At 33.5% G+C, this 72,089-nt stretch overlaps 2 protein-coding genes and 1 long non-coding RNA gene across 5 annotated transcripts; all 3 read right to left on the bottom strand.

The window, feature by feature from the left end:
* Positions 1-529: 529 nt before the first annotated feature.
* Positions 530-10,646, bottom strand: LOC131171868 (putative glucose-6-phosphate 1-epimerase). The gene is made up of 8 exons (XM_058131969.1): positions 10,316-10,646; positions 8,749-8,823; positions 6,342-6,398; positions 6,098-6,258; positions 5,762-5,902; positions 1,833-1,935; positions 1,651-1,750; positions 530-961 (listed from the first exon to the last, which is right to left on the bottom strand). The coding sequence occupies exons 1-8, from the start codon at positions 10,412-10,414 to the stop codon at positions 747-749; spliced, it is 951 nt and encodes a 316-aa protein (XP_057987952.1). The 5' UTR covers positions 10,415-10,646; the 3' UTR covers positions 530-746.
* Positions 10,647-13,508: 2,862 nt separating this feature from the next.
* Positions 13,509-15,333, bottom strand: LOC110654262 (uncharacterized). 2 transcript variants are annotated; one of them, XR_009142512.1, is made up of 4 exons: positions 15,241-15,330; positions 14,464-14,527; positions 13,904-13,961; positions 13,509-13,632 (listed from the first exon to the last, which is right to left on the bottom strand). It is a non-coding gene; the product is annotated as an uncharacterized LOC110654262 (long non-coding RNA). The 2 variants fall into 2 exon arrangements; XR_009142513.1 differs by lacking the exon at positions 14,464-14,527 and having other exon boundaries at positions 15,241-15,333.
* A 5,853-nt stretch (positions 15,334-21,186) lies between these two features.
* Positions 21,187-68,626, bottom strand: LOC131169138 (villin-4-like). 2 transcript variants are annotated; one of them, XR_009142511.1, is made up of 24 exons: positions 68,345-68,626; positions 66,199-66,320; positions 65,890-65,989; positions 63,901-63,969; positions 63,571-63,807; positions 63,297-63,474; positions 63,075-63,207; positions 62,720-62,882; positions 62,472-62,619; positions 61,742-61,842; positions 60,780-60,935; positions 59,116-59,184; positions 58,962-59,030; positions 58,704-58,841; positions 32,100-32,228; positions 29,472-29,619; positions 29,317-29,327; positions 28,917-29,057; positions 28,515-28,640; positions 28,368-28,433; positions 22,301-22,628; positions 21,948-22,201; positions 21,676-21,863; positions 21,187-21,586 (listed from the first exon to the last, which is right to left on the bottom strand). XR_009142511.1 is itself a non-coding variant. In XM_058131968.1 (23 exons), the coding sequence occupies exons 2-23, from the start codon at positions 66,252-66,254 to the stop codon at positions 21,750-21,752; spliced, it is 2,934 nt and encodes a 977-aa protein (XP_057987951.1). In that variant the 5' UTR covers positions 66,255-66,320; positions 68,345-68,626; the 3' UTR covers positions 21,593-21,749. The 2 variants fall into 2 exon arrangements, 1 of the variants encoding a protein (XP_057987951.1); XM_058131968.1 differs by lacking the exon at positions 21,187-21,586 and having other exon boundaries at positions 21,593-21,863.
* Positions 68,627-72,089: the final 3,463 nt, after the last annotated feature.

Below are 72,089 nucleotides of genomic sequence, written 5' to 3'. Positions count from 1 at the left end.
AAAAACACTTTTTAAAAAATATTAGTTTAAGTATTATAAATTGGTTTAAAATTAAATTGATAAATTATACTCATAAGAATATCAAAATAATAAAATTAAATCTGATTTTGACTTAAACTAAAGATATCATGATTCTGAAAATGACTCTATTACTGGTAAACTAAAATTCACTACAATACCATGCTTTATCCCTTCTGTTGCTTCTTGTCTTCAATAGTTTTCATGTAACGTTACCCTAAATTGGGTGATTTCTTACCATATACAGGGATTGAAGGGCAGAAAATTAGGGAAAATCTTGATTGGCGGGGACAGAGTTAAGGAGCCCAGAAATAAGTGAACCAACTGATTTCAATTAGTGACTAGTTAATGAATATTAGCGAAATGATAATCCACTCTACATTAAAGAGATCAAAAGAAACACATTCACAGATAACATTACATTGCTTTACTTGCTATAATAATTAAAATAAAATTCATTTGTCCACATTGCCCCTCCAACAATACCACCCCACAACACGAGAACTAATAATGCCATGAATATAAGGAACCATTTCTTTTCACAATATTGTTGTGTAAAAATTACAATATTCAACCTTACAACGTATTCTCAAGCAAAGCATACTTGAAAACATCAACAAAGAAGTGAAATTCCAATACTGAAATATGCAATCCAAATATGTAGAGCACTTTTAACTTCCAGCCAATGTAGCTGTACAGTACAGAATATAGACCAAAATAGTGCTCTCTCAGCTGCTCAGGAGAACCTTCCGAGGATCAAGTTGGCCACTACAGTAACTGGAAGGAACAGCAGAAAGTTCAAGTCTTCCTCTCCATTCTTCCCCAGGTTTTAATGTAATAGGCTTTTCAACTGCAGCGGCTTCCACACACAACATGTGCTTGTATTCATCATCTCCAAAATCAGCCATTGCCTTTGCCTTCCTATCCCATGGATTCCACACCACTGCACACAAGGGAAGGCAGAAGACAGGTAACAATCAACAATTGTAGTGCTTTTAAACAAGGACACTAAAGAAGAATTTTACAGCTCATTTATAGAAGAAAAAGTCACTTTGTTCCCAAGCTCAGTGCCATTTGTCTAAAAGGTGACATGAAGTCATTAGAACTACTTTTTTTTTTTTGGTCTGAGATTAGATCTACTTCAATAGGTAAAAAAAACTCCAGTTTCACTTTGTAAGCAGCAACAAAACTGGTTTTAATTTCATATGGATGGTAGGGTCAAACGTTTACCATATCATGAAAAGCTACATAGGCTCTAAATGCAATGGCCAATATTAGTAATATTAGCAAGGTTACCAGGCTTAAATTCTATAAATACTGTACAAGGACATAAAATCCTACCTATGCTGTACAATACAGAAATTGAGAGAGCCAAAAATTGAATTTAAAGGGTTTTTATGTATGACTTCTAACAGTCACAAAATGTGTCATTATATAATTTGAGTGAAGGACAGAACAAGGTGCTCTGGCTGTTTATGGTCCAACTATGAACGCCCCTAGAGCTGAGCCCTATCCTTGTATTCTTATTGCAGAAAGCATAAGAGTTTCGCCCTTAAGAAGTAGCATAAATAGTTCACAAAACAAAGTTGCTCTTATGCAAATAAAAAGAAAATACAGAAGTGCCAATCTCACCAGCATCTGGCAGTCCATCCTTGCGTAGAACAAATGTTCTCTTTTTTTCATGATCCAGAATTGCTATCTTTGTAGGAGTGCTGAGATATATCTTGTCAATCTATATGATGGTAAAAGCATAAATTAAAACACAATCAGATTACCATGAATAAAGGGGAAAATAAATTGCATCCTTGACTCACTTCTGATTCAAAAGTTATAGCATCCCCTTGCTCGGTAAAACGCTCCTTGCTCTGTAGGTTGTCAAGATAATCCAGCGTTTCCAAGCCTTCAACCCGAACTTCACTGCAAAATAAACAACTAAGCTAATTTAAAACCAATTCAAACCCATAAATGCCAAGGCAACTGTATGTCACCCCAAAATCATGTGCCACAATTAACCAATTACTATGACCAGTTTTTCCCTTTACAGTAGCAGTATGGTAAAAAAGGCAGACATAAAGATCCATTACAACAATGTGGGCTAGACATGTCTGTACAACTGGTTGATTCATACATTAGAAAACCAAATTTTAGTTCAAATTAGTTGTAATGGACTGGAAATATTACAAATTTTTAACCAGTATAGTTTTTAGAGTTTTATTTCAAATCATATACATGATCTTTGATGTCTCAGTGGTTAGCTGCCCATGTGAACATCCTCTAGGCCACCGAGGTCAGGGTTGACAAATTTGGACAAGGGGAAAAGATGAGAGGGAAAGAGTGTTTTATTGTGAATCTAGCATCAGGCACAAGTTGGACTATTGCACTTGAGAAAGCCACAATATTAGGAGATTTCTTCAGTATTCCATGAAAGCATAAATTTCTAATAAGGAAACCATTAAACAATGTAAAACTTCATTAAAGAAAGCTGCTAATACATGAAACTTCTAAAGTTAAGATAGTACCACTCTCAATTTGACAAGATATGAGGATGCCACAAACATACTTCTAATAAAGCATATCCCTAAAATCATAATGAAAAGTAAATTTTAACTTCCAAAATAATCTAAAGTGCTCCAAATAGCAAAATAAAGACTTGAAATAAAAATCCCTGATTACAAGAAATATTTTAGTACATAAACGTACTGCTACAGTATTTATAAACAGTACCACACTGCAACATTGCTACAAATCCTAATAAAAATTTAATGTTATTTCCTAGATCAGATCTCAAGTCCAAATAGATTCCACCTCGAGCTCAATTTTGATTTTCCAAGAGCTACCAGACATTGAAGCAATAATATCCATCATTTCCCATTTAGTTGTCTCATTTGAGACATTTCAGCACATCATAAAGCAATCTCAATTTGATCCTGATAAATCTTGCACAATTATAATTGTTCCTCTTTGTCGATCACATAAGGATATATAGAGGCCAGAGAACAGGTCCCCCATTGTAACAAGTAGCCCATTTTTATAATGACATAATTTGAGCATACATCTCAATTAAATTTGACTGTATTTGTGTCAATCTATTCATCAATGTTTTCTTAAAAAAAAATAATAATAATAATAATAAACCAGAGAGAGACTAAACTCTTCTCCAACAATGGACATTGTACTTCTTAGGAATAAAGTTAAAATTGGCGCACCTACCAAAGCTCTTCCACCACAATAGTGGAATTGGCTGGCTTCTTCTGTGTGATATAACTGTGGTACACCTTATACAGTTTCATTACGCAATTTTTATGTATATTTTGCTATTTTTATGTATATGTATATTTTGCTATTTTTATGTATATTTACTTTTTTGAGAATATTCATGGCCAATTTAAGTTCCGCCTAAGTAGTTTATACTTGGTCTGTCTCAAGTCCGAATAAAGGAGGAGGGTTGCAGTAGATGACAATCAACGTAAAAATTTCGTCACACCTCATGACATGTTAAGTATTCATGGCCAATTTAACTTTATTCCACAAGAATAAAAAAATAAAAATAAATACAAAAATAAAATAAAATTTCTCTCATCCCATGTTGGAAACTAGTAAGAAGGTGTTGTACCAGCTCACTCACCTAAGCATGCTACAAGTTGTTTAATTCACTCTAGTTGTCCTACACTTATATGATCACTTTGTTTTCAATTAATAGTGTAATTTGAATGAAGTGGACAAAACCAAACAGAAATCTTTAAATATTATGAGTCAAAACCAAACCGAATGGACTGGCAAACCGAATTTTTCAGTTCAGTTTTTTGGTTCTTTTTTTTTTTTTATGGCTCACCCCTACTTGTATCCCAATAGAAAATCAAACGCAATACCAAGAAAGCAACTATACTGCATTCTTCAGATAGCTTTTGTAGATAAGCCAGACAGTAAGATAGTAGTATAGTACACTGATGTAACTTAAGTTGTCCCTGAAGAGAGGTATGCATTACAATCAATGATAACCAACACTTAATTACAAGACCCCGCAACAGATTAGGCAAGTTTGACTTGGATATTAAATTACCACTTTTTAGTCTTGAGGGAAATATGAATTGCATTACAGAGTAGCATACAGCGAGTAGAAACATGCACAAGGATATCAGAAGTACTCTAAAAGCAACTTAGCAAGAAAGCAAAGCTTCATATGTCAGAACCAAATTCTTCTAGACAAACAAGAGTAATGTCACGGCAGTTTCAGATTCCATGAACTTTCTCAAGAACAAATTAAATTTAGGCAAAAGGCTATTTTGGCCCTTAAAATAACATCGAATAGTCAAACAAGCCCTAAAACTTAATGAATGGTCAAATAAACCCTTTACGTCTCAATTTCGGTTAAATATGTCTAAAACTAACAGCATTAAAAAATTAATAAAATAAGTGAATCATGAATAAAATATTATTTTTATATTTTAAAAAATTAAAAATTCTCTATCAACTTTTCTTCTGCTGTTCTTCTCATCCTTCTCTTTCTCCATTCATAATCGTCTCTACTTTCTTCGAGAAGAACTGTTCTGTTTCTCCATTGGGTAAATGCACATCTTGTTTCATGTGTGCATCTGATTTCAACAACTTAATCTCTTTTCACCACTTAATTAGGAATTATTTTTATGAACCATGTTTGCTTGCTAAGAAAATGGAAGGAAAATAAATGTTTATTTTGATTTTTGGTATGAAACAAACCATGTTGGTCATGCACTGGCACTCCAGTTCTTTGTTCTTCGTTGCCCTTGTTCGCTTTCGCTTTTCTCGTTCCTTGGGGACAACAGGAGAAGATTTAGAGAAGTGGATCTTGTTGAGCATGATTTGTGAGTAAGTCCAAGGAAACAAGGAGACTGAGTTTTGTTCTTAAATCCTCACTCTATGGAGAACAATTTTCTCTTTCCTTATAAGGTAGACGCGGCTGCACTGGTTAATAAGCTGAGTGCTTTTTGAAAGTGAGATCACCACTGACTTTAAGAAGAGGGAATGATCACCTCTACTTCCCGTCAGGGATATGGGCAACTAAACTACTTTTCAAAGGTCTAAAGAATGGCCTCTTCTTATTCAAAGGAGCAAGAATGGAATCTCCGACTCCTATTGAGTTGGCTTGTCTTTGGTAATGGTTAGGCTAGGGGCTTACATCTTTAAGATAGAAATGTGGGTTCTGAAGGCAAGAAAAAGAAGAGGAGAAGGGAAGAAGAACCAGATATGTTGATTTTATTAATTATAAATTATTTTTGTTTAAAATGAATAAAAAATTTTAAAACAATTTCGTATTATTTTTTTATAAGTATTTAACGGTGAAATAACAATTTAGACCTAAATGAATTAGAATAAAGTTATAAAAGGTTTATTTAATCTATTTTAAAAATTGAAGGGTATATTTGACCACCAATTAAGTTTTAGGTCTTATTTATTTGATTATTTGATATTAGTTTATGGGCCAACCGCCAAAATAGGCTTTTGCCTTAAATTTATAACCAACCAGATACTTTCAGAGCCATTACCAAAAAGAATATTCTGAAGACAATATGAAAGGTGTTTTAGGTAAGCTCTCAGTAGTAGGAAGAATCAACAGCTATGAGCCTATAAAATTTATTATTGACACATTGATGGTAAGGAAAATGTGAATCCCACATAAGAGAAAACGCATGTGTAAAACAATAAAATGGTAAGATTAAAACTGAGGAGCAAATTACATAACACAAATCAAGTTAATTTTTTTTACCTGATGTCTGAAACAGAGAAGTAAGTGTGGTATGCAAATGTGAATGAAAATGGCTTTCCATCAGCATTGGTATTCCTTATGCGTGATGTCAGCATCAGATCTCCACCAGGTCCCAAAGCCACCCTCAAACGGAACTCAAAACTAAAAAGGGGGGAGATGTAGAGAGACACACCCAGATAGAGAGAGAGAGAGAGAGAGAGAGAGAGAGAGAGAGAGAGAGAGATGATTGAGCAAAAGATTGTTATGCAAGTTCATCGCACAGAAAAATCGCTATGAATATTTTAACAAGCTATGATTATAAAGCATGAAAGAGATAAAAGATCTCAAGTACTTCACCTGTGAGGCCAGATCTTCATATCTTCTTCAGTGGGCTTAAAGATCAAATCAATAAAGGCCTTATTTGAAGAAACAGTTGGAAAAGGAGGCGGGTCAGTGTCAATGCTCCAAACTCTATTCCTCGCAAAGCCATGCTGCTCAAGACCACCATGACTCCCAAACTGCATATGTAGACCAAGCTCTCTTCACAAAGATGAACTTTATCAAAATAAGCATGAAGGAAGATTAAGGAATAAGTACATACTTGAGGAAAGCATATTGGAATGCCTCCACGAATTGCCTTTGGAGGTTTAAATATAGCCTGCACAATATATTCAACAAAGTCAGTTTGTGTGTATTTGGGAAGACAAAAATAGAATTAGATAAGAGGGACAGAAAAAGATAGTCCTAGTGCACGAGGCTTCATCTATGTAGGGCCAGAAACATGCAACCTTCCCAGTAGATTGCAAGAAGGCTGTTTCTAAACTTTGAACATTTAACTCCTCGGTCTCAATTGCAATTAAAGCAAAGTTCAAGGTTCACCCTCCCCAAATGAAGACATACAAATATAAAAGGTAAGAATTATGAAGGAAAGATGTCAATAAGTACAGTTAGGCATTAGCCCTGTCAGATCATCTATGGCATGTGAAGCATGAGACCAACATCAACAAAAGCATAAGATGCTCTAAAGATGCATAAAATTTTATACACACAAGGCACTAGAAAGAGACAGAAAGTGGTGTTTAGCATTGCTATTTGAGCTATTGTTCAAAAAAAAAAAGCACAGATCTTATATATGTTAAATCACATGCCACTAAAATTTATTTTAGATTAAATTTGACACATTTAAGTCATAACATTTCTAAAATAGTTAAACAACATTTTCAAACCGCTTTTTCTAGCATCTAAAGGAGAACATTTCTGAAAAACAGTTCTTGCTACTCCAAAAAGCAATTCCAAACAGGTACAGATATCAAAAAGAAAAGAAACAAGTCTCAACCTCCAAATGCTGTCTTAGAAATCTAAGGAGGAAAGAGAGAGAGAGATTATATTTTTATAGGTTTCATAAATGTTAACTTGCCAGAGTAAAAGTGTACAATTTATTTAAATATTCTCTTTAAGATTTTCAAATCCTCCTTTCACACTTACACATATACATGTGTGCATATTCATCCAACAACACTGGGTGTTAAAGGATAATTCCACATGTAATCAAGAAATTATTCAACCTAAAAGCTCAAACTTATAGGCAAGGGCTTCACAAATAGTTTTATATCTCTAACACACTCGCATACAAATACCCATTGGGCTTGATGTGTAAATAAGCATAGACTCACTTTACCTTGCGCTTGTGCTGAAATTTTTTAATTAATAGTGACCAAAATTCAGCTTCTGGACCTTTTGGTCTAAAAGACTCTAATACCATGTCAAGAAATAACTCAAACTAAAAGCTCAAATTTGTAGATGAAGACCTAAGAATAGTTTTAAATCTCTAACTCACATTACAATGGTCATTTACCAAATGGTAATGCTATTGAGGGAAACCTCTTTTTCCCTTAACTTCATGTAAAACTAATAAGGAAACAACTCAAATGAGACATCAAAAAATCGAAACGGCAACAATAACACAATAAATATATCAGCATGCCTACCAATTAAACAACTAATTTCAAAACTATCATACATAACATGGTCTAATAATACCAAGAAGAAAGGAAAAAATCGGCCTAACAAAAACCTGAAGAGAGCGAACTTGAGAGCACTGCTTCATTAAAAGTGAAGACATCACTAATCATGATAATTAAACTCTTTAATTTATTAGGAATAAGGATAACAGATTTTTTTCAAACAAAATTAAATTTTTCAACAATCAATTGTCTAGGTGATGTCACAATATTGCAAATAGACTGTTAATTTCAACAGGACATTGTTTAAGCGTGTACAAGTTTGCATTAAATGAGAATTCCTTACATTGCCAATCCTCATAACCTTTCAGGGTAACCACTACATGCACATATTCCCACGCATACTCATGTCTCTCTTAAAACACAAAAGCCAATGATGGTAACCACAATGTAGAATGACAGTTGGAGGGTATTGCCACTGAAAATTGTGCGCATGCATATTTATTCTTTCTTTTCATTTAATCACTTTGATTTTGTCCTTGATATGAAGCCAAATCTCATAATTGGTAATTGTATATCACAATCACTAGTAGATAAGCTTTATGAGACACATAAGCACTAAAACCAACTATAAAGTACAGATACCTAAACAAACAGGTTTTTGGGTTTTAGAGCCAACTAAGTAGATAAAGTGGATTCACTGAAAATTTTAGAAGAGTTTTTGAATCAAAGTATGCACAGTAACCTTACCCTTATTAGTTAGTACCAGCAAAGGAATGTTTTTCCCAATGCATCAACCCATAAAACAAAGAAAGATACACTATTTCTAACTCCAACAAGAAAAAATAAATAAATAAAAAATACTTTAAAAAAGTGAAAGAAGTGCATTCACATGCATTAAATAATAAAAACTATTCTTTAAATGTAATTGAAGTTGTGGCAGGGGATATATTATAGAAAGGGTATCAAAACTTCACTGACATCCCAAAACTGTAAAAATGCAAATGCTTATGAAACAACAGGAATAATTATATTATTATGTAGCACCTTACTGCTAACAAAAAGCAACTCCTCGCCATGGTCATTTTTCCAAGATGTTACTTGACCACCATACAAGTATACCTGGAGAAACAAAGTGTAAGTAAATAGGAAGTATAAAAAAAATAATAATAACTATTTTACATGGCAGAAAATAATAATGCTTGCAACTTCCAGCCATAAAAATGATGGAAACCAAAAACTTGGACAAGAAAATATAATAGAAGAAGGAGACAAAACATTACAATTCATGGCTATCAAATGCTAACCTAACTCAGCAATGTTTCTTCAATTTTCTCAGATAATTTACAGTAAAAATTAGTCTAAATCAAGTTTCCCTGATTTCATTGCATGATCATGAAGAAAAATTAGCCCTAATCACAGTTCAAATGTCCAATGTGCAGCAAATAGTCCACCTTTTTTATTTGAAATATCTCAGGATTTATTTATATAAAATGTCTCAGGATATTTAAATGTCTCTGGCAAAAAGATTCAATCATTAGCAATAACGAAGTTCAATTAAGTTGAAAATAAGCTTAAAATTCATAACTTCTTCAACTTATTTTTTAAACTTCTTCAACTCTTTACTTTACCCTACGTTACCGATATTGGATAAGAGTACTTGGACAAGGATATGATGCTGACACTTCAAATTAGTTAACACAATTCAGTGTTCCAACAAAAGCAACAGAATGCAAAATTCAACTTAAAATTAGGTATTTATTTTCCTAGAGGCATTGGCATAATGCCAATTTTGTCTCCTTATTCTAAAGAACATTCAATGGATAAAAAGCTTTAGGTTTTAAAAACAGTTAAAAATCATGTTCATACTCACTAGTAAAGTTACTTGTAAATGAATAATCCGAATCCTTCTCAACGAACATCAATCTAAACCGTGTGGGTAAATGGGTTTGCCCGTGGGTGTGCTCATAGATTTGAGAATTAATTCAATCTACAGAAAATCTCATTATTGAAGTTCAATTATTAGAATCAGGTTTATCAGAAACAAATGACAAGAAAGGAAACGCACTTTTGAAATAGGCAAGCAGTAAAATTCAACAAGCAAGCTCCATAAACTGTCCGGTAAGCAGCAACTTATATCTAAACCATGATTTCAATAACGCTTAACTCTAAATCTGAACGAACTCTCTATTAAAAAAATTAAATCCACTTGTAGTATATCTCTCTACATACAAACTTCTGGAAAATTACATTGCAAGCCGTTTCATACACATTCCATTGAAGATTGCAAATACCACAAAAATTATAAAAAAAAAAACTAACGATTATTAACGTATTCAATGTTATTTGGTCATCACCCATAACATAAAACCCACAGCAAAGCAAAAAAGAGAAGCATAAGATTAGCAGTTAAAACCTAGTTTTCCTTTCCAAGCATAATTCTTTCGCGGCATCCAAACAAAGAGTGTATAATAAGCAAATACAATTCCATGAAATGATCTGATCTGGGTAAATTCATAATCGGAAGCAGATTAAAGAGCAAAAGAAGTTAGATCATAGAAATCCAAAATCAGGGAAGTGAGAATAAGGTAAAAACGCATCGTCGAGAAGTTACCTCAACAGAACTGCCACGAGACTCACGGAGAACAACTTTGTCGAGACCATTGATGCCTTTACAGAGCTCGACTGCCACCCTATCGCTGCCCGTAGCCATAAGTTGGGTGTCTCGGCCAAAGCTTCTTCTTCTTCCTATTGAGTAAAATCACCATACAAATCTGAGTGTGTCTGTGTAGAGTATGCAAATCACTATCTGCGTTTGAATTTGATGATTTAATTAATTATTTATTACTGTGTTCGTGAAATTTCGACATCGTTTCCAATTTTGTTTTGTTGTTTCCACTTCAGAAGCTCAGTGCTGATTTGGTTTTTTAGGGTTTATATATATTTATTTATAATATTTTTATTATTTTAATTACAGAAAAGGACAAAAAGCTGTCTTTATGAGTTAAACCATTTTATTAAAGTAATCTACAACTTACTCCTTGTAAAATTTATAATTTAATTTTATATTTTTAAAATTAAATAATGAGTTCTCCATTTAATTTATTATTAATTATAATAAAAATTATCAAAATATTTATAAATCTATATATTTACTAATTTAAATAATTTAATCTTTGAAATTCTATTATAGAAATAAAATAATTTATATTAAGAGACTATTTTATTTAAAATATAAAATTTTAAGGATTATTTTATTTATAATATAAAAATTAAGAATTAAATCATTTGGTTAGAAAATATATAAAATTATGGATATTTTTATTTTTTTATTATAGCTGATAATAAATTAAATGAAAAATTAGATAAATGAATCAAATTGTAAGTTTTATTAAATCTCATAAATTAAATTACTTAATTTTAAAAATATAAAATTTAAATTGTAAATTTTATCAACACAATTTTAATTTACCTTTTCATTATAATTATTATGCAATACAATATTTTATTTTTAAAGTCAAATTTATAAATTAACTTAAAAGCACTTCATATCAATTTGAATGTAACTAACTTTATTAGCAAGTATTAAAAAAAAAATTATTCTAATTCAACCAATGTCTAATGCAGAGCGCACCACCACAAGGTAGGGGCTGTGGCCTCAAAAGTTTTCGAAATTATAATTTTAGCTAAAATTTAAATTTTAAAAAAATTACAATTTACCTCCTAAAAGATTTTAAAATTCTAATTTTATCCATATATTTTAATTATTTTTTCAAAAAAATTACTATTAGCTCCCTTAAAATTTTAAATTTTAAATTTCATCTATAAAATTTAATGTAATTTTTTAGAAAACAACTATTTACCTCTCTAATATTTTTATTTTTATTGTGGCCTTTGCACTTCTATATAAATATCATTCATAATTTTATATTATTTAATTTTTGATATCTTAATATTATATATTTTTATTTTAGTCCCTATATTTTTATCAAAATTTCATTTAGTTTCTTTTTAATATTTATTTTTAACCCCTAAATTAATTTCTAGTTCCATCCCTAGTCTTATGTTACCTTACAAAAAATGTTTTGCTAGTAAAATTGTCTAAGAGTAATTATAAAATAAAAAAAAATAAAGTTTATGTCACAATTCGAACTCATAGGCAACTCTAAAATTTAGACTAACATTCATTCAGAGGATGGCTGTACTTGGAGCCAAAGTCAAAGGATTTCAAAGGGATCTAAGCACGGGAAGGGAGTGTAACACCTTGAAAAGAAATATATATATATATATATATATATATATATATATATATATATATATATATATATATATATATTATATTCTAGTCACTTGATTTAAAATAAAGTAAAAATTTAAGGTGATTTAATAAAATTTTACAATTTATTTATTAAATTTTTATAAAATGATGCTTTTTCCTGTAAAATAGTTAATTACAGAAAATTTTTTAACTTAACAAAAAAAATAAAATTTCTTCACGTAAAAGAATATGCATAATATTTTTTAATAATATTAAAAATAAAATTAAATAAGGTGTACTTATTTAGTAGTTCACATTTAACATCTATTATTTTAATTAAAATTTAAGATTATGTGAAAAATATGATAATTTAAGATGTTGAATAAATTTTTTTTTCCATTAAGGTAATAAATTTTTTATAATTGATTATTTTACCTTAAAAAAAATCATTTTACAAAAGTTTGATGAGATAAATTGTAAAATTTTATTACATCACCTTATTTTTTGTAACAAAATAATTTTACTTTATTTTAAATCAAGTAACCATAAGAGAATTTTGGAAAAAATAAAAAAAAAAGGAGGGAAGAAGAGGAAGAATAAGGAGAAAGAATAAAGAGGGACAATCACAATTTCTACCAAAATTTAGCAGTTTTCGTCTAAAATTTTAGGCCAAGCCACACCACAAACTCCCTTCAACCCATCCATTTTGTTGAACCAAGCCTTGCATTCATGGTTTCTTCTCACCCTCAAGTTGTGAATTCAAAAGGAGAAATGAAGGACTTGCAGCTACCTTGATTCCAGATGCCATTTTCGTCTATTCTATCACTGTTTAAGCTCAATGTGAGCTTTCTCACATTTTTTAGCCACATTAGTTCTTTCCCTAACCCCTTTCCCTAGCTAACGGTACATAATTGACCTAATCTTATATCTAGTACATATACATACAAGTGATGCATGAGCTTAGAAAATTTATAATAATATTGATGTTAGATGTCACGTCTTACCCCTCTCCTAGACGTAACATGTCTCCCGTAATATGTTCAACAGATGCTAAGATCGAATTATTAGAACCCGATGAACACATTACAAGGGATTGAGTACGATTTAAAATTATTTTAATTCAAAACATAACAGAATAAGAAACATTTTACTACAAAACTTTAGACTACAAAAAGATTATCAAAACAACCATAAATTAGAAATTAATTGTCACTTATTTTAATTAATTTTCAAAGTATTTTGCAACTATATATTTTGTTTTAAAATTAGATGCAGTACACCTTCTTAAGAAAATGATATAGTTTCTAAGTATAAGTTTTCTTACAGAAAAGCTTTAAATCAGATAATTTAGAATTTTTAAACTACTGTATTTTAGCTAAACAGTTCAAGTAATACTTAAATTAATACCTGTGGCAATCCATAGCTCAACAGTCTCATGGGTATCAAAACTGCATACTAGTTTTTTTCAATCAATTAACTAATAAAACATTTCATAAAGTTTATATTTATATACAATCAACAATTATATATTAAAACAAGATATCCTGTTACAAATGGATAACATCATATATACACAAAATCAAGGAACTAAGTCACCTACATCAAGTTGGCTCCTGATCTTGGTGACAACAGGTATTGCTCCTACTCTCATGTAATCTTTTCCTTTCTTTTATCTACGTTAGTTAGGAAAATAACTAACGCTGAGTACAAATGCATGTAGTGGTGCACAAAAAATATTAAACCATAAAACAATTAAATCATTAAATAATAAGTCATGAAAACAATATTTAAAACAAGTCATGGAAATGGATATTCAAATATACTTACAAGGTGAATATAAAAGTATGGGTCACATGTAAAAAACAGTTTCTTATATATCATTTGCTCATATGGTATCATCTTTGAAACACCTTTGCACAATTTAAATTTCATTCTTAATCTCACCAGTCTAATGCAAGATTAATCCGCAAAGGCCATTTTCAAATCTCATCTCACCTCTTACCTGAAAGAGACCATATCATATCACTATGCACATGCCATCCATAACACCATATACATAAATAATACGCAAGGGCCATCTTTAAATCTCATCTCATCTCTTACATAAGGGAGACCATATCATATCAACGTGTACATACCATGGTATCCAGATCACATCCATCTAAGCACCCATGTGTCACCTCAACAAATGAGAGACGAATAATAACCATGTCAAGCATTAGCCGTGAGATATGAAAACAATATCATAAATTCATTTCCTTTTGTATGGGTATGAAATCTCAATATGAATCCATTTACTGCAAATCTCCGTAACAAATACTCTTCACATAAAACACAATATAAATCATAATTTCAATGAAAATTCATCATAATAATAATGAAATTCAATCAATTGTTGTGATAAAATCATATTTTAAAGAACATAAAACACGTATCAATAAAGCCATTTTATCAACATAAATATGTAGAAACATTTAATAGTTTAATAGTAGTTGTGCACAAACCTCTTCTCCTCCAAATTAAGCTGATTCCCCACTTCTGCAATTACCTTCACTTTTCCCTTTATGACTTGTTGTCATGCAGAGAAATACAAACATTTCAGATAGATGTCTTAACTATTCTTTTTATTTAATTATTTTTTCTTCCTTCTTTTAAGTTCATTGAGGCATTTTATCAAATACTTGGTGTGCAAGATTTACATGCCAAAAAGAACTCGCTTCGTTTGTTTTTCGGACCCCCAGAAAATACCTTGGTATTCTCCGTCAAAAGCACTTTAATCCTGCAATTCTCAATCAATCAACCAACATCCACATAATTCCAAATAAATTTATCAAAGTGGCTGCCAAATATGGCAATTTCACCATGTTTCAACAACTTCCTATATCTTTGCATAATGGAAAATTTGATTCAACATCAAATAAATTAACTTAATACTAGAATTCATGTCTAGGTTGCTTAATTAGTTAAATTAACTAGTTAATTGGACAAAAATAAATTTTCTCCAATTTCTCTAATGTTAGCCGAACCATATCACGAGGAATCGTAGGTGGATTTTGTTGATTCATGCAAAATTATTGTTGGTTTTGTATTTAGAATGTTAAAATTATGCTAAAAATCAAATTAAACCTAATTAAATCAAGTTACTTTCATGAGTTTCCAGTTTTCCATCAACTTTCATAATCCAACCTACATGAACCCTAACTTCCCTTTCTCCCAAATCATGAAATAAACTAAAGAAAAGTAGAAATAAGTTGCTTAGAAGTGATTGGGAAGCAAAATACCTTGATTTGGAGTGAAAATTCAAGTTGAAAAATAGTGGTTCTCCTTCCTCCCTTTTCTTCCCTTATTCGGCCACCTCCTCTCTCTCTCCTTTCTTTTTATTTTCTGCATCCTAATATGAATTTTGAGATGTTTTATGGCTGTCATAGCCATGTGCAAGTCACATGACAAATGTTAGTTTCATCTTTGCCCTTAATCTTCCTTAAAATAACCATATATGCCATTTTCCAATTCTAATGCATTTTATTTGTTTCTTTTTGTTTTTTTAACTTATTAATTCTTTATTATATCTTATTTAAGTCTTAATTAAGAGTCTTACAAGGTCCTATGCGAATTGGAATAGCAAACAAATCCAAAACATCGATTTTTAGCTACTTCCCAGGAAAGTCACTCATCACCAGGACTTAAGTACATTTAACTATTTTCTAATCTATTTCTTTGGATTTCTTTCACCCTTAATTGACCAATTTAAGATTAAATTATATCTCCTAACCTTAATTTAAGGATAGTTCCAGACATTCCAGCCGTCCAAACAGACGTTAGTCGCGAGAACAGTGGAATATACAGAACTACCTAAAGTAAGGGTATTACATTAGATGCATGTTTAATATTAATTCGCTAAATGGTGACTCAACAAACTCCTTGATCTAGTAAGAAGGAAGAAGAGAATATGCTCAGATCGCCTACATAAACACATAATGGATTAACTATTTTTAAGCAAAGCTTATTAACCCAAGATTGGAATTAAGAGAAAGTTTGTGCTTGAGGTTAGCTCATTGGCATTACTTGGATCTGAGAGCTGGGATAAGGGAACAACTCCATAGTTATATATATCTATGTGATGTTAGATGTGTGCATGGTTTCAACTAGTTGCCCTGCACAAATATTTGAATCTTTGGTAAAGATGTGTTAGATAGTTCATTCTATACTTTAAGGCTGTATTAGATGCTAGGTAGTTATAAATATTATTTTGGCAAAAGGCCTTTTTAAGCCTCTGTAAAATAGTCTAATAGTCATATAAGCCCTAGTCAATCTATTTGGTTCATTTAAGCCCTTGAGATTAAAAAAAATAATAATAAGGCCCAAATTTTTTCTTAAACTGGCCGAATAAGTCAAAAACAGATCACATGCACATCACATGACAAACGGACGTTTACAACTCCATCCTTTCTCTGCTTCTCATGCTTCCCTTCCATTTCTAACTCCAAGGATGAGTTAGGCATTCCCGCCTGGAAGCAAATTTATGCCTGTCCACAAGTCTAAAATGAGTTTCTTTTCTTTCCTTTTCTTCATCTTGTGGAAAAAGGAATAGAGTTATTTCCAAACCCATGCACACAAGAGCTGGTCTCTTTTGGTTGGCTTCCCTGTGTTTCACAACCACATTTTTTACTCTAGCCATAGTCAAAGGCTCACACAAAATTCAAGTTATTGGTGAAAAGAATTAAATAGAAGTTCTCACTTCTAAGTGAGGTAAATGGTTAAAATTTTATGGGTAGCAGCCGAAAACAAGTTGATGTAAGAGTGTATGTTGAAAATTTGATTGATAGGAGATTTGGGAGAATAGATTTCAAAAACATGAGCAACTGATTTTTGAATTTTTGGAAAATGACAATTGAGAGTAATGAAAGAATTGATCAACTATTGATCAACCGAGAAGAGAGAAATGGATAAATGGATTTTAGAAAATTCTCAATACCTGCATGTGGAGTTACTGGTTTCATAGCATATGATAGTGGTGAACCAAAAAAATTTTGAGAAAAAATGATTGCGAGCAGAAGATAAAATGGGTCTTTTATGATTTTCAAAGAAATTTTGAAAAACCACAAAGATGAAGAGAATATGTGAAATAAGTGATTAAGAACTATGGATTTCTACAATAATGGAGAGGAGATAATAGATTTCGGGTTACTTGATAACTGAAAATCGCAAACTAAATGAAAGAAAAGAAAAATGAATTCTAAAAATCACAAAAGATAGAAGAGATACAAACATTAAATTTCAAGTTTGTTGATGAACCACTACCTGGATATCACAAGGCTTGAAAGGAATGAATGAAATTGATTTTTGGTGGGGAACAAATTCTCTAGGTGAAGAACAATGAAAAACTAATGGAATTTTAGAAAGTGGTACCTCTATTTTGTTAGATAAAATGTAAATTTTAACAAATTATTAATAGTGTTAATTGTTTTTTTATACGGTTTTTCGAATTTGAAGGGTTTAAATGAACCAAATGGATTGACCAGGGCTTATGTGACTATTGAACTATTTCATAGGGGCTTAACAAAGCCTTTTGCCTATTTTTTTCATGTTTAACATCAAACTCTCTGAGTCAAATATTTATTCATGTTTCATATTTTTACTAGGAAATAGAAATAGATATTTAATTGGAGTCTGCCCTGCATTCTCCTAGCTGGACTTTATTTTGTTGAGTTTGTATTATGTTGTTAATATTAGCACTTTCTAAAATTTTGCAATGGCATTATTATGCTTTGTAATATTGACATTTGTATGGATATTGTGCATGAATACACACGCACACACCCCCTATGATCACTGTGGATAGTGATCGAGTTGAGCTCTCCAAATATGAGTATTAATTATGTGTATGGATTTGGATATCAGGGTCAAGTAAGTCTCCCTTGTTTATGACTTCATATTGATGTCTATAATTATGTATTCGTGGTTGAGCAATGCTCCATCTACTATAGATTATTAGCTGTTAATATACCTTGTGTTGCATGCAGTTCTATTTGTTTGCAAGTGGAATGAGTGTTTGGGAATGTCCAATTTATGGCTATATTCTATTCATTTAGTTCTTGAAAATGGACCTTTCTAACGGGCTTTAAATGATTGGTTATTGAGTTTAACTTACTACGAGTCTTGATTGGAAAGCCATGATACAAAATGAACACCAATTGGAGTTTGAAAAGCAAGGGAGAGTCTCAACAAACATAAAGAAGCAATAGTAGTGGGTCTTAGATTGCAATATCAATAAATGTAGGGTCAAAGAATTGATGCTAGCTTCTTGAAGAATTATTGTTGAGTTTGTTATTGGGTTCTTGAAGATTTTTTTTCTTTATTTTTATTCTAATTATTTATTTGAAAAATATTTAAAAATTTGAATAGGTAAATATTTTGAAAATTAATTTTTTAAAAATATGAAAAATACCCAAGTTAATGGAAACTAACAAAAGCCATTAAAAAGGCTAAATTAAATTAAAATAAGAGTTTAATGACTAGTAAGTCGTCCTTGTGGGGAGAATTTTACCCGAATAACACTCTCAGTCCAAGCATGAGATATCTCGTAATTAAATAAAAAAAATAATGTCTAATTAAACCTAAAAAAAAATGTATAGAGACTCAAGTCAGCCTTTGTGCCTTTTTCCAATATTTTTAAACCACTAAATTATTCATGAAGATCAATTATGAATAAATGAGAATTTATGAAGTAATTAATTTCTTATGTTTAACATATGTAATTTGCTTGAAAAATCTGATGAAACTCTTAATTTTTATTATAATTTATTTAGTTTTTATAATTTTATTTTTAAGACTAATAAATCATTGATTAAATAAATTTTTGATGCATTCTCCATCAAAATTTTTGTCATTCTCTCAATGATAATGAAGCGGTCTATTACTAGGAAATATGGATAAATTTATCTGGTAATTGATTATTTCATTTTAGTTATTACAAGAGCTTTAATAAAGATTTTATACTGTGGGTGAACAAAAAAAAGAAAAAAAAGAGTGATTTTATTGAAACAAATTAAAATATGATAACTAAAATGAAATAATTAGCAAAATTGAGTGACTGCGGATAAAATTTATCCTTGGATATACTGTCAATCTCACTAAGAAATTACAAGAAAGTTCATAGATCGGCCATCAAAATAGACGATTGGTAAGATTTAAACTCTCAACTTAATGAGAGTGCTGATTGAGTCTTGCCCACTGAATAACTGTATCACCCTTACCCATATTAATATTGTCAAAAATGTTAATACTTTTATAGCATTTTCACTTGCCTTCATGCATATGAAGTAAATTTAATAGGCATCAAAATAGAAATTGAGGTATTTAATTGGTTGAAAAGAGTTTGTAATGCCATTATGCTCTTTAGTGAAAATATAAGGATGAATTTATGTGTTTAACTTTTTAATTTTTTTTTCCCTAATAATACAATAAACTAGCATCATTTGATTAGGCTCTATAGCATCATTTGATTAGGCTCTATCTATTTTACACAAAATAACTTGCCCAACAACAAATGTTTTTAAAGAATTTTTTTTATTATCTGATTGCAACGTTGAAATTAAAAAAAAATAATAATTATTTTCTAGTGTTTAAAAATATTAGAAATATTAATTTTCTTTAAATTTATAATATTATAAAAATAATTAGACTATGAAAATTTAATTTATGACAATTAGAATAAAATAGAATAAAATGATAAATTAAGGCTACCACCATTAATCATTGGCGAGACATATTAATTACTAATAACTTTACCTAAATTCAATTGCACGTACTATTGTCTAAATTCCTATTAATACTAATCATGTTTGAGCAATAAAAATTTTAGTTAATAAACTATAAGATTAAAAATTTTATTCTAGTATACATGAGAATAAATTATAAAGGATAAATTCTTGAATGGATTAAAAAAATATATGTGATAAGATTCTTGACATTAGGTTTTATTTCTTTTTTCTTAGTTTCAATTACCAAGGAGCAAGTTAAAAATATTGCTTCCTCTTTCTATGAAAACTTCAATTATCTAACTAATACATATTTGAAGAGCTACTAGAATAACTAATATTGATGAATATGACTTTGTGTTCTTGCCAATTGAAACTATCCAATCCAACTTATAATGCAAATTTTAATTTGCACGTTAATCACAGCAAAACTTTTATATATATATATATATATATATATATATATATATATATATATATATAATTGAAGAACAAAACATTTTATTTTTATTTTCAATAATAATAATAATAATAATAATAATAATAATAATAATAATAATAACATTATTTCTTAAGCCATAGTCCATTTTCTATCATAATTTGTCTCTTAAATGATAGAAGCAATTCCCATCAATGAAGTGAAAATAAAGTAGTAAAAACCAAAATAACCATAAAACATTAAGTTGAGAAAAATAGCCACATAGCATTAATAAGACTCCAACAAAATAAAGGGTAATTTACAATTAAGTCTATCATCCTTTATATTTTTTTGAGTAAAAATTTATTTTTCAAAATTCAAATTTTGTTAGTAAATTAATACTTAGCATTTAAATTCACAGGTAACTCTGTCAAATGATTTTTAATTTAAAATAATAAAATTCTTAAAATTTTATTTTATTAACAAAATAATCTTTATATTTAAATAATTATTTATTTTATATTTAAATAATTATATAAAATAATTTTGATATATAGACTATTTAATGACAGATACTAATTTGTTAACAAAATTTAAATTCATGGCCAATCATTACTTACAAACATGTCAGGGACAAACTTGGGGTTCTGCTATACTTCAGGAATTTATTGTAAATCATCCCCAAAAAAATAAATATCATTAAAAAAAAAAAAAAAAGAAGAAGAAGAAGAAGAAGAAGAAAGTAGAGTTCTTACAATGCATAATTGATCAAATAAAAGATGGAAGCTATAAGAACTAATCTGAAAATTATGAGAGTTCTACCAAATCTCATAAAAAAAAAAAAAAAAAATATTGCATGAGCGCTAAGATAAGGAAAAAAAAATATTTTTTTTGAATGGATATAAGCCAAGAACAAAAATCAACAACAAAAAAAAGGCAGGTGAAATGCCAAAACTGCATGGAGCTTTATGTTATTATTACCACAACATTCCCCCCACACAAAGATTTGAAGCCAAGATGGTGAAGATAAAATACCTGAAAAAAAAAAGTAATATAATAAAAGCACACTTTTATTAAAAACAAATTAAGTGATGAGTGGACTGGTTTTAAAACTCTGCTGTACACACTTCCATCCTCAGTTGTACAATACATTCTAAACTGTCTGCATTCGCAATCAACTAATCACTACAGCAATCAAATTTTCAATTGAATAATGAAAAACAAAAATGCAAGCTCACAACAAACCTGTGACCATAAAGAATACCAAAAAAAAACTACCTCAACCACAAATAAGGGGATACATGTTCAAACCAAGAGATGAAAAAGAAAATTGGAAAAAACCTCTGGTTTTGTCCATCAATCAAGAAAACAAGCTTCCTGGGAGCAGAAGCAGCTAAAAATGCACTGATGCTGTCCCTTTTACTTTTGAGAAACTGAGATCCCCCCCCACTGTAGGAAGAAATAGAGTGGAGCATTTAGAATACTAGATAGCAATTAAAAATGCTAAAAATGGTTCTTTCTAGGGGAAGAATTTGTACAGATTCACAAATAAGATTTCTTCCACCTGCAGCTGAGGCTGCAGGAGCTGGAGGAAAGGCAGAGGTATGGAGACTCAGAACAAATGAAGGGCCATTTTAAGCTTGTTCTGTTTCCATTTTGGCATCTTATAGAAGGCATCCTTTGCCATCCCAAATTTCTCCCTAAACTCTGCTGATGAGAGGTAAGTCTGCAGGCAATAAACAGAAATCTCTAAGAACAGTTCCATAAATTTCTGCTTTAAATAATGTATTGCCAATTGTTTATAGTTTACCTCTCGCTTTGTCACATCAATTTCAGTAACAGGATCTGTCGAGTTAATTTTAAGGCAGTCATATGGATATATTGGGAGCCCTTCCTCGTCTTCAGCTTCACCCTCCTTCACATCCTCCTTTATGGTGAGGGATTCTATTCTGTTGCTCATAGAGTTCCCTTTATTGTTTAAATCAGGTGTTGATTTTTCAGGAGTTGCTTTTGGAGTTGATTTTGCTGCCGAATTTGGCGTTGATTTTGCTGCCTCAGGGCTCACTTCATAGAAGATAAGTAGTCATGTCAAATTTATGCATCAGGAAGATTGGAGATGTAATAATAAATCAAACGCCTTCGACAAGCTTGAATAAAAAATACCTTTTACGGATCGGGGCATTATAACTTGTCGTGCTGGTGGCGGTTGTTCAAAAGTTGCAGTAAGTGCTGCTATGGCTGCAGATTTGGAAGCCACTGTTGCTGAATCTGGGCTCACAGATTTTGGATAAACCTTTCTAACAACTGGTGGTGGGGTTGAAAGGTTCCTGCCATTAGGGTTCTCAAAATTAGCAGCTAGCGCATTGAAGGCCGGTGACCTGCCCCTCACACGAACTCGATCAGGGCTGAAAGACATGCTTCTGGAACGCTGAGATTTGTCTGGCACACTAGATCTTCCTCCATGGGATACAGGTGTTCTTCGTTTGGGTTTCTAATCAAGCAAGATTTGTGTAATCAGAAACAAATGTTAAACTATATAGCAGCGTCAAGAGCTTGTGTGTTAAAAAGAATCTAATGGCTGTACAAACCAGAGTTCATATGCCCTTGAATTATTTCATAATCATTCGATGCACCCAGAAGTTGTCTATGTACTTGAAATTCAATATAGATAAATCTCAAATGTTTGAAATAGATAAATCTCAGATGTTTGAAGGTTGACATTCTGTTTTTCAAGTTATAAAGCAACCTAGGAGCTTTTCAATCTAAAACCATGATATAAATAGAAAGATATAGAAATAACTGTAAACGCATCACATCAGATTAGACATTCTGTTTCTTCCATCTTTAATCTTTTGACTTTTTGTAGAAAACAGAGAATTTGGAAAATTTTCTTTTATATTTCTTTATACTAAAATGATTTACAAGCATTTTAATTTATATACAAAGGCTAGGACTAACTAGGAAACTAATAATAGCCAATAAATATAATGATTCCTAATTATATTCTAATTTACAGCTAATTTACATTGATTAAGGGATTTAAACTAATTGAGGGATTCTAACACTCCCCCTCAAGTTGGTTCATGTATGTTGCATATGCCTAACTTGCAAACTAGAGTATGAAACCCCTTACAACTTAATCCCTTAGTGAACACATCAGCTAACTGGTCTTTCGACCCTACGTAAGAGATACTTAAGGAACCATCAACAACTTTTTCTTTTATTAAGTGTCTGTCAATCTCTATATGCTTGGTCCAATCATGCTGAACTGGATTGTGAACTATACTGATGACAGCTTTGTTATCACAGAATAGGGACAAACCACTAGTTTCCAATAATTTCAATTCCTCTATCTACTTTCGTAACCACAATAGTTCACAAATACCTTAAGCCATTGCTCTAAACTCAGCCTTTGCACTGGATCTAGCTGTCACATTTTGCTTTTTGCTTCTCCAAGTGATTAGATTACCACCAACAAAAGTACAGTAACCAGATGTCGGTCTCCTATCATCAAGAGATCCACCCCAATCTGCATCTGTAAAGGCCTTAATTTGAAGATGGCCATGCTTTGAGAAAAAAAGTCCTTCCCTAGGTGCAGATTTTAAGTATCGCAAGATGTGAAAAATAGCCTCCAAATGAGGTTCACGAGGATCATGCATATACTGACTCACTAGACCCACTGCATATGCTATATCTGGTCTGGTATGCGAAAGGTAAATCAGTGTGCCAACCAACCTCTGATATCTCCCAATATCTACGGATTCCCCAACTCCAGCTTGCAATTTGTGATTTGCCTCAATGGGAGACTCTGTTGGCTTACAACCTAGCATTCCTATTTCCTCCAACAGATCTACTATATACTTCCTTTGAAAAATAAAGATTCCTTTATCTGATCTGGCAACCTCTATTCCAAGAAAGTGCTTTAGCCTTCCCAAATCTTTGATTTCAAACTCCTGTGCTAGTTGTTTCTTTAGATGAATCATTTCTTCCCTATCATCACCAGTTACCACAATATCATCCACATAGACAATAAGCAGAGTGATCTTACCCCAATAGTGTTTTATAAACAAGGTGTGATTAGCATTGCTTTGGCAGTATCCAAAAGAAACTATAGCCTTACTAAACCTGTCAAACCATGCCCTAGGTGACTGTTTTAAACCATACAGTGCTTTATTCAATCTGCAAACTTTTCCTTTGGTCTTCCCATTCTCAAACCCTGGAGGGATTTCCATATATATTTATTCTTCCAAATCACCATGTAGAAAGGCATTTTTTTACATCAAACTGCTACAAATCCACTCAAGATTTACTGCACATGATAGTAAAATTCTGATGGTATTCATTTTAGAAACAAGAGCAAACGTTTCCTGGTAATCTACCCCATACATTTGTGTGAAACCTTTTGCTACCAGCCTAGCTTTGTACCTTTCAATTGAACTATCTGCTCTATGTTTCACAGTGAACAACCACTTGCATCTAACTGGTTTTTCCCCATTAGAAGAGTAACAAGTTCTCATGTCTCATTCTTTGCTAGAGTTTTCATCTCCTCTACCATGGCTGCCTTCCATTTTGGATCAAGACATGCTTTCTTCCAATCCTGTGGGATAGAAACAGAGAAAACAGACAATAAAAAGGCTCTATAGGATGGAGACAAAAAATCATAGGAAATGAAGTTAGAGATGGGATGTTTAGTACAGGTTCTAACACATTTTCTGAGAGCAATAGGAATATCAAGATCATTATTAGAAGAAGGAAGAGTAGACTAAGAATTAAAATTAGACTCTTTAGGAGCCAAAGAAGACTCATCACATACCTCAGGATATTCAGGAATTGAATCTAGAGATTCCGGTTGATCAGCAGTCTCCTGCTCGATGGCTATATCTGTCTTGTTTCGTCGAGTATAGATTCTCAAATTTGATCCATTCAGTCTCCCTCGAGATTTAAGTGACTCCCCCTGAGTATCATTGTTAAGTATAGGCTTTAGACCCAGATTTGCCCTTTGAAGTTGAAAGTTGGGAGAGCACAAAGAAGAAGGGAAAGACACCTCTTCTTCCTTCCTATACTCCCCATGAAGAGGTGGATGGAAAAAAGATTCAGATTCCCTAAAGGTAACATCCATGCTCACAAAATATTTCCATGTAGGAGGGTGGTAACACCTATACCTCTTTTGAGTACTGGAATAACCAACAAAGACACACTTGAAGGCTCAAGGTTCTAACTTTCCCCTATTAGGCTGATGAACAAAGCAAACACAACTAAAGACCTTTGGAGGAACAATATATGAATTTTTACCTTGCAAAACCTCTAAAAGACTCTTAAACTCCAAAGTCCGGAGTGACATCCTGTTAATAAGATATGCAGCAGAAAGGATTACATCCCCCTTGTAAGGTTTGAGAATATTCATTGTAAATATAGAGACCTAACAACCTCAAGTAAATGTCTATTTTTTCTCTCAGACACTCCATTTTGAGCACTAGTGTTAACACAATTAGTCTGATGCAAAATTCCGTGTGACTTCAAATATTCCTGAAAAACTCTATTCATATACTCTGTGCCATTATAAGTTCTCAGTATTTTAACATGAGCATCAAGCTGGGTGCTAATCATTTTGTGAAACTGCTGAAAACATGAAAATATTTTATTTTTTCCTTTCATCAAATATACCCAAGTTAACCTACTGCAACAATCAATAAAAGTCACAAACCATCTATAATCTGATAAAGACACAGTTTGAGTAGGCCCCCACACATCAGAATGGATAGTCATAAAAGGAACTGAAGCCTTATTATTTATTGCAGGATAAGATTGTCTAGTATGTTTGGCAAACTCACAAGCATCACATACTAACAATTCAGTTTTGCATTGCTTAAACAAAAGAGGATGAAGTTTCTCTAAAACAGTAAATGAAGGATGTCCAAGTCTCCTATGCCACTGAATAATTTATTCCTCAGCACCCATAAACTATCCCAACATGGCCTGATCAACACAATCATTCAATAGATATAGCCCATCTTGCAGTCTACCACTGCCAATCGTTCTCCCTGTTATCAACTCCTGATACACACAGTGAGTGAAAAAAAAATTCAATTTTGCAGTTGAGAGCTTTTGTGATAGAACTGATAGAAAAAGGTTAATAGGAAAGCTAGGCAAATGTAAGATAGAACTAAGACTTACAGTAGGAGTGCATTTAATAGAACCTGTTCCAGAAATATTAGATAAGGATCCATCCGCAATACAGACTTTTTCTTTGCCTGAACATGAAGAATAGGATATGAATTTATTCGAAGAGCCTGTCATATGTTTGTTTGCTCCAGAATCTATAACCCAAAATGAATTATTATGATTGGCAAGAAAAGCATTACCTGAGTTGACGAAGTTAGAAGAGGCAACTGTAATGGATTGTGACTCAAGCTGTGATAGGAATTGTCTCAGAGTCTGTACCTTTTCATTGGAAAACATCCCAGTGATAGCAGTATCTTCAGAAACACTCACAACCTCAGATACATTTGCTTCTGATCTAGCAGAGCCCATCCTTAAGATATATTCTTAAGGTGCAGCTTCCAACATTATTTTTTGGTGTGCCGAGATTTCCCATAGTAGTCACAATGCAAGTGATCCTTATCTGATGGACCATATGACTGTTCTCATAAGGAGTTAGCGATCATTGACCTTATCAACAGCTGTAGAATTGATCATGACGCTCCTTCTGCTCTTCTCCTGCTGAACATAAAAGTATGTCTGCCTTAAGGTGGGCAAAGGATCCTTACCAAACACTTGGACCCGAATCTGATCATATTCTACATTTAGCTCAGCAAGAAAATCATATATGCGCTCATTCTCAATCAATTTTTGAAACTTAACTACATCAGCCGGACATGAAGCCTGAAAGTCCTGATAGAAATTCAACTCTTGCCATAGACCACTCAGTTTTGCATAATACTGAACAACAGTCAACTCACCTTGTTTTATTCCATGAACCTTGTTCCTAAGCTCATAAACTTGTACATCATTCCCAACTTGAGAAAAAGTCTAAGAAACAGCACTCCAAATGGTAGCGACACTGTCCAACAGTAAATACCCACGAGCAATATGAGGTTGCACAGAATTGATGAGCCATGACATAACGAGAGAGTTCTCCGACTTCCACTAGCTGTAGGTAGAACTAGTACTTTCTGACTTTTTTCTATCTCCAGTGATATACCCCTGCAGTCCTCTAGCCTGAATGAACAGCAGACAAGATCTAGACCATACCAAATAATTAGTTCCATCCAACTTTACAGGACTAATTTGTAAAGAGGGACTATCACCAACAAATCCAGCCTTTGTTTCAGAGGCTTTCTTCTTTTCATTAGTCATTTTTCAATTAAAGAAATAGATACTGAGACAGAAAGTGAAAAACTGGGCAACGGAAAGTACTCAGAAAAATAAATGTGGAAACACGTTGGTCAAAGGAGCGCCGGACAGGGAAGGTCGTGGGCAAGAGGCGCGGTTGGAGAAATCACCGAAAAAAAGGGTGTACGCACCGGCGTGTGAAGAATGACGAGAGACTTCTGGAGGCGTGTGAGCTCACGCGCTTCACCAGAAGGCAGCGAGACTCCGGGCGTAGGCTGATCGGCTGGTGTCCTTCCTCCTCAAGTGGGTGGTGACAATCACCTCCCTTCCTAGAACGACGTAGAAGCTTGACCCAAAAAAAAAATTTACCCAGAACTATACTGTTCACGCCAATAAATTTTGACACTGCTCTGATACTATGTAGAAAATAGAGAATTTGAAAATTTTTCTTTTATATTTCTTCATATTAAAATGATTTACAAGCATTTTAATTTATATACAAAGACTAGGACTAACTAGGAAACTAATAATAGCCAATAAATACAATAATTTCTAATTATATTCTAATTTACAGCTAATTTACACTGATTAAGGGATTTACACTAATTGAGGGATTCTAACACTTTTGTACCATAGCTTTTCCTTGTATGATTCCCTCGTGTTTATTCTATTCCAAGTCATAAGAGAAATCAACAGTTGCGGTACTTATATCACCCGGGTAGTGAAGTTTAAATTTTTGTAATTGAATAGAAGATGCAAAGATTCAAACTGATATGATGAAAGAAATAACAGTATACGCGCGCACACACACACAAACACATACTCAATGTGTGTGTCAAACTCGGAAAGGCTCCTAATTGTCATGAGAAAACTTCAAAAGCAGATGAAAATGTCTTACATCAACAATAGGAGTACCCCCATTTTTGACAATTGCAAGTTTTCTTTGGAATGAGTTTCCATGCATCTGCATCAAAATGAAAACATTAAAATCTACTATAGAGATCTATAAGTATGACTGCTTTACCATAATTATAATTTAACTTACAGCAGATTTTGCAGAGTCCCATTCAAAGAAACGTGTGAAGAAAGGTGGCTCACTCCCTTCCATAACAATATATATCGGAGCTTCACAAGATAACTTTTCCAACAGAAAATCATTTTCAAGAAATTTCTGTTGAAAGTGAGAAAAAAGAAATCAATACAGATGGCAATATGTATAGTAAATTATTTTAAAACTAATATCTACACTAATCTAGGGGCCTAGCCAAGTCAAATTTCATCGAGGTGTAAGAATCAAATAACAAAATTAGTTGAGCAGCATCCCACTTCAAACAACCATCAGGCTGAAAACAAATAGTAATGCATTACTTCAAATCAAGCTTTAACAATAAAAACCAAAGTACTGTTTGTGGCAGCGGCGCCATGCCAGGATCTAGCAAAAACATACCTCTCCAATAGTTAAAGCATTCATTTTGCTCTTGGTGTCAACCTGTTGCCCCACCCAGACAAAGATCTCAGAGTGACAATCAAAGATGAATATGTCTTCAGTCATTAAATCATCCTGGGTAAAGTTGTATATCTCAGCCACCTGCAATAACAAACTAAAGTTACAGCCATGGAGCAAAACTTTTAATATAGTTTTTTCACATTAAGTACGCAATAAAATTCAACATACTAGAAGCCATCTGAATGACTACTGCTTCCAGAATCCATGAACACATGAATGCATATAAAAGTGGCCAAATTTTTTGAAAACAACTACAGGTTGAAAACAAGCACAAGTGCATAACTTAAGAATATATCAGGATATTATTATGAAGAAATGACAAACCAGAAAGCATACACACCTTCAGATTTCCTGCAGATCAGCATGCATTTAGGAAGTCATTAAGACCGAGAAAAAGAAAGGATTAGGAATCAGATCTTTACAATGTAAACAAGACAAAAACAGAACTAGAAGACAATGGAATGAATCTGCCAGCAGAAAAGGCAATTTCCCTACCCTTTGAGAATGTGGAAGAGAAAAGGTGAGGATCCCTTTCAGCTTCCCTTCCAATTTTTTGGCTGGGATATTCAGTTTTCCCTCCTAAAAGATCCCAAAATTGCTCAGATTCTGAACCTTCCTTTTGTGGCTTGGACTGTACATTTGGCTGCGAAACATTTGGGAGCATACGAGAAGTAATTAATGAGAGATTATACCAGAAATAAATTGAGCTCAAAAGGAGCCTACTTTTGCACAAGACATCAAATTTGAAAAAATTCAAGGATTTGATTACTCATAGAAGTAGCACAGTTGAGTTGATCAGCAAGACAACAAAGTGTGAAGCCTTCTGCCGTAAGATATCATTTTATAATAATTTATGCTGGCCTTTTGTTTGTCACTCCTAGGCTTACGTTGCTTCAAACTATCCCAGAAAAAGCACAATTACTTGAATTTATGAAATCAATGCTCTCCAATTAAATGAAGAGATTATTGTTTCTAATAAAGCTAAAAATTAACATAACACCTCCAAACCCTAAAATGCTACATAGTTTTTAATGAATTATGAAGTGGCTTAAAATTATGTTAAATACATTTATACTGTACGAGTTATTATTATATGAGTGTTGCACATCCTTCTGTATGATTTATTAGCTTGAGGATGTATTTTTGTGTAAGAGTTAATACATTAATTATAAATAATAAAGCAATGATAGAACTGTAATTTTTGTTTCTAAATGAATTTTCTTCTAGAATAGACCTTAAATGACAACTGATGTAAATGAAATATAGATGATAGTAGATTCGTATTATATTTAATGTAAATCAATGCTTTGATATTCCCCTTATTTTGGTTTTTGATTCACAAGTTTATCTATTAGATGATATTGAATATCGATGCAGAAGTGGTTTCAAACATGTAAATGAAATATAGAAGATAGTATGTTGATAAAATATTGAATATAAACCAATGCTTTGATATTTCCTTTTTTTGGTCTTTGTTTCCTTAATTTTATATATTAGATTATATTGAATATTGATGTAGAATTGGTCTCAAACAGAGCTGAATGGCAAAAAATAGTCCACATGACTGACCCTAACTAGTTTGGTATAACACCCCAACCCAACTAACTCAAATAACTCTCAGGCCCTAAACTATTTGGCCCAAAAAGGTATCCTAAGTTCTTTAGTAGTTAGAGCTAAGGGTCATATAAACCCTTTAAACCTACTATTTGCACACGATATGGGATTCCTATCCCACCGCTTGTGAGTGAGACGTTGCATTTGGGATTATGGATTAGTTATTGTTGTATTGCTTTTTTTTCTTCATACATTGCAAAATAATAATAATAATAATAATAATAATAATAATAATAATAATAATAATAATAATAATTGATTACACACTTATGAAAAAATATTAGTGCACATGGCTCACGTAAACTAGAACTTTTTAGTACCATATCTAATGTGTCATGTACAAGGCCAAACTTTTTTGCAACATTTAAGTTTATCAATGTTATGTCAAATATTTTGTTTCTATCTATTATTCTTTCAGCAAAAATAGATATTCCATTGTCAAGTTTCATGTTTAAAGTTATTTGAGAGGTATCAAGTTCCATGTTTTTTGAACTTCATATATAAAATTTATAAATAGTTATTTTAAATAAAAATAAAAGCAATGATTTTAAACAGCTAGCTGTAAATATAATAACAAATCATGAATTTAAAGGATAGATTCACATGCAATTTCTTATTGTTGAGGATGAGTTCCACTAAACTTTGCTTCTTGTTAGTATACACAACACTTTATTCTACACAAACTTTCAATCTTTGCAAGCCAATAGTCAATGGTAATTCAATGATATGTAATAGGTTTTCAATTTGCAAATAAAAATAAAATTCCATATAGAATTAGGAGTTTATATTATGAGTAAGATTGGTTCAAGTTTTCATATATAATTAGGATTTACATTTTGGGTTAGTAATTATTAATTAGTTCTTTTAACTTTGTGCTTTTTTGTTTATTCAAACAGTTGCCCACCCAATGTACTATTAATTATAGTATAGATATAAATATAATCAGAAGTAAAAAATCCCCTTTCACCATCTCTCTCTCTCTTTGTAAAGATACATTAGTAAGCCAAGATGAGAACTCTCTGTCTCTCTCTCTCTCTCTCTCTCTCTCTCTCTCTCTCTCTCATGCATACACACACATTTAAACCACATGAATAATGACACAGGCATCAGCAAGGCTTCACCAGGATTATCCCCAATGCAACCTTAGTTGTTTTTCTTTTTCTTGTAAGAAGTGGAACCCAAATTAAAACTAAGATCTATAATTCAATCCTATATTCCACTAGATACAAAATGTTTCTATATCAAAATAAATTTTGCAACTTCCAAATTAATATAAATCCAAGAAGCACTATTAATTGTAAGGCCTATTCAACCTTCCAGAATAAACTTATAATCATATATACTAAATTAATGCTCTGACATGGGAACCAGAATAGCCAACTCTTTTAAATGCATCTATTGGCTGCTCCCAGCTTGCATTACAAATATTTTACTACACAAATAACTCAAGAAATCTATATATCTTAAATCATACTGGTTAAAAAAAATCGTTAAGAAGATTCATCAAACCTTTATCAGATCCAACTGCCTTTCCACAAGTTCCTGGTCATCTGAGGTTGTAAGGTTTCCAGACCATGTAAAAATGAAGGAGTCATTGTGCAATATGTAACAGTAAGAGGAATTCAGAGATGATGCAACCTGATTGAAGTTCAATTAAAAAAGAAATAAATAAACATCATCTTATATATAAAACAGTAGAGCTTCTGGTGGAAGTACAATAAGTGCATTTAAAAAAGAACCAACATGTAGCTCGAGATCACACTCTAAATTGCATGCAGGACTGCTAGAATGTGGCAGACCACAGACTGCAAACCACATCAAGCATCACTTTGGGAAGATGCCTTATCATCCTCAAATTATCCCCTTCTTGCCTTTCAGCATTATTCTTTCAGGAAAATAAATAACTAAGTAAATAAATATATGGCAATCCTAGAAGAGTCAATCCTATAACAAATACTCGAGAGTTAAAAGTTTAAAAATCCCCAAGAGAAGAAAACAAAGAATAAGACTCATCACAAGTAAATAAAAATACCAAAAATAATCTCAAAAGATTTTTTTTAACAGAGAAAAATTATCACCATAAACCAACCTATTTTAATTAAATTAGATAAACAATTTTAATATTATAATATATAAAAATTATCTACGGATGTTATTTTGTTATAGTTTTATATATTGAAATCTTAATTCATTATTACGATACTACGTAATAATTAAAATATCATGAAATAGGTAACATATATGTCATGTTACTCATAATTTTTAGTTAAGAGACAAATTATCACCCAGTTGGTTGGAGAGATAATTATCTCCCATTTATCTATTTTTTTAATTATTTTTAGATAGAATTTTGAAATTATTTGCACGATAATTATCTCTTATAACCAATTTGTTAGAGGGACAATTATCTCCCATTATATATTTATCATCTCCCATTGACCTAGAAGCATTACACATTTCCGAATATTTAATCCAAAATCGTTTAGAGTGAAAAATGAGAATCTATATAGCCGACCCCAAATTTTTGGGATAAAAGCTTAGTTGAGTTGAATATATAATTATTATCTCCCATTATATATTTATTTTAATAGATTTTTTTGGTTGAATTTGAATAGGTTTTAAGATAATTTTCTTTTCACTATAAATACCCACCAAAAACACCTAAAAAGAAAGAACGAAGGGAAATTAACCCATAATTTGGTGGAGCACTATAGAGAGATTCTAAATCAATTATAAGGCTTTCTTTTGTGCATTTAGAGCCACAATCAGCTGTCCATCCTTCTACCAAAATTAACTTAAATGATTTTTAGTTTTAGATTCATTTTAAGTGTCTAATTGACCAAAATCACATCTACTTTGATATTGGATATATTCTCATCATTTGTAGGTATTCTTAAGTGTTGTAAGGGACCTCTAATCCAAGAATTGAAGACCAATTATAAGATAAATCTGATTGAACAAATCTTGCTTTCTTTATGCATTAAAACATGATGCTATGAGTCAATTCTATAACCTTAGGTAAATTATTTTTCTTTTTCTTTTATTTTTTTAAGTATTCATTTTTTTCTAAATTGTTTGTTAGGATGTTAACTTTAATGCCATATTTTTATATTTGCAATAGTCTTAGTATTTTTCTGTGCATAAATTTAATTTGGTTAACAAATCAGCTTTCGCATGTGTATTACATATAACATGTTACTTTTATTTGGTTTATTGAACTGAACATGTATTGCAGAATTTCTTTAACATGACATGTTAGGTATAACATTATTGAATTTCATGAATTTTTATTAAAATTTACTATTTTTAGAAATTAATATATAATTATTGGCCCAATCATTTTTTTTAGTGTCATTTTTTATTTTTTGTCTCATTATACATTAACCCATATATATTTGTGCTCGGTTTATTTCCCTATTTTGTAATATTAAATGTTAATTGGATTCTTGTAAGATTTAAACATTTTTATAGAGTTTTGAGTATTTTTTTAGATGAGAACACAAAATCATAGCTCATACATTATGATTCCCATTTTTTCCTTATATTTTATTGCATTTATTTTCTTTTCCTATTTTGGTTTCATACTAACTTTGTTTATTTTGTTGTACATGAGTTTGATACTTGTCTTTTTAGTACACTAGAAGGTCGAATGAGAGCAATCGCGATTGAAGCCTCCAAAATTGAAATCAAAGATTTCAAATATGTTTCATTAACTTTTAGGTCTTAAATTGAGGTGGTGGTGGTGCTGTTGTTGTCGTCGTTTTTTTTTTTCTTTTTTAATTTTACACTTTGCTTTACTTTAATCTTTTGTCATTTTGAGCATGAAAGTATTAAACAAGGCATAAATTGATAGAAAGAAATCTCAAAAGGAACTAAAACAAGTAGAAGTAGACCAAATGTGGTCAAAAGAAAATTGGTGTGGAGCTTGAAGGCATAAACTGAAAGTTAGTAAAAGAGGCTGCATAAGAATCAAGATTTATTCTTTCTTTTTGGTTTATTTTTATTATTTCTTTTCTTTAGTTTAATTTTTATCTTTGAATATCACCATGACATGTAAATTATTTAGTAATTAGGATTATATGAATTTAGGTTAACTTGACAAGTTAAAGTCTGGTTCATGGTAGAAATCTATAGTTTTTCAACTTAAGAGACTTTTGCATATTTAGGGTCTGCTTATCTCAAATCATAATTTATTTAGTAATTTTAATATAGGTAAATATGGGATAAAATAGAATTCAGGTTTTTTTGTAAAAATGTCTCTTTCTTATATGTAATTGAATCTTGGCATGGAATTTATTTAGAAATATGTTTAATAGGGTCATAAAGGCAACTATGGTACATTAATTACATTTAGAAATTTGGCATATTATGAATTACTTGTTCATATATGTGGTTCATTTGCTTAAATTAATTGTATGTAACTTAGACTTAGATAAATGTATGACTAAGGAACTAAATAAGAGAAACAATAAGACAAACTTTAGAAATCATTAGTAGAGGATGGCCCTTGTCCTATGGTAAGTCTAGGTTGAGAGAATGTCTAACACCTCCCTTCTCTTGCACCCACTATCCAAAATCCGGCCATTGGGCTCATGGTAAAAGAAAGGTAGTGGACCTCTGCATGGAGTAAGTTGCCACCCACATCCTTTCTAATACATTTGTTTTGGTTATTATCCAGGTGGTAACTCCTTTTCTCTGCTTTTATGGTGTTAATATCCAATCATCGTGGTAATATTATAGGAAACTGATGCTAAACCAGCTAAAAAGCACAGTGCCAATTGAGACCCTACAACAAGTTTCAGCCTTTTTTTCCAATTCGCCGACACGTAAAGTGTTTCCCGATAACCTTTTCCGTCTAATCCTGTTTCCAACGGTCTCCCGAGGAAGTTGTGCCTCTGCACAACTTGTTACCTCACTTGGTTTGCACCCTTAATCCCTATACCTCTTTTCACCGCTACTGTTTGCAGCCGCAAATATTTTTCTCTTCTACTACTGTTGTTTTATGTTGCTGCTGCTGTGGTTTTTTTTTTTTTTTTTTGGCTTGAGTGTAAATATGGCTAATAGAAAAAAAGGCATATCTAACATTAGGAGCTTTTCACAAATCTTAAGACATTTGTTGTCATAGCTTGAAACTCAGTCTACCTCTATCATGGTCGCCTCCACCAACTTAGTCAAATCAAGTTATGCTTTTCTTTGTCAATCTTGATAAATCTTGCTAGGTTATAGATTCTGGAATAAACAAAAATATGACAGCTTCTTCAAATAAATTCTCTATATGCTCAAGAAAAGAAAGAGTTCGTATAGCAAACGATTCTTTAACCACAATTTCTGGTTAGATTCTATCACATGCACTCCCAATATAAGTCTCAATTTAGTTCTTCAAGTTCCAAACTTACCTATTAGTCTTTTATCTATCAGTTCCATTATCCAAGCCCTTAATTGCAAAATTAAATTTTTTTTCCTACTCATCGCATATTTCAAGATTTAAGAACAAGAAAAACAACTGGCAATGGTAGATTGCGAAATGATCTATATCTGTTAGATGATGGGCGTGGTCCCTCAAATCCTGGAGCAAACCACGCTTTATTAGGAAAGCCAATGATTGCTAATAAAAAGATTATCCAGTGGCATAAGAGATCAAGATATTCATCTTTTTTTGCTTTAAAAAGTTATATCCTAATTTGTTTTAAGAACTGCAACCCAAATTTACTAGTTTGTGATGCTTGTAAATTTATTAAACACACAAGATAATCGTATCCCTCAATAAATAATAAAACTTCAGTTTCTTTTATGATTATTCATTCTGATATATATGGATCTACTCAAACAATTTCTTTATCTGGGTATAGATGGTTTACCACTTCTATTGACTATTGCACTAGGATGACATGAGTTTATTTGATGAAAGCAAAAAAATGAAGTGTTTTCTGCCTTTCAGTAATTTCATAAAATAATTTACGCATAGTTTGATGCTAAGGTTAAAATCCTAAGAACTGATAATGGCATAGAATATGTTAATGGTGGTATTTGTGCTTATTTAGATTCAAATGATATAGTGTATCAAACTAGTTGTGTCAATACTAGTGAACAAAAGGTGTCTGAAAAAAAGGAGGCAAAAGGCCTATTTAGGCCCTTAAAGTTATGCCAAATAGTCACTTAAGTTCTTAAAGTGTTTTGGGAGCCCATTTAAGCCCTTAAATTTTTAAAAAATGTCAAATAAGTTTTTCAAATTTTTAAAAATAAAATTAACAAGTACTTGGGGACAAATAAGCCCTTTAACTATGACAAAAAAAAAATGAATTATAATTTCCCTCCAATATAAATCTAGCCAATGCCATGCACAAAAATTTTCTAGTGCATGGGATCCTCATCAGCAAGCCTGCACATCTGATTTGCAACATTTTGGTGGATATCTGCTACATCATGTAGCAGATTGATAAATTATTTTTTATCGAATAGTTCAAGAAGTTTTTCTACAAAAACCATGATGAAGATCAATGATGAATCCATAGATATACTTTCTGAATCATTTGGTAAAAAATAACTTATCAATCTGCTCCAAGATACAGCAGACACTTACCGGGATGTTGCAAATCAAATACGCAGGATCGTTGTTGAGGAATCTGTGCACTAGAAGATTTTCGTGCACGACCTTAGCTAGATTTATATAAAAAACAAATTATAGTTTAACCCTTTTTTATCTATTTTTAAAAGTTAAAAGGCTTATTCATCCCCAAAATAATAAAAGGACTTATTTGATCTATTTTTAAAATTTGAAAAACTTAATTGATCTTTTTTAAAATTTACAGGGCTTGTTTGAACCCCAAAAATCTTTAAGGACTTATATGACTATTAGCTCATACTTTAAGGGCCAAAATAGGCATTTTGCCAAGAAAACATAGTTCAATCTCTTATGTTTACTGTGAATCTTCCTACACCTTATTGGTAGGATGTAGTTCTTGCTGCAATATACCTTATCAATAGAATGCTTCTGAGAACATAGAACTTTAAGAGCCCTTTGGAGGTTTTACAAGGTCATAACTCTTATACCATTCCTTCAAAGACATTTAGATGTGTTTGTTTTGTCCACAAAACAAATGCTGAGAAGTTAAAAACCTAGAGCTCTTAAATTAGTGTTTGTTGGTCACTATGGTACTCAAAAGGATTACAAATGGTATCATCCTCCTATTAGTTAATATTTTGTCAGTATGAATGTTACCTTTAGAAAATCTTCAGGGGAAGCACAAGGAGGAAAAGGAAGATGTATTTTTTCCTAACCAAACTATTAGACTTAGTAATGAGCTATCTAACTAGGATCAACCTCCTCCTCAAACCCTAGGGAGATTAAATAGATTAGATTTGAAAACCTATATGCGTTGAAATAAGACAGATACAGCCACTGAGACTGATACACCTAATCAACCAGTATCCCTAAACTCAATTCATTAAGAATGTGGTGAGTCTCTTTTACTTCCTGATGATCTTAATTATATTTCTAAGTTTGATTCTATTATTGATGATCTTGATGTTCCTATTGCTCTCAGAAAAGAAATCAAGGCTCGTAGTAAGCATCCCATTTCTAATTTTATTTCCTATGACTCCTTGCCTCCTTCCTATAGAGCATTTGTCTAATCTGTTTCTTTTGTTTCTATCCCATAAGGTTTGAAGGGCTGAAGGAAGTATCTCTTAATCCAAAATGGAAGGAAACTACGGTAGAGAGATAAGAGCTTTGGCAAAAATGAGACATGAGATCTTGTTTCTCTTCCATCAGGAAAGAAACCAGTGGGAAGCAACTGGGTATTCATTATAAAGCATAAAGTAGATAGTGTTATACACCACAGAAATATGTAAACTACAAAAAAAAAATAAAGCAAAAATATAAAACATCAATATTAACGTGATTCACCCTTTCCACATAGGGCTACGTTTACGAGCACGCCATCTTTCACTATCATCAATGAAATATTCATCCATTACAAGTTTAAAACTACACTACCCATTAACCTAATTACACCCAAGAGAACCCTCACAAAAACTCTCAATCTCCTCTACACATAACCCAACATATTTATTATTTTAACTACTACTACAAGATCACAAAAGGTGTCTTCAACTATAATAGACAGTCCCTTCCTCTTGGACTATGCCCTTCTCTATCTTAGGCTGAAGCTTCTCTCCCTCTCTATGGCATTACAATGGGCAACAGCCCCTCATTAATGAGCAAAAACAAATCCTCAGCAATTGACAAAATCCTTCTCTACAATGGGCGATAGCCCCATTCCATGAGCTGAAAGCCACTATTCATGGGCAAAGCCACTCTCCATGGACAAAGCCAAATAACCTTTCCACCATTTTCTTATTTATAATGTTAATTTCCTCAATCCTAATCTGATTAGGAGTCTCACTCAATTTATGAACGACAGTAAAATAAGAGTTCTACTCTATATAAAAAATATTCTTCCATCCTATTGAAGAATATTTCTTTCACTCAAATTAGGAAAAGTTTTTTTCCCAAATCTCACTGGGATTTTGAATCACAAATCTAACAAATGGCTTGATTGAGATACAAAGCCAAATTGGTAGCAAAAGGGTTTCACACAGACATATAAAGTGGATTGTTAGGAGACCTTTGCTCCTATTTCAAAAATGAACATCATCAGAATTTTACTATCTTATGCAGTAAATCTTGAAATTTATAGCAATTTGATGTCAAAAATGTTTTTTTAAATGGAAACTTAGAAGAATAATATATATCAAAATACCTCTAAGGTTTGATGTTTGATGATGAGAAATCTAAAGAGAAGGTTTAGAAATTAGAAAGAGCTTTGCATGGTCTAAAGTAGTCTCTTAAGGCATGGTTTGACAGATTCAGCAAAGCTATGATCTTCTTTGGGTTCCATCAAAGTAATGCTGATCACACTTTGTTCATAAAACATTGTAGAGATAAGACCACATTACTTATTGTTTATTTGGATGATATAATGGTGATAGGAGATGATAATAAAGAGATTGTCATATTAAAGGAATGCCTAACACAGGAACTTGAAATTAAAGACTTAGGGAAACTGAAGTACTTTATTGGAATATAGATCACTAGATCAGATAAAGGGATCTTTATTTTTCAAAGAAAATATATTGTGAATCTTCTAGAAGAAATAGATATGCTTGGTTGTAAACCAACAGAGCATCCTATTGAAACAAATCATATATTGCAAGCTAGAGTTGGAGAGTCAGAGATATAAAAGGTTAGTTGGCATATTGATTTACCTTTCACACATTAAACTAGACATATACAGTAAGTCTAGTAAGCCGATCTATGCATGACCCTCATAAACCTCGTTTAGATGCTTTTTTTGCATTTTGAGATATCAGAAATCTGCCCTAGAAAAGAACTCGTTTTCTCAAAACATGGACATCTTCAGATAAAAGCCTTTACAGATGCAAATTGAGTTGTATCTCTTGATGATAAGAGGTCAACAACAGGTTATTATACTTTTGATAGTGGTAAACTAGTCACTTGGAGAAGGAAGAAACAAAATATAACTACCAGATCCAGTGCAAATGTTGAATATAGAGCAATGGCTCAAGGTGTATGTGAATAGTTGTGATTACGGAAATTAATGAAAGAAATGAAACTATCAGAAACAAATGGCTTATACTTGTTTGGTGATAACAAAGCTACTATTAGTGTTGTTCATAATCCAGTACAGCCTGATCGGATCAAGCATATAGAGATTGACAGACACTTCATAAAGGAGAAAATTGTTGAGCGTCTCTCATATGGCTTCTAAAGATCAGTTGGCCAATCTTTTCACTAAGGGATTAAGCAGCAAAATGTTTCATTCTCCAGTTTGCAAGTTGGGCATGTGCAATATACATGAACCAACTTGAAGGGAGTGTTGTAATCCCATTTCCTACATTACAGGAATTATATTTTTTTTCCTTTTTCTGTTATTTCCCTTTACTGTATATCCTCTTGCCTATTTCTATTAGTTTCCTATTGTTTTAGGATTCCTTGTAAATTATGCTTCTTATGTATCTTGTATATAAATAGGCAGCTTATACAACATCTAAATTAAACAAAAATATAGAGATTTTTCTCTCTCAAATACCTATTTCTACAGGGTGATTTCAAATAGTATGTTAATGAGGGGAATAGAATCTGTGAGAATATATGGGGTGGAAAATATTGTACAAATAGGATAATATTGTAACTAATTGGGACAGCCAAGAATTCAATAATACAAGAATTACTTCTCTCTCTATAATTTTCTCTTTCTCTCTACTCCTCATCCCTATTTCTTCTATTCTCTCATCTCCTTTCTTCTACTTCTCATCCATTGTTCTTCCATTCTCTCATCTACTTTCTTGTTATTTTCTGAGGTAGAACCCTAAATCAAGGCTTCTGTAACAAATTGGTATAAGAGATCTTTGATCAGTGGGCAACAACTAGAATGCTTCATCAATGGCAGATCAGTGATAGTCTACCAAATACCATGCTTGTATCTATTATTATCTTCTTATCTTCCTCTCTTCTTTTCCTTCCTTTCCTCTCTCTAATCCGACTCTATTCTTATATCTCTTCCTTAATTCTTTTTAATTTCTTCTCAACATCTTCTATTCTAGATCAGTAACCCTGGAATTAGGGTTTCTTCTTCTTCTTCTTCTTCTTCTTCTTCTTCTTCTTCTTCTTCTTTCATATCTGAGATTTCTTTTCCTTCTTTCTCAGAAATTTCTTCCCTTCCTTTCCCTTCTGTTTCTTGCTTTATTTCTTCTTCTCGACAGAACCCTATTCTTTTTCTTCATCCTTTCTTCTTGAAATTCCAAGAATTACTTGAAACAAAATCTCTTTTTCCTTTAATTTTTCTATTTCTCATCCTCTTTCTATTTCTTCTTCTTCTTTTGATTTCTTTAGTTTCTCTTTGTTCCTCTTCCTAATTCTTCTTTCTTGATCTATTAGGGTTCCAAATTTAGATAAGTACTCTAGCATTTCCCTTTCCCTTAATTCTTACCATTTCTAGCTCCAAAACTCTATTTTAGGTTCTAAAAATAACTCCTCAATTAAAACCCTGTTCTTGAAAATCCTGACTCTTACTAACCTTTCTTTCCTTGTTCCTATACTTTAGGATTATGGATGAGCAATCTTGGGAACAACAATTAAGGGATTTGGAACAAGGCATTTGTGAAATTGTTGATAGGGCATTTAAAAGATTGAGGAAAGGTTGGATAAAATATGGAGAAGTGGGAGATATCGTTTCAAGAGAAAATGGAGAAATTTGAAATAGAGGAGCAAATGCCCATCAATGATGTGGACATAGCAGAAGAGGGCCACAATGTAGAAAAGTTTGATGTGCAAATATCAAACTTAGATGAGGAACAAGTGGAAATTCATGCTTTACTTGCTACTAATGAAGAAAATTCAGAAGTGGCTTGCAGTCAAGAGGTGAATGTTAAAGCTCATATCTTTAACTTGAAGTTGGAATCAGTGAGTCATGATGTTCTAGAAAAGCAATCCATTATGATTTTCAGTGGTGATAAGGCAGATGGGATGTCGTTTGAGCTGGTGAATTCAAAAGAACAACAAGGAGATATTGTTTCAATTCCTGAGGAGGTGCCAAAAACTGACCAAGGTTTACTCATTTTTGGGCATTACTTTTGCTACATATGGTCCTTTCCAAACACATGGCATAACCTGGATGACTAAGTGATAATTAAGGTTGATGAAGAGGTTGATTTTGAATTTCATTACTATTATTTGGAATGGGTTTCCTATGAGATTGTTCTTCTCAAAGAGGATGAGTACAAGAAATGGCAAAGAAACAAAATGAAATTAAAATTCTATCATTGGAGGGAGAATGTACAATGGCTAATTACAAGAAAGTATGTGCAAAACATTCCAGTACATCAACAATCCAATTGGAAAGGCAATCTAGTTTAGATAAAATGCTTCCTACCAATTGAATCCTAGCATTCAAGTGCAGTTACACAGCATTCAAGATGCTTACATAAAAAGATTTTTTTTTTTATTCACGGAACCTTTTCATTCATGAGGACAAGAATGATCTTAAGAAGTGGGGAATGTTATGATAATAAGGGGAATAGAATCTGTGAGAATGTATGGGAGGAAAATATTGTATAAATAGAGTAGCATTGTAAATAATTGGGGCAGCCAAGAATTCAATAATAAAATAATTACTTCTCTCTCTATAATTTTCTCCTTTTCTCTACTCCTTATTCCTATTTTTTCTATTCTCTCATCTCCTTTCTTCCACTTCTCATTCCTATTTCTTTCATTCTCTCATCTACTTGTTATTTTCTAAGGCAGAACCCCAAATCAGGGCTTCTGTGACATAGTTATCAATTAACTTTGAGATAACCCAAAATACATAAACTTGACTTAAGGCTCAATTCAACTTAACTCAACTAAGCCTTTATCCTAAAAATTTAGAGTCGGCTATATGGATTCTCTTTCTCCACTCTAAACGATTTTGGATTAAATCATCGAAAATGTGTAATACTTCTAGGTCATGTTGTACTACTCTCTTCCAAGTCAGTTTAGGTCTACCCCTTCTTTTCTTTTTATCCTCTACCCTAATGTGCTCTACTTGTCTAACTGGAGCCTCCGTATGTCTACGCTTCACATAATCGAACCACCTCAATCTCCCTTCTCTCAACTTATCCTCAATTGGTACCACTCCTACCTTTTCTCTAATACTCTCATTACGGACTTTATCTAGTCTAGTATAGTCACTCATCCACCTTAACATTTTCATCTCTGCAACTCTTATCTTAGACACATATGACTCCTTCAGTGCCTAACACTCACTACCATATAACATGACCGGTCGCATGGTTGTACGGTAAAATTTTCCTTTCAACTTATTGGGAATCTTGTGATCACATAAAACTCCCGTGGCACATCTCCACTTCAACCATCCGGCTTTAATTCTATGACTAACATCCTCCTCACATCCCCCATCTACTTGAAGGATTGAGCTGAGATATTTAAAGTAATTGCTTTAGGATAGTATCACTCCATCCAAACTAACTCCTTCCCTATCACCAGTTCGGCCTTCACTGAACTTGCAATGCACGTATTCTGTCTTCATTCTACTTAACTTAAAGCCTCTTGACTCTAGAGTACTTCTCCAAAGCTCTAGCTTTCTATTAACTCCTTGTGTCTCATCTATCAGAACTATATCATCCGCAAACATCATGCACCAAGGGATACTCTCTTGTATATGTTTCGTTAATTCATCTAAAACTAATGTAAAAAGGTAAGGGCTTACAGCTGAAATTTCATTAATTCATCTAAAACTAATGTAAAAAGGTAAGGGCTTACAGCTGAACCTTCTTGTAATCCAACTGAGATTGGAAAATCTTGTGTCCCCTCCCACTGTGCGCACAATAGTAGTTGCTCCTTCATATATGTCTTTCAACACTTGTATGTACCTAATAGATACCCCATTTTATTCTAACACTCTCCATAAGACATCTCTTGGAACACTATCATAAGTCTTTTCTAAATCGATAAAAATCATGTGTAAATCTTTCCTCGCATCTCTATATTTCTCCATCAAGCTTCTAATGAGAAAGATCGCTTCCATAGTTGAACGACCAGGCATGAAGTCAAATTGATTGGGAGAGATAGAAGTATCATGACGTAGTCGATGTTCCACAACTCTCTCCCACAACTTCATAGTATGGCTCATGAGTTTAATTCCCCTATAGTTTTAGCAACTCTGTATATCTCCCTATTTTTAAAAATAGGTATTAAAATACTCCTCCATTCATCAAGCATTTTCTTTAAATTTAGAATCTTATTAAATAATTTAGTTAACCATGCCACTCTCATATCTCCCAAACACTTCCACACTTCAATTGGTATTCCATCAGGTCCACAGGCTTTACTCACTTTCATTCTCTTAAGTGCTTCCTTTACTTCTAAAGATCTAATCCTTCTAGTATAATTCACATTCTTTTCTATTACTCTGTAGTCTATATTCACGCTATTACCATTTTGACTATTATTAAAGAGATCATCAAAATAATTTCTCCATCTTTCTTTAATGTCCTCATCTTTCACCAACACTTTTCCTTCTTTATCCTTAATGCAACTAACTTGATTGAGATCTTGACATTTCTTTTCTCTTCTCCTTGCTAATATATAAATATCTTTCTCCCCTTCTTTAGATCCAAGTTTTTCATATAACTTTTCAAAGGCCTGCACTCTTGCTTGACTAACTGCATTTTTTGCTTCTTTCTTTGCTATCTTGTACTGTTCATATGCCTTATTATTATCACAATTAGGTAATTTCTTATACCATTCTCTCTTTCTCTTCACTACCTTTTGTACTTCCTCATTCCACCACCATCTCTCTTTTGAGGGTGGTTCATGTCCTGTAGACTCTCCAAGTACTTTTCTTGCTACTTCTCTAATCTTTAATGCCATCTGTATCCGCATATCATTGGCCTCCATATCTAGCTTCCATACTTCGGACTCGAGAAGCTCATTTTTGAACTTCACTTGCTTTACTCCTTTAAACTCCCACCACTTTGTTCGAGCTACACTATTTCTTCTAACCTTACTTGAATTGTTCCTAAACTTAACAACCAAGACCACTAACCAATGATGACTTATTAAAGCCTCTCCCGGAATGACCTTACAATCCTTGCATAGAGCTCTATTTATCTTCCTGGTTAAGAGGAAGTCATTTTGACTTCTATGTTGCTCACTTTTGAAAGTCACTAAATGTAATTCTCTTTTTATAAAGTAGGAATTTGCTAGTATTAGGTCGTATGCCATTGAATGCTTTCTCTCTCCTCATTTCGATTGCCAAATTCAAAACCTCCATGAACATTCTCATAACATTGCTTATCACTTCCTACATGTCCATTCAAATCTCTACCGATGAAAACATTCTCTTCATTCGGTATGCTTTGCTTTAGATCATCCATATCTTCCCAAAATCTTTGTTTACTCTCACTATCTAGTTTGATTTGTGGGGCATAAGCACTAACTACATTTATTGTTTCTCCTTCTAGTACTAGCTTTACTAGTATAATTCTATCTCCTACTCTTTTCACAGCTATTACGGCATCTTTCAACGTCTCGTCTATGATTATGCCCACACCGTTCTTATTTCTCTCCTTTCCGGTAAACCACAGTTTGTATCCTAAATTACCCACTTTCTTACTTTTCTCTCTTATCCATTTTGTCTCCTGAATGCAAGCAATATTCACCCTTCTCCTTTCCAAGGTATCCACAAACTCCATTAATTTTCCTGTAAGTGATCCAATATTCCAAGTACCAACCCTGATTCTCCTCCTATCATGTTCCTTCCTAATTGATCTCCTTTTATGATATCTTCTATTGTTCTCTATGCCTATCTAGTATTCTATTGTACCATCTGTTCTACTATCTATCCTATGGACTAACTTATTTAATCACAACCGTCCATGATGTGGGAACCCTTGCTCATTTAACACCACACCCGGACGTCGGCATGGCACGTTGCTTGATATATAGCCTTGAGATTTTCAAATTCAACAATCAATGGTCAGTTGACTAATCCCAATATAGGTTTGACAATAGTCAATTGTTACAAATAGTCAACAATTAATGACAAATTTTTTAGGAAATGAATATTTCTCGACACCTTAAAATTGCCTTTTATGAGAAAGGAAATTTCATAAGGAAAATCACTTGGATTTTTAAAGTTGCAAGCCATAACTTTCCAAAAAAATCTTGTCACCATTATTATGCTCCAATGTCAATTAACTATCATGAGTATTTTTCTTGATTAAAATCATTATATTTCTTGTACATGATACTTGTTAAGAATTGCAAAACATTTATGAGTTGCTAGAAGTGTTGGTGAGCTATAATTGGATCAACTAGATCAACTCAATTAGAACTAAATCTCAACTCAGTTATAAGGACCTATATCTTTAGAAAAATCTACGGTCACTAAATCATCTCTCACTACTTCCCCGACATTATTTGCCTTCATTTTCTTATCTCTTATAACTTCAATGCATGGATTTAAATCGTGGCTATAGCTGCATTGCAGAATGTAACATGACAATAATGGCCTATCGCTATGCAATTTTTTTTTGGGGAGAAAAACTTGCAATGTTCATGAAATGCATAGATATGTAAAGATACAAGTAAAACTAAGATATACAACTAAATAATAAGCATAAATACATCAAACAAAGTTAATAAATTCATCATTCTTAAGCATCATTAGCATTAATCATTTTAAAATAAAAATAACTATTTAGTTAGTAAAGAACTAACTTTATTACCACCAAAAACAAAAACAAATAACTCACCCTTTGCAAGATATGGATGCAAATTGCTCTCCTTCACTTCAAATAAACATTGATGATCTTAGCTTAAAAAGTAAAAGATTTGTAAAAGGACAAAAAATTTAAGATGCAAAGTTAAGAAAATTTGAGACATAGAAGTTTAACCCTTAGAAACTAGAAATAAAACAATGAAATGAGTTGTTGCCTCTATCTAGACCAAAAAAAATAAAATAAAATAAAAAATAAGGCCCCATGAGTAATGGACGTTTACCATTATTTAACGATAAATAACGATCAAGTATCGTTAAGTAACGAGTGTAACAGCTGTTATAGATGCCAATAATGGGATAGTGGCATCGGGGAATGCTTCAATGTGCCCAACTTTTTGTACAGGTGAATTTTTTGGTCCACGATGCAAATGCACAAATCACCTCAAACACACCACACCCGCCTTCTCCTTAACTTTTCCTCAAAAAGAGTTAACTTCCAACTTCCTACAAATGTATATATTCTTATCCTATCCATCCTTATATTTTGTATATCCATCGTAAAGGCCTTATTTCCGCTACACTAATCTTGTGAACATGTTTCCATTACCACATAAAGTTGGCCGAATTGCAATTTTATAGAACTTTCCCTTCAACTTTGAAAGTATTTTGTGATCATATAGGACCTCTATCACATTTCTCCACTTCACACCGTCGTACTGTAATTCTTTGATTGCCATCCTCCTCACTTCCCCCTCTCTTCATATAATGATGTGCCACATAGTGACATGACACACGAGGGCCCGTTGACCAAGTCCAAGAGTAAGCTCATCACTTTGCTTGGTTGTATTCAGAATTAAAAAAGTTTGGCTGCACTTGGCAAGTCCATGGGGCATGTGTGTTAGGGCATGTTAAAATGTTTGGGCTTAAGTTAAAATAAAGATAATGGGCTGAGTATGAAGAAAACAAGCCCATGTGTGTGTAAGAGGCCCCCATTTGCTGTTTGGAATTGACCAAGTCAAAGAAATCAAAAGGAGATTGAAATATCTTTCAAATAATGAAGGAAATAAGTTTGAAAAGTCACCAAATCTCCTCAAATTCGTGCATCACTATATGGGCAGATTTATGAAGTATTTTTTCCAAATATTCAACATTATTCCTTGTTTAGAAGACTATTCAAACTTCTTATTTAGTAACCTTGCTATCTTTCCTTTATAGTGCTTGTAATCAACCTATATAAAGGCTAACTCTTGTAAGCTCAAAGCATTCTGAGTTTTAATCACAATAGCAAGTGTTGCTTCTTCTTTCTTATCAAACATTATTTGTTTGTGGCGAAGTTTTGACTTATTACAAGAGTTCCTTGTGTGGCGTCTTCATTGGGATTGTATTCTTTGTGGCAAAATTACTCTAATCAAAGTTTACATTTCATAGTTATCCTCTTATTTTTGTCCTTTATTACTGTTGCATCTTAAATTATAAAATACCAAAAAGAATTCCTTTCTTTTTTCTGTTGAAGTTGATTTGGGCATTATATTGCTTAATTTTGGCTTATTCTTGTTCCTTGATTCATTCCAGCAGAATTTTTTATCTTTCATAACTAATCAATTTCATTCTCTCTTTCACAAGGCATATCAGTTTGGTATCAAAGCCTTAGTTAAGCAGCACTTTGAAGCCTTTGGAGTGCGAACACATGAGATAGTGAACCAACCTGTCCTTTAACCTAGTGAAACACTTAGTGAGTTTGATTGTAGTAGCAACATGTCTGATGAAGGAGAGGTGCCTCCACTAATTCCAAGAGGTCTCACATTGGATCAAGCACATATGCTGAAACCTGGAAGACAGCAGAATGCAATGCAAGAGCTAATTGCTCAGATCACACAAGCTTTGGCAAGACTAGTTGCACCCCAGCAACAGAGGGTGCAATGGTCCTAGGCAACAAGGGTGTGGTGATGATGATGATGATGATGATGAAGAACCTGGAGTTGAAGAAGGTGCTTATGACCAACACCTTCCTAGGCGTCCACATGGGCAAAGAGACAACATCAAAATGAAGATCCCAACCTTTCCAGGTACCAACTCACCTGAAGAGTACCTAGAATGGGTACAAAGAGTTGACAAAATCTTTGAGTACCAGGGGTATAGTGAAGCAAAAAAGTGCAAATTTGCTGCCATTGAGTTTGTTGATTATGCAAACTTATGGTGGGAGAACATAGAGGCTCAAAGGCGTAAGGATGGGCTTGATGATGTACAAACTTGGCGTGAGATGAAAAGAATCATGGAAAAGCGATTTGTACCTGAATATTACAAACAGGAGTTGCATATCAAACTCCAAAGTTTGTGCCAAGGTAGAATGTGTGAGGAAAACTATGTTAAAGAATTTGAGATGTTGATGTTGAGATATGATGTAGGGGAACCACAAGAACAAACCATTGTCCGTTTTCTTGGTGGTTTGAATTATGAAATTGCTAATACTGTTGAATTGCAACCATATGTGTTTTTGCAAGATGTGATCAAACTTGCCATTAAGGTTGAATGGCAAAGAAAGAAGGGTGGATACAAGGGCCCTACTACCAAAACATTCACAAAACCTTCTAACTAGCACTCCTCTTACTAGTGACAAAGGTGGCGTGAAGAAGCATGATAAAGGGGAGAGCTTTAGCAAAGCACCAATTGGCGTGAGCAAGGGCAAGGAGAAGGAAATAGATCTAGCCCCTCCCAAAAGAAGAAGAGACATAAAATGCTTCAAGTGACTTGGACATGGACACATTGCTTTAGAATGTCCCAACAAGAGAGTAATGGTGTTGAGGGAAGCCCAATGAGAGCTAGAGAGTGAAGATGAGACTTGCGAAGAGGAAAAGAATCATGAAACATATGATGATGAGGAAGTAAAGTATGCTAATGTTAGGGAGATATTAGTGGTTAAAAGAACCTTAAGTGCACATGCAACAAAAGGGGAAGAGCAAAGAGAGAAAATCTTCCATGCTAGATGCACTATTCTCAATAAGGTATGTAATGTCATTATTGATGGTAGTCGCTGTACTAATGTTGTTTCTACTACCTTAGTTGAGAAACTTAATCGGCCCACCTTAGTGCATCCTTATCCTTATAAATTGCAATGGCTAAATGATGATAGTGATGTTAAGGTGACTAAGCAAGTAGTTGTTCCTTTCTCCATAAGCAAGTATAAAGATGAAGTTATGTGTGACATTGTGCCTATGAATGCTAGTCATTTTGTTGTTAGGGAGGCCATGGCAATTTGATAGAAGGGCTATGCATGATGGTTTTAAAAATACTTATTCTTTATTAAAAATGGGAAAAGAATTGTATTAGCCCCTCTTAGTCCCCAACAAATACATCAAGAGCAACTGATTAGCAACAAAGAAAAGGAGAGTCTGTTCCACAACAAGGGGGATGTTTTGAAGGCTATCACTAACCACAATTTTATTTTTGTGCTTATTGTTAAAGAATTGCTGGAATCTAACCACATTGAAGTTCCTCCCATGGTGGCCAAACCATTGGAAGAATTTAGAGATGTTTTTCCTGAAGAGATGCCAGAGGGACTACCTCCCCTTTGTGGCATTAAGCATCAGATTGATTTAATTCCTGGTGCGGCATTACCAAATAGACCAGCCTACAGAAGCAATCTGGAAGAGGCTAAGGAGTTGCACAAAGCAAGCCATGTAGCTATCGAAAAGGGTCTATGTTCGTGAATCCATAAGCCCATATTCTGTTCCAGCTTTGTTAGTGCCCAAAAATGACGGTTCCATGTGCATGTATATTGATAGTAGGGCCCTCAACAAAATCACTGTAAAGTATTGCTATCTCATTCCTAGACTTGATGATATGCTTGATGAATTACACAGTGCTGTTGTCTTTTCAAAAGTTGATTTGAAGAGCGGTTACTATCAGATTCGAATGGAGGGAGATGAATGAAAAACCGCCTTTAAAACAAAGTTTGGGTTGTATGAGTGGAGGGTCATGCCTTTTGGCCTTTCCAATGCTCCTAACATTTTTATGAGACTAATGAACCATGTACTTCCCCACTTCATTGGCAAATGTGTGGTTGTTTATTTTGATAATATTCTGATTTATAGCAGGAGTTTTGATCATCTCAAGCATCTAAGGGCTATTTTTGAAATTTTACGCCAAGAAAAGTTGCATGTGAACATCAAAAAGTGCACTTTTTGCCATGATCAAGTCATATTCCTTGACTTTGTGGTATCCAAACATGACGTGGAGGTGAATAAAGAGAAAGTGCAAGCAACACAAGAATGGCCAGTACCAACTACCATCTCGGAGGTGAGAAGCTTTCATGGCCTAGCCTCTTTCTATAGAAGGTTTGTAAAGAATTTCAGCACCATTATGGCCCCCATAACCGAATGCTTAAAGAAGGAAGGGAAATTTAATTGGAGTAAAGCTGCCCAAAGGAGCTTTGAACTCATCAAAGCCAAACTGACATCTACTCCAATACTTGCATTGCCGGATTTTTCAAAAACCTTTTGAGGAAGAATGCGATGCTTCCAACAAGGGAATCGGGGCTGTTCTAATGCAAGAAGGACGTCCCATAGCTTATTTCAATGAAAAGTTGAATGGAGCTAGTTTGAACTACTCAACCTATGACAGAGTTTTATACTCTTGTTCGTGCCTTGGAGACTTAGCAACACTAACTCTTGCCAAGAGAGTTTGTTATCCACACAAACCATGAGTCCTTGAAGCACCTAAAAGGACAAAGTAAGCTGAACAAGCGGCATGCCAAATGGGTAGAGTTTCTTGAATCATTCCCATATGTGATCAAGTATAAGAAGGAACACTCCAATATTGTGGCCGATGCATTATCTAGGAGGTATGCCTTAATCTCTTTGCTAAATACTAAGCTGTTGGGATTTGAATTAATGATTGAGCAATATAAGTCAGATAATGACTTTTCTTCTATTTATGATTCTTGCAAAAAGAAAGCCTTTCAGGGATTCTAGCAACATGATGGCTACCTCTTTAATATGGGAAAGTTGCGTATTCCCAACTATTTTATCAGAGAATTGTTGGTAAGGGAGGCACATGGAGTTGGTCTTGCTGGCCATTTTGGTGAAAAGAACACTTTGAAAGCCTTAAAGGAGCATTTCTATTGGCCAAGTATGATGAAAGATGTGCACAAGGTAGTGGAGAAATGTGTGGCGTGCAAAAAGGCTTTGCAAGGAGATGGCGCAAGGGCTGTGTATGCCTCTTCCAGTTCCTAATCACCCTTGGGAATATGTGAGCATGGATTTAATGCTTGGCTTGCCAAGAACTCAAAAGAGCAAAGATTCCATATTAGTTGTTATTGACCGATTTTTTAAGATGGCTCATTTTGTTCCTTGCCATAAAACTGATAATGCTTCTCTTGTTGGTAACCTTTTCTTTAAAGAAATTGTTACGTAGCATGGCATTCCAAGCAGCATTGTTTCAGTTCGTGATGCCAAGTTCCTAAGCTATTTTTGGAAGACTTTATGAAAGAAGCTTGGAACTCGCCTCCTCTTTAGCACAGCCCGTCATCCTCAAACAGATGGGCAAATGGAGGTGGTAAACAGAACTCTATCTATCTTGCTAAGAACTGTCATGAAAAAGAATTCAACGAGTTCGGATGAATGCTTGGCCTATGTTGAATTCACCTATAACCGAAGTGTGCACAGTTCAACTTAGGGGTGTGCAGTTTTCGGTGTAAACCAAAAAACCGAACCGAACTAAGCCATTTTGGTTCAATTGGTTCGGTTTTTTAGTTCTGTCGATTTGGTTCAGTTTGAAATTTTTAATATATTCGGTTTTCGGTTTGGTTCGATTTTTTATCCTTAGGTAATCGGTTCGGTTCGATTTACATTTTTAAGTGATTCGATTTTTTGGTTTTTCGTATTCGGTTCGGTTCCGAACCGAACCGACCGAATGTTCTCCCCTAGTTCAACTAAGCACTCCAATCACTAAGTTGTGCTTTCTAAGACCTCTACACCATGTAGGCTCACTCCAATCACTTCCCCTTCCATTGAAAGCATATACTAGTTTTAGTTATACTTGACTTAAAACCCTTGCAAGCATCTGTAAAGAATATAACTCAGCTACTATGTTTAAAAGATCAAACTTGGGGCATAACGTAATCTAATCCCTCTTTTGGTTATCCCAAGTGAGCCAACAAATAAAGTGCATGTCTTTTATAAGAACTATTCAGCCATAATGTGAGTGCATCATGCATGATCCAAGGGAAACCATCTGTAAGAGTGAATTTTAAAGTAGTTACAGGTAGTAGATTGTGCGTTATAGACCAATAATGGTTCACTTTCTGCTTACAATTAACAAAATTTCATGGGTTAATTTTGGTAAACTTAAGGTGGAAAATGATGACCAAATGCATGTTTTCGTATCAGATATGGTATAGATAAATCATAACATTAAGATTATCTAACAAACTTAACAAGAAGGGAACTAAATATTTTGTTAAGGACAAGACAGGTCCAACATGTCCAATCTATCCTCATTGTTATGGAAAGTCAAATCACTATATTATTTCTCTGTATATTCTGTATTCTGTATTCCTATTTAGGATTTCTTATTTAGGATTTCTTTCTAATTAGGAGAACACAATTATAGGAATCAATTGTATATATATACCCATGTACAGATTAATTGAAATTAAGGAGAATCATCTCTTTCTACATGGTATCAGAGCAATTCATCTATAGGGTGACTATTTGTTCTCACCACCCAGCTCAGGAGAGACCTTGGCCGCCGACGGACCGTTTTGACTCCGATCAACATCGCCGGCGTCGCCTCAACCCCCTCATTCCACTACTGTGTGCTGTTGCCTAATCTAGTACACCATTAAAGGACTTCTGAGGTTTGGCTCTCAGATCCTATTTCGGTATTTGCTTAATTTGTGATTTTGGGTTATTTTGCTGCTGTAAGCACTTTGGATTAGCGTTTTGGTCAGTTTTCTTTGTCTAAACAAATGGCAAACAATAAGAATGTTATTTCTGATGTGATTCCGGTGATGACTAAGATCACGGAACACAAACTTAATAGTTCGAATTACCTGGAGTGGAGTAAGACTATTAGGATCTATTTGCGTAGCATTGATAAGGATGATCACCTTACTAAAGATCCACCTACGGATGATACACGACAACTTGGCTAAGGGAGGATGCTCGATTGTTTTTGCAGCTTCAGAACTCGATTCACAGTGAGGTAATTAGTTTAATTAATCACTGTGAATTTATTACGGAATTGATGGATTACTTAGATTTTCTGTATTCTGGTAAAGGGAATATCTCCCGTATTTATGATATTTGTAAGGCATTCTACAGTGCTGAGAAAGATGATAAGTCTCTCACGGCTTATTTTATGGATTTTAAACAGGTATATGAGGAATTTAATGTATTATTGCCTTTTAGTCCTGATGTGAAAGTTCAGCAGGCCCAACGGGAGCAACTGGCTATTATGAGTTTTCTTGCAGGCCTTCCTTCAGAGTATGAGACTGCTAAATCTCAGATTCTCTCCAGTTCTGAGATTTCCTCTTTGCATGAAACGTTCACACGGGTCCTTCGTACAGAGAGTACCCAATCTTCACAGCCTGCCAGTAGTGCTCTTATTAGCCGTAATCCAAATGGACAACAGGGTAATAGAAAAGGAAGTAGAGGAAGAATTATAGGCAACAAAAGTAATTAGCGTAATGGAGAGGCTAGTTCTAATCAGGACTCAAGAGGAGTCATTTGTTATTATTGCCATGAGCCTGACCATACAAAATATAATTGTCCGCAACTTCAGAGGAAAAATCAGAGATAACAGATGGCAAATATGGCAGCAAAAGATTCTACAGTATCTTCCTCTGAGAAAACTATTTTGGTATCTGCAGAGGATTTTGCACAGTTTTCCCAGTATCAGGCATCTCTAAAGCCTACCAGTTCCCCTGTCACTGCGATCGCTGAGTCAGGTAAATCCACTACATGCCTTATGTCTTCCTCATCCAAATGGGTTATTGATTCTGGTGCGACAGATCATATGACAGGTAATTCTAGTCTTCCATTTGCTTTTTAGCTGATGATTCTACTTCTTGTGTCATGGGTTCTGAAACTGCGAACCCGACTTCGTCGATTTCTTTGTCATCTATTTTGTGTCTACCAAATTCTCTTTTAATATACTTTCTGTTAGTAAATTTACTCGTACCTTAAATTGTTCTGTTTCCTTTTTTCCTGATCAGTGTTTGTTTCAGGATCTTACGACGAAGCAGATTATTGGTAGAGGACGTGAGTCAGGTGGTCTCTACATTCTGGAAAATCATGTACCGCGGTCGCCTGTTTGCTCCAGTACCTTAACACCTCTTGAAGCTCATTGTAGATTGGGCCATCCTTCTTTGTCTACCATGAAGAAGCTGTGTCCTCAGTTTCAGTTTTTATTAGTACTAGAATGTAAGTCGTGTCGATTTGCAAAACATCATCATTTGCCTTCTGTGTCTAGAGTCAATAAACGGGCTTCATCCCCTTTTGAGTTAGTTCATTATAATGTTTAGGGTCCTTGTTCTGTTACTTCTAAAACTGGATTTCGTTATTTTGTTACTTTTGTTGATAATTACTCTCGTGTTACCTAGTTATATTTAATGAAGAATCGTTCTGAGTTGTTTTCTATCTTTTGTGCCTTTTGTAATGAAATCAAAACTCAATTTAATATTTCTATGCGCATATTAAGAAGTGACAATGCCAAAAAATACTTTTCAGCACAATTTCAGTCTTATATGACACAAAATGACATTATTCATCAGTCTTCCTGTGTGGATACCCCATCCCAAAATAGTGTGGCTGAAAGAAAAAATGGGCATCTTCTTGAGTAACTCGTGCTCTTCTTTTTCATATGAAAGTTCCTAAACACTTTTGGGCGGATGCGGTTTCTACGGCATGTTTTTTGATCAATCGTATGCCGTCTTCTGTCCTTAATGGGGATATTCCTTATACTGTTTTGTTTCCTACAAAATCTTTATTTCCCGTTGAACCCCGTATTTTTTGTTGTACCTGTTTTGTGTATGATGTTCGTCCACAGGTTACTAAATTGGATCCAAAGTCTCTCAAATGTGTCTTCCTTGGGTACTCCCGGCTACAAAAAAGGGTACCGTTGTTTCTCTCCTACTCTTAATCGTTATCTTGTTTCTGCAGATGTCACATTTTTTGAGTCCACTCCATTTTTTCCTCAATCATCTGTGCATGAGAGTCAGGGGGAGGAGGATGATCTCTTAATATATACTATCCAACAAATGTCTAGTCCTCTCCCACAGCCTGTTCCTTCTATCTCTAGACCTACTCGACCTCCTGTTGTTCATGTTTATTCCAGGAGATTGGAGATTCCTGACTCAGATCCTCCATCAGCTACTTCGTTGGGAGATCCTGTACCTCATACTGATTCTGATCTAGACTTACCCATTGCTCTTTATAAAGGTAAACGTTCATATACTTACCCTATCTCTTCTTTTATTTCTTATAATCAATTGTCTTCTTGTTCTCGGTGTTTTGTTACTTCTTTAGACTCTGTTCCTATCCCTAATACTGTTGGTGAGGCACTGTCTCATTCTAGCTGGTGTGCTGATATGAAAGAGGAAATGGAGGCTTTAGATGCTAATGGTACATGGGAACTGTTGCCTTTGCCCACCAGTAAGAAAGCTATTGGTTGCAAATGGGTATTTACAGTAAAGGTAAATCCTGATAGTTCTGTGGCTAGATTAAAAGCACGCCTTGTAGCAAAAGGATATGCTCAGACATATGGGGTTGATTACTCTAACACTTTTTCTCCTATAGCTAAACTTACTTCTGTTCGCTTGTTTATCTCTTTAGAAGCTACATATGATTGGCCCTTGCACCGATTGGATATCAAGAATGCTTTCCTTCATGGTGATCTTCAGGAGGAAGTGTATATGGTGCAACCACCTGGGTTTGTTGCTCAGGGGGAGTTGAGTAAAGTTTGTAGGCTTCGGAAGTTTCTTTACGTCTTGAAACAAAGTCCTAGGGCCTAGTTTGGGAGATTCAGTGAAGCTGTACAGGAATTTGGTATGCAAAAGAATAAGTGTGAATCACTCAGTATTTTATAGGCAATCTGAGGCTGGTCTAATTCTCCTGATAGTCTATGTGGATGATATTGTCATCATTGGGAGTGACTCTTCAGGTATTTTATCTCTTAAAACCTTCCTCCAAACCAGTTTCAGACCAAAGACTTGAGATTGTTAAAGTATTTCTTGGGTATTGAAGCTATGAGAAGTAAGAAGGGTATTTTCTTGTCTCAAAGAAAATATGTCCTCGATTTATTGACAGAGACAGGAAAATAAGGTGCTAAGCCTTGTAGTGCACCAATGACTCCAAATTTACAATTGTTAGCAGGGGATAGTGAGTTGTTTGAAGATCCAGAGAGATACAGGAGATTGGTAGTAAAATTGAACTACCTTACAGTCACTCGTCCTGACATTGCTTATGCCGTTAGTGTGGTAAGTCAGTTTATGTCTTCCCCAACTGTTGCTCATTGGGAAGCCTTGGGACAAATCTTGTGTTATCTGAAGGGCGCTCCAGGAAGAGGTTTGTTATATGGTAATCATGGGCATTTGAATATTGAATGTTTTTCAGATGCCGACTGGGCTGGATCTAAGGTTGACAGGAGATCAACTACTGGATATTGCGCTTTTGTTGAAGGAAATTTGGTGTCTTGGAGAAGCAAGAAGCAGAGTGTACTTTCTCGATCTAGTGCTAAATCCGAATACAGAGCCATGGCACAATCAGTATGTGAGGTAATGTGGATACTTCAATTACTAGATGAGACAGGTTTTAAGACCTCCCTGCCTGCGAAATTGTAGTGTGATAATCAAGCTGCTCTCCATATTGCTTCTAATCCAGTGTTTCATGAGCAGACCAAACATATTGAGATTGATTGTCACTTTATTCATGAAAAGATTCAACAACAGATCATCCCAACAGGACACATCAAAACTGGAGAGCAGTTAAGAGATATTTTCATAAAAGCTCTGAATGGAGCTAGAATTGACTACATTTGTAACAAGTTGGGCATGATTAACATCTATGCTCCAACTTGAGGGGGAGTGTTATGGAAAGTCAATCACTATATTATTTCTCTGTATATTCTGTATTCTGTATTCCTATTTAGGATTTCTTATTTAGGATTTCTTCCTAATTAGTAAAACACAATTATAGGAATTAATTGTATATATATACCCATATACAGATTAATTGAAATTAAGGAGAATCATCTCTTTCTACACTCATTAACTCCATAAACTTGATAGCTAACAAATCAGATTCTCTGCAAACAAGGATGTCAAGCTGTAGGTACAACAATACCACTGGAACCAGATTTACTGGTGCAAAATGATTTGACCATGTAAGTTTTATCCTTTTTACCCCCTTCGTCTTTTTCACACAAGGACGTGGCATTCTAACAATGTTGTAAAATTTTACTGAAGTCAACAAAGAGTGAAGGTATTTTTTAGCTAATTCATCACTTCCTTTTTTCAGTCCTCTCTCAGACCAGAGTGGAGAGTGCACACAAGTCAGAACAGGGATTCCATTTATTAGGAAATGTATCAACAAAATCAGAGTCACTTCTACCACAATGCAATACCAATGATGACATGAATGCACATGCACATCAAAGTCATCAATCCTGCTTGCAAAATTGGCTGGTATTAAAATAAGCAATCAGACTCATAGTAAAAATTTCCTAATTGTAAACTAAGAGTTCTAACTTAAATATTTAAAATCACATAACAAAGAAGTTCCACTAGTGATAACAAAAGAGGATGACATACTGGTTCAACTTGTATTGCCTGCATATTATCTGGTCCAGAACCCTGAACTCGAAATAATGCAATACCGTTCTCCTTGTATGTGTCATCTGGGAGTTCCTTCTCCGCAATATAATTCTTGTATCCAGTGCTAAGACCGCCCTGATAAACATTAGATTAGTTGATTTGATCGTAAGTTTGGAAAAGGTCAAGGCTAAACTATAAGCAACGAATGAACCCTTATTTAAAGCTCATTCCAGCAGATCTAAAAAGCCCACAAACCTTAAAAGCAATGAAGCTTTGCATGATTGTAAAGAACTGAATTGGTTCATTTCCTTCATACAATCGAGCCTAATTGTAGAATAAGATCAGAAAGAGCTCCCAGAAAATACATCTTATCAATTTGACAAAAGAAATCAGTGGCAAGATAAACCACCTGGGCAGGCAGAAACTTCAATGATTCAACCATCTTGCTTGTTAGTGAAATAGCAGCAGCTCTTTCCTCCTATAAATCAATAAGAAATGCGTTATAAGTAGACAATAATAGAAAAACACACCATCATTCAAATATTGATACTTCTACAGTTTTATAAAATAACATAGAGAGCAGGAGAAATCCACGTATCAATTTTGTCAATCATTACGCTGAACCAGATGCTAGTTTCTTTACTGCTATTATCCAATAAAGTCAACACATACAAACCCAATGATTTGATGTGTATATTGGAAGTTTAGACCACATATAATTGAGCTTAATGCTTAAAAAATTTATGGTCTATTTGCATTACATGCTAAAGAATGAGCATCAATTTAGCCACAAGAAGTGCCATATATCTTTTTGCCAATTTTCACAGCCCACAATTTGCATGAGAGCCCAAAGAATGATCACAGACAGTGAGAGAAGGAAACAAAATAAGGCATTACACCTATGAAGCCAGCTAATTAGACATAGACATGAAATATGTTATTGCCCTACTAAAAGAGTAAGAGAGACAGTAAGTGATGGAAAACAAAAGGAAAGAACCAAGAAGAAGAGAAATCAAGGACCAATTCTTGAAAAAAAAAAAGGAAAGAAAAAATTAATTCTCAAGATATTATTGATCTCATAGATATTGTCATAACAAAGCTTGTCTAATAACAATAGAAACCCTAGGTCTTATTTATAGAATTAGGAATCCCAATCACATTAGGATTTTATAACCCTAATTCAATCCTAATTAAAAATACTAAATTAAACCAAAATAAATTAGAAAATAATAAAACCCATAAATAATAGACCTAATAAGAATAAAATTCCAAAAGAATAGAACTCTTAAATTTCCTACTTTTACATAGAATATAATTCCTAAATTGTATTAGGAATATCATCTTCCTATTCTGCAATAGTAAGAGAAGGGAAGAGATGGTGAAATCTTCATTCCAACAAATCAAGATTGATATCTAACAAAACTAAGGAGTAAGATGAATCACATGTGCTCTAAAAGCCAAAAAGTCCAGATCGATATCTAACAATGTCAAAGATAATAGACATAAAAAGATAATGTAAAAAAGATTTGCATTGAGACTATTCTAGTTCAAATAACATGTCCATAAAAGGAGAGAGAGATACAAGCCTTGTATGTGAAATTTCTACCATCTACTTTTTCTCTGCTACACTTTAGAAACCATGTTAAGTAGAGAATAGCTGAAATTTGCCTAGTGCTAGACAATAGAACAGTGTTTGCATACAAAAGATAACCATAAAGAAATATGTAAGACCCAGAGGTCATAGTCATAAGGCAGTCAATGAATTTGAAATCCATATATAATTTTAAATACTAAAATACAAGTATTAATGACTCGCTTCTCTGTTCTCCCTATTGTAGACACTTGATGTCCCCACTTTTTCTTGTAACATTTTCCTAAGGTATTAATGGCAGCACCTCTTTACTCACACAGGCAAGCCAACCCCCAAGCCATTCAGAGGAATGAGTGAACATAGAATCTTTCAAACCCTCTCATTATTGGTCAAGCCTCTTTCAAATGGGGATATGAGAGCATAATTAACAGGGAGAAGGACAGAGGAAGGAACAAAGTTAGTAGAAAATGCTTGAAATTCACCTCAACACTATTCTTCCCAAACCATGTTCCTATAAGATATTCATCCTTGTCTTCTCCTGGATATGAATACTGAAAAATATAGCAATCTCCATTGTAAAATTTGGACTGATCTGAAGCTTGAAGGAGAACCTTTTCCTGGCCATCCACACGCCAAACCTGTGCAATCAAGCTTGGAGATGCAATTAGCAACGTGATCAAATATGTAGACATATGACAGATTATGAAGAACGATCACAATATATTCCATATGGACAGAGAAGCAGATAACATAGATAATTGATTATAGAGACTGAAAACACAAGGATGCATTTACAAAATGGTCAAGAAGCATTTCATATATAGAGAAACCAGAACCTGTAACCATTTATCAAACTCACAGAAAACATATTTCTATGGTTATTTTTGCACAAATTTGCTCATTGATATATTCATAAAAGTAGCACATCTCTCATAATTTGTTTATTGATGTATGGTTCTCTGACATTTCAGAAACGTTTCTAGAATCTTTTGAAAACTTCCAATAAAATGTCATGTTCCTGAAGCATAACACACAAATTCTCACTTTCCTACTATATTTACAGATTTCAAAATTAATTCCATTGGAACTCTATTTGATGTATTCCATAAGTCTTTTAGATGACATCTGCTACTGCTACCAATATACATACAGGTATTCTGGTAAAAACAGGAGATGCAACAGACAGATACTGTATTGGATTGGATCCAAAAGCAAAAAAAATATGCCCTAGTAGAAAAAAAAATTAAGAAACAGAACCCTTAGACCTATTTGTTTAAAATTTTCCTTCTGTAAATTGTGGGTAAACTTTTTAAGATTTTCCACCACTAATTGCATGATTATAAAGATGTAAAATCAAGAGGAAAATAAATCGAGAACCAGCCACCTAAAAACCTAGAATCCCAAGTTGAATAAATTATTGGCAATGGGAAAATACATACAGCACCTGCAGATTTCCTGTGACATCAATGTACGGTTGAGGTTCTTCCTTTGCCGGAGCAGCCTTCACAAGGCCCTTGACATTTACCCCCTGCCGTCTTAGAAGTGCTGCAGAATCACCAAAAAATAAGAACTAAATATAACTTCAACCTGTTAGTGATAAAAATACCAGCACCAGATATAGTATTATTAATCAAAATAATGGTTAGATTCTTGGGTACGAAAACCAAAATGCAAGTGATACGAGCAGTACTGATGTGTCAGGAATGATGGGCTGAAATCCACAACCTTTGAGAGTTTACTACAGCAGGAATTACAAGAAGAAGAATGATTATAGAACAGGACAGCTGGAAGGGAATCAATTGGAGGTTATGCAGTTGGAGGAATTTGCGGGTGGCAATCCACATGGCCCTTGAATCATCATTGGAGTATATTTCCAACTATAAATAAGAGTATCTCAGCTGATATAGCCATTCTGGGTTTTAAACTTGTAATTCAGCAATAGCTGGGCTAGCTTGAGCTAGTTTGGGAATTTTTTCCGTTTCTTTTATTCTCTTTTTATGTTCTCTGTTTTGAGCAGAAGGAAGAGGAGCTAGAGTATTGCTGGTTTGATTCATTGTAATACTGATATTATTTACAGTGAAATCAATATTATACTTTCCTCTTATTGCATGTTCTTGCGTGTTCCTAACTCTATCAGCAAGAGTATTAGAACTCTAAAATATAGATTTACCAACCTGCAACATTGCCTCTACCATCCTCCGACACAGCTACATTAGTGGTCTGCGGCCATGATTCAAACTTTGACCGGAATATCACTGTCTCAAAACCCTCAATTACACGAATAATGTGGGAATTTGGCCGATCAGCTCCAATGACTAACTCCTGATTAGCAAGATCAACAATTAGCATGGATGAATGAGAATTTGCATTAAAGTAAATATCATAAAATGTCCATAGTGAATATGAAAGGACTAAGCGATACCTCTGCAGCTCCACTTGCAGCCTTTCTTTCATCGAGTAAGGTATTTCTCCCTATCCATACAAACACTTCCAATCCACAATCTAGAATACAGCACCTATTAGTGTCTAGTAATTCCCTTGTCAAAGAATCTGCAACTACAGGTTCTGCCTTCCCCTTATCAACACTTGAAGGGAAAACATGCCAGTCAGAATGTGTCACCACCATGGGATCTGATTATTCTCATCTCAAATGAAACTTATTAAATACAGAATATAAAATCATTGGCATTGCTATCTAATTTGGTATTTAATATGATATAGAGAAACATACAATTAGAACAAAAAACAAAGGGAAAACCCACAGACCAGATCATTACCAAAACAGCTTAGTAGGATGAGAATCAGCAGTCTTATCGTCATCAGTGGTTGTTTTCCTAGGAAGTGGAGCAAAACCACCAAAGAAACCCCAGAATTCCCCAGTTTCAGCATCAGCCATCAACTTCCCATCCTCTGTAAAATGGAAAATAATTAGATTTAGAAAAAAGTGCAATAGCCATTCCAGTATAATATTTGACTTTCCAATATAATGCTCCACTTACCAATGGCAGCTACCTCGCATTTTCCATCATGATAGGTATCCTTAATGTACTGGACTACTTCCAAAGCTCTAGCTCTCTCTTGGATAGATGAATTCGAACCATTAAATTGAAAAATTTTTGACTTGGTATCAAGAATAAAAATGTCATCATGATTGAGTGAGGATCGAGCAAAAGGAACCTATCACCAGCACCAAAAATAAAACATCAAAATAGAGACAAATATACATAATGATTGTAATTCTTCATCAATGAAAAGGTAAACTAATAGACTCGCCTCTTTTACATGAACAACATGTTTTCCTTTGCAAATAAACAAGCGGGTCTGGTGTTCTTTGGCCTCGGCATGTTTGAAACCAGATGCAACCCCACCTTCTTGAGGTATGATACATGGTTTAAAATAAGATAGGAACTTCTCTGTTTCATGGCCCTGTACTTCACGATACTGTACAGCACGACCTCCAAGAGCTGCATCAAGCTCAACTGTTTTGACGGCAGCAGAACCTGCTTCATCCTATTTTTAAAAGAGTTGTGGTCACACAACTCAAAGCAAAGAACAGGACACTAATACTGACAAAGACAAAAAATATGTGAAAAATAGTGTCACCTGAGAGGTATCTTTACCCAGCCAATAATGAATATCGTGGCGTAAGGCACCACTTTTTAGGGCAGTTGTCTGAACAGGGAAAAGAAGAATCAACATATATTAATGAAACTGTGGACTCATAGATAGCAGACAAAAGAAATATCAATCACCTTTTGAACCAAAAATAAGTGTAAAGTGTTGAGTCATCCATAGAACAATACTTATCTTATTGATAGAAACAGAAAATACTAAATTTAAGATTCATTATAGTCAATTTTAATAGCTTACATATCCAGAAAGCACAATAGAAACCATATACATGTCATCCACAAATTTATCCAATTTGTATATTGTGAAGTGAGAAAAAGTATTTTACACTGCAATCGATAAGCTTCAGTAAAAATGCTGGAGACCAACAAATAAAATATGGAGCCTTTTGATATCACTGCTAACAATTTATAGAAGCGAAAGCTGCATAAATTATTTAAAAAGAGAGAGAGAGAGAGAGAGAGAGAGAGAGAAGATCAATAACACAGGCTTGGGTTGTTCTCCTGAAACCTAAAACACCCACTGAAATTTTAGGCATCTTCCTCCTTACCTCAAAAAGTAATTTAACATAATTGCATAACATAAAATTTTCAAAATTTTCATAATTTCAAGAAGTGTTAACATAATGGCATAACATAATATAGGTATTTATAGACTCAGAGAGTATACTAGAACTTGAAGGATTGGACTCCAAAAAGTAATCATTAACCAACAAGGACTCTAATTAAAGACTCCTATAGAAATCTAAATCTTTCCAGAATATCTGAAATTACAAAATTATCCCTGTGACTTAAATAAAGGATCAACAACTAATATATTTAAATAAACAAATAAGTATAACTCTAACGAACTAGAAAATACTATATAATTTCCCCAATGAACTACATTAAAACTAAACCATAATCATAGCTTCTTGAGTATTTGACTATGATTTGCTTGAATTCCTTGGCCACATCAATCAGTTTTGCAGAGTGCGCTTCCTACTTGCATTACTGGGACCATACTTGGATTACAGATTATATTTGAACAGATCAGATCACTTATCAGAAAATAAAGCACAGTTTCACATTTGCCCCTTTTTGTTTTCGATGCATGAAAAAAACAAGGAAAACAAAAACATAAGCAACAGCAAAAATACAATAAAAGCATGAAATTGTTGAAAATTATGTAGCCAGGAGTGAGAATATTAAACTGGCAAGCTACACATTGAATTGGACTTGAAACTAAGCTCCTATCACCAAAATAGCCTAAGCCATTTTGGTTTGGTTTGCCAACACTTATATACCCTTTAATTTTCTTATAAATTACCGATGCGGGACTTATTCCTACAAGTGTTATTCCAACACTCCCCTCTCAAGTTGCAACCAGGACATCTAGTTGACACTTGAAATCTAAAACTGAAATGCAGCTGCAACACCAAGAAATTGAACTGAAACTGAAACCCGGCCCTGATTTGCTCTGACACCATGTTAAGGATTATGGACCCTAGAGTGTGAATATCAAACTGACAGGCCACGCATTGAATTGGGCTGGAAACTAAGCTCCCCGTCACCAAAATGGCCTAAAGCCATTTTGGTTTAATTTGCCAACACTTATATACCCTTTAATTTTCTCGTGCACTATTAATGTGGAACTTATTCCCACAAGTGATATTCCAACAAAAATCAAGATGTAGGAATTCAAATATTGCTAGAAAAATGTGTAAGAAAATCCTAGCAGTCAAGTTAAACTTTGATGTTGGTTTTCTTCCAAAGACTTATGAACGCACATAAAGCATTAAGACCTTCCACAATGACAAATATAATTGGTGTCCACACTCATTCTCATGAGAATGAGTGTCATTGTCCCATCACCAAAATAAAGACCAACAATCTAGTTGATGTTATCAAACCTATCTCTTTCAAATCCAAGCAGAGCATATATGCAATTAAAAAGTAGATGGACAGTAAACACACAACTAACCTTCAAAACAACATAAGAGTCGCCCATGAAAAATTTCCCATAAGAAGACTTTGGGACAGGAACAGGACGAAAGTTTTCAATCCGCCATATTTCAAGTCCACTATATATTGGTCAAGGAAAGTATTATATTAGGAGATCAATAAAAGCTTAAAAGCAGCAATAGCAAAAAAAACCTAGTCCTTTGATTTATTATGAAACTACTGTATGCAACCCTTCATAGCAACTGAAACTATAAGAAGAGAAATTCAGCATATTAAATCATTGATGAATATGATACAACAAAGATGATATATATTTCATCAAGGATACGCCTTCTGTCCAGCTCCTTGGAAAGCTGAATCAAGATCTCTCATGGAAACAGCCATATTGCTTCTGCAGTTCAATTATTTGTATTTCCAAAACTTTGGCTTGAACACGGAAACAAGAGTACCCTGAAATAGAACAGACAACAAATTTTAAAAATGGAATGCAAAATAATATATAAATTACTGCAGGAAGCATATAAACAAATAGTTCCAGGCCATAACTCTATAAAATGGAGACAAGCTGATACACAGTGACTTTCAGTTAAGAGGGAAAAAAATCGTTGAACCTAACACAAATGTAAGAGCTGTCGAACATGACTAGTACATCATGCCTACACTTCAAATTAAAACCTAGTAGCTAAAAAAAAATCATCAGGACTTCATGGTTATGCTAACTTAAATTTCGCAGTAAAATAAGAATATTGTTTGAACTGGGTAGGCTGGTAAAAACAAGAACCTCCACTAATAGGCACATGTAACACAACTCAGTATCATCCCATATTTATATATCACAATAGAAAACTTGTTCCAAACTGCCTTAAGCCATTCACTAAAACTTGCAAAAACCTCTTAAACTGTCCTTTCAGAATGTATACATACATCCTCATCAGCAGCAGATAAGCACCATACTACTATTCTGAGGGAACGTCTCTTAAATAATTCCAGAATTCAGAATCTGAGTATAATTTATTGGAATGCTTCACAGCCAATTTCACAGTTTATGATCATAATTTTCTACAACTTAGTCTAAAAATCTATTTCAATCTCATCATTCCAAAAGTTTTATAGTCTTACAAATTTTACGCACAAATCTCCAGTTTTTTTCCTATTCCAGCATCTCAGCCTCCTAGGCTGAGATTTCTGCAGCCAATTTCACAGTTCATGATCAGAATTTTCTACAACTTAGTCTAAAACTTAGTCTAAAATCTCCTTCAATCTCATCATTCCAAAAGTTTTACAGCTGCAAATTTCACTCACACATCTCCAGTTTTTTCCTATGCCTGCATCCCAGCCCCCAAGCCTGAGATTTCAGCACATTACAATTGTCATTCAAAGATGAGAAATAGAACTAGTGAACTACAGAACTGCAAACACTATTCACCTGTACCCTGACAGATTCAGTACAGTCAGAATTAATTCCTCACTAAAGTCGCTACATCCAACTGGATAGATAATGCAACCACTAAACAAACTACAATTCTAGAACTGCATAGTTTTAGTAATATGGAATAACATTAAAACACAATTCAACAACATGGAGTCAGAAATTAGCCTCAAATGATTGCCAGTTGGTTCCATCTTCCATCTGTTTGTTCAGTCATCCCCATTAAACCTGACAACTTTTCTGCCTATCTAAGTCGGACATTTCATCAGATACAATTCTTGAGATTTCTATAAACGCACATGTTGGGGTAAAGATGGGCAACTGACCAAAAAATGACAAATTTCACACAGAATACACTAAAGATGATTCTTGGAAAAGAGGACTATGCAGTTAACTAAAATCAGTGGAAGAAGTCACAGCCAAAAAGCACTTGAGTTGAGACACCAGCTAATTATCAGAACAGAAAGTATGCAAGATAAAGATGATAAATAATAATAATTATAAAAGAACTAAACGCATATTGAAAATCCAACATTCTAAAAACCAGATATTTTCAGTTTTCCAAACATCGAAATCCGATAACACCATATACCTCAAAAAGTACGATTCTTTACTAAAATTCACATTAAAAAAAAAAAAAAAAACAGAATATCAGCTTGATCAAGTTGCCCACCATTGACTCTCATAGCCAAATCTCAAGACAAAATCAAGATAATACACCCCAGATCAATCAGAATTCACTGCTAAAAGAGTTTTCTAAAAACCCAGAGCTTTCTAAAACCCAGATCAACCAAGCACAACCGAAAACAAACAAAACAAAACCATAAAGAATAAAATTTTGCTACTTCCAATAGCAATCCATTAAAAAACAATATTAGGATTTAGCAAAAGAATATCCCACGTTCAATTTCACCACCTCATCAAACAGTCCACTGTAATGACTTCATTCGATTTAACAATGCGAACTTTACTTCAAAACCAATATGTTAAAAACATTAAAAGTGAACGAAAAAGGTACAAATTCTCAATCTTGAAATGGAAATACCTGGTATTTGAAGGAGATACTACAATAAAGAAGCAGTCCAGATCCAATCTAATTACCAAAATTAGGAGAGAAAGAGTTTCTTCTCCTTCTCTTTTAATTTTCTTGGACTAACAGAGGCAAAGAAAAGCTGGCACAGGGAGAAAGAAAAAGGTGAGAGAGAGAGAGAGAGAGAGAAGTGGGGCTAAGGAGAAGAATAAGAAGAATAGCAAATGAAGTTTAGAGAGAAAAAAGCTAGAGATAGAGAGACAGAGAAAGACAGAGAGGGAATGATGAGTGCCAGGCGTGCTTATCACTAACGGCAACAAAAGGCCACCCCACAAGAACTCATGAACTGTTATTAGCATTTAAAAATATTTATATTTGTATTTATATAATAAATTACCATTTAATTCAAGAATATAAAGAGATAAATCCCATTGCAAACCTGGATTTTCTACTGAAAGATCAAAAAGATTTTTGCTTGAGGTAGATTTCTTGTTCTTGTCAATTCCAGTTGTTTGTATTGATGCATTTCTTGGCCATTTTAAGGAAATTTTACATTATCAGATTAAGAAGATCATTAATATAATAATATAAATTCAAAACCCTTGATTACCTCTGAGTTGGTTTCAATAGAAAAAAAAATCAAAAAAAGGTGAATCGAACAGTGCATTGCTGTTTTGATGCAATCAGTATAAAGAAGACTAATTTTTTTAAGAAAAAAGGTTGATGGTACCTTTACAAGTCCATCTTCATCAATCTTTTACAAGTAGAATTTGTTATTATTCTTGCTGTAATCGAGATTCCTTTGTTTGTGTCTTGAATGTGTATATCTCATTAGGGATTATTTTATTGTATTAAAGAATTTTTTTTAATAATAATAATAACAATAATAATGGAAGGAATAATTAGAAGAAAATAAAAAGGTACAAAATGTGTATAGTATTATGGTTGGTGATGGATGGAGGAAGGCTGACTTCCGTTGTGTGAGCAAAGGGAGGGAAAAGAAAGGAAGAAGGGTCGGGCTTCATGCAGACCCGCCAAGGGCCAATTCAGCTTGTCAACCAGGTCGAGATTGGTTTAAGTTAACAGTTTTAGGTTTTGAATCGATCTTAAATCAAGGTTACAGGGTCAATTTAAGACTCTCTCTCCTTGAATCAGGGTTATAAAGATCAATTTGAATCAGTGGTTTTGAACCAAAACTAGCTCGATTCAAGAATTTTTTTTTTAAAAAATTACATTGAGTTTATAGTTGAATATTTTTTATTACATTGGAAACTAAATAAATAATGTCTAGAAAATTATTGTAGTGTGATAGTATATGCCAAACCAGAACCAAACTTAAATTATTTCTAACCTACATTGTTTCGAACTAAATCATGAGAGAGATCAAACAGTGATTTTGAACCAGAACAACCCATGGCTAGGTCCAGCTTTATGCTGTGGCTTAGATCTAGCCATTTAGTCCAATTTTGGACAAAATTATTGATTTTGATTCTTGAATTTAAGAATTTGAGATTAGACTATATGGTCTTTCAATTCTAATTTCGATTTAATTTTAGCCAATTTAATGATTGAATTTTCCTTTCATAAAAAAAATGCTCATTTGAACCAAATTGGCCTAATTTTGATTCAATTTAAAGAAAGAGTATTGACACCAAGTCTAAATTCAAGCTTGAGGAGAGTTTACACAAAAGTATCAAAGTAAGCCGCTAGAGAACATACCAAATATCTAGAAATAGTTGTGAAACCCTAAAAAAACCTTGCCGACTTTAAGGCAATGGAATAAGACCTTGGTCGACTCTAACACTTAAAGAAACTTAGAAACTTAGTCAAGGTCTATAATAAGAAAGATTTGGTCTTACTTAAGAAAGACTTAGTCACACCCAATTCTAGGTATTAGACTCCAAGAATTACTTGAGATAGCCGGTCGGACACTTGAAAAAACACTCAACTGATTTAACCCATACACTTGCGTGCGAGAGTCAATGGAGGATTTACAGCAAAAATTGGGGGTTTAATTATTTAACCCTATTAGTTGAGAAAAAAAAAATTATATTGTGCATTCAAAAATTTATTTATTTTTAAAATTTTACTCTAATTTTTTAATAATAAATTTTATTAAGATAAAATGATATAATTTTAGGTTTAATAAATTGATAAATGATTTTGAGTTACTTATATAGAGATAAGTATTTTGATAGCATTAATAATAGTAAATTTTTTTTTTATAATTTTTGAAGTATTAGATTTCGTTGAGTCTAATTTTTTTTAATAATATTTCATTATTTATTTTTATATATTGACTCAAGAAAAAAAAAATGTCAAAATCCGCCATAGGCAAGAGTTAAGTAGCCAATTGCAATGTAAGAGGAGTCCTTTGGCCTTGTAAGTTAAAGAGTTCAAAGCTTACACCAATCAAAAAATAGAAAGGTGCAGAGTCATAAAACTCTTAAAAGTGCCTTAAAGCAATCGATGAACCCATTATAAAGAGGCTAGGCTATTCCATATAAAGTAAGCTTAAAGCGAGAGATTGATATAGGAAAAGGCTTCCCTATACATGTTGGAGCTAGGTTTAAGAGATTGGAGTAATTAGAGACCAATACAAGGTAGTACCAATCCTTGAAACCCCAATTAAGTAAAAAAGGAAGCTTTTAAAAGATGAAGTGGGTGATTTCCATGAAGAAGTAAGGAAAAGCAAGTGATTGGTAGTCCTTGATGTCCCTGAAGGAATGGTACAATGCCATGTGAAATTAAAAGAAATCAGAGTCTGGAGCCATATAATTTCAAGCAGCAAAATCCTTAGGAGTCTCAAAAGCAATCGAAAGGAACTCTTAAGGTTAATAGCAATTGATTGCCATGAGGGAAGCCTTTAAAATGGGCGATTGGAATTCATAAGGCTCTACAAAGGTATGTTATGACATCCCATAAAGTTTCAGGGCTATCGGAGATCAATGTGACAAGGTTCCACGTACCGAAGCCACCAGAGGGTCTTAAAACTTGCCTTTAAGTCTTGAGAAAGGGAAGCAATTGATTGTTAACTATGAACACCCATGCATGAATAGTAGATTAGCCTCTCTCTCAATGAGGAATGACCTAAAATGGGAGATAGACTATGTTAATTAGCTATAAGATGAGGCTGTTACTACGCTAGTCTATATGACGCACTACATAAAAGTAAATTGGATATGCAAAGACATCTCAAAGAACAAAGTAGTTACATGTAGACACTTTATAAACACTTTCTTAAGGAAAAGGTTTTGACGCTTAAACATGACATAAGGAAGATTAAGCAAGGATTAGAAACCTCAAAATATGTTAGTAGTATGCCCTAGAGCATATCATTTAGTATGTATCTTGTACATATTTTTATTAATAAAAAGCATTTTCACTTTTCCGTTTACATAATATATTTATGTGTAATAGAAAAGGTCCATTGATATTTTGTTAGAAATTATATTCTTAAGTTGTTAAGAATATGAGTGACAGTATTTCTAGTACAAAGTATCATAAATAGGTTCACAATCGAGGATACTTCACAATAAGGACATAACTTATTCAAAAAGATTGTATTCATGTTTATTCCTAAGTTATTTATATAAGATATAAATAAGATGGAATGGTAAGTCTCATGCCATATGACAAACATGATAGGCACTTATACATGATAAGTAGGTCGAACTAGTAACACTTATGACAAGCACATGGAGTTTACTCTTGTTAATGTATTGTCATAAATCATATTAGTGCATATAATCTTTAGACC

The sequence above is a fragment of the Hevea brasiliensis genome, chromosome 13 (genome assembly GCF_030052815.1).
Source record: "Hevea brasiliensis isolate MT/VB/25A 57/8 chromosome 13, ASM3005281v1, whole genome shotgun sequence".
In the NCBI taxonomy this organism is placed as follows: domain Eukaryota; kingdom Viridiplantae; phylum Streptophyta; class Magnoliopsida; order Malpighiales; family Euphorbiaceae; genus Hevea; species Hevea brasiliensis.
The sequence above is the reverse complement of the archived record's forward strand: the minus strand, read 5'-3'. Positions and strand labels throughout refer to the sequence as shown.

What these genes read in the sequence shown, in the direction of transcription:
- LOC131171868 (XM_058131969.1), bottom strand. Translation starts at nt 10,414, where the DNA reads ATGGCTACGGGCAGCGATAGGGTGGCAGTCGAGCTCTGTAAAGGCATC. An exon ending in TTCCAATATGCTTTCCTCAA is followed by an intron (nt 6,259 to 6,341) that starts GTATGTACTTAT and finishes CTACATATGCAG; the next exon opens with TTTGGGAGTCATGGTGGTCT. An exon ending in ATGAAGATCTGGCCTCACAG is followed by an intron (nt 5,903 to 6,097) that starts GTGAAGTACTTG and finishes CCCCCTTTTTAG; the next exon opens with TTTTGAGTTCCGTTTGAGGG.
- LOC131169138 (XM_058131968.1), bottom strand. Translation starts at nt 66,254, where the DNA reads ATGGCTGTTTCCATGAGAGATCTTGATTCAGCTTTCCAAGGAGCTGGA. An exon ending in GGGACTCTGCAAAATCTGCT is followed by an intron (nt 28,434 to 28,514) that starts GTAAGTTAAATT and finishes ATTTTGATGCAG; the next exon opens with ATGCATGGAAACTCATTCCA. An exon ending in TTGATGTGACAAAGCGAGAG is followed by an intron (nt 21,864 to 21,947) that starts GTAAACTATAAA and finishes TATTGCCTGCAG; the next exon opens with ACTTACCTCTCATCAGCAGA.